We start from the raw sequence: 69,545 nt of genomic DNA, 5'->3' as shown, positions 1-69,545 counted from the left end.
ATGAGAGGATATTGGAGGGAACCCAACTTCATCCCCAATGTTTTGTTTTTACCAATCTGGCCAATGCCATAGGCTTATCTATGAGCAGTGTAGTGGTGCTTAGCCACAGGTCTGCTAGTCAGTGAAATGGAGGGGCTAGTCTGAGCAGAGGTGCAAGAGGGGACCCTACTAAGTGGGAAGAATGAGGGCATGTGGACGGAGACCTCAATCCAGTCCCGGTATTTTCTGTCAGGAATCCAGTTATCTTAGCAGGCTAAAGCATGGACAGTGACAGTGACAGTATAGCGACTCTACTATGTTAGCCATTCTTAGACAAATTCCTGAGGAAGACTCAACTCGGTAGAGATGCGAGATATGCCCCTGTATGCATGTTAGCAGAATTGAACCTTATCATGCACAATGTCCATACTTAGGGATAGTAAATTTAGGACTGTTTTGAGGAGAATATAAGATAAAGTTCCCTATAAATCACTTTTTTTCTGATTTTTTTTTTTTCTGAAAGTTTCTTACAAACTTTCTCCATAAAATCCCAAATTAAGGAATTTGTTACAAAATGTAAATTTTGTACATGCCAAGAATATTGCTATATTTTAACTCAAAATGATATTTTCTTTAATTTTTATTAATTTAAATATTTTAGACTTGAATATTTTTGTTTGTAAGTACAGTAGATTTTTTTTTTATTTCATATATTTTATCATTTTTTACTCATGCTATTCTTGCACATGGACTTTTCCATTTACTTTTTAAATATAATACATGATATTTCAAAATAAAAAAAGTAATAAAGAATCTGGATATTTTTTTAAATAATATCTAGATGAAAAGTGTTAGGTAACTCATTACATTACTGTGTAAAAGATACACACTAATGATACATAATATACAGAAGTTACAGTTATAGTATATAGTATAGTACTTATAGTACTTTTTTTGAGAGTGTATTCAGCAACAAGGACAATTCATAGCTACTCACAGACAGCACAGTGAGTGATTTCTAAAAAGATTAGAATGTTAATGAGGAAACACAACTGAACCTAACAGCCACAGAGTTCCAAATGGACTCAGAAAGTATACAAAATTACACTCACCGCAGCCGAATAGAAGACTGAAGATGACAAGAGATAATAGGAGTCTTTTACCAGCTTTGGAGGAAAGGGCATCTGTAGCTCTGACTGTAGTCTCAAGCTGTTCCATGCATAGCTCCATAGGGTGTACATGAGGTTCAATATGTGTGTGAGGCAAGAACAAAGCAGGGAAAGATGGCTGCATGTCAACAGTATTTATGGCAAATTCTACATTATATGGTAACTTTGCTAGAAGGGTTCGGCTTCCAGGTGATATTCATCGTCTCTAGCGGTTAGGAAGACTGAAACAGAACCACTATTTCTCCTCCTATTGTTTGATTATCTCAGCTGCTGCACAAAATAAGTAGGTTTCACAATATAGGGTATTGAAAATGGGGTCATATTTTGGAAGTGTACAGTCTGTGTGTAGTTGTTGCCTGAGTATGTTTAGTTTAGTAGGTGCACAGGCTATTTATTGTGTTAAATCTGTGTGGGGTGCTCAAGAGTTTTGCCTGTGATATCCCATTGCATTCATAGAAATAGAGAAAATTCCCAAGCTGCTCATTCCAGATGGTCATACTCTCTGTGCTGTTTACTCAGCACATATGGTAGATGTCCAGATTCATTACATCTATAAGCATAGTCTTGGTTCATTTTCCCTTCAAAAACCAATGTTACTTCTGATTTACACTTTGCATGTATTTCAGTAGTGTGACATACAATGAAAAACCAAGTGATTTACTAAACTATCACGTCTTTCTACACAGATGATAGCCAAATACATGTCTTGGTAAAGTTTTTGTTTCAGGACTGTGTAGTGAGGAGCGATTCCTGAATCATGATAAGTGCACTGCTTTGTATAACCCAGACATAATCATAGCCTTCTAGGAGCAATACTGTCAAAATCGTATCATCATGCACACATATTTCCTGCAAAAGATTCACTTTATTCCTCTTGAAATTCAAACCATTGTGCCTGAACAACATTTCCTCTTAGGTCTGTATGCTTCTAAAGTGTCACAGCAATATGGAAAGGATATTGAAATCTTTCAGGGTGATGCTTTCTTGTACGAAGCACCTGAATCCCAAAAGCGCATCAAAATTACATTCATAACTGCATTCATCTGCAGGCCTGCCAAACCCAAAGAGGAATAATGCATAGATGCCTTGAGGGGATTGGTGGGTGGGGATGTTGGTGTTTAATAATGCAGTACTTTTTCAATATAGTCCTTTTAAACATCACTTGTCTAAGCTAGAAACTTTAGACAAGTGATGTGTGTATAGCGGCCTGGTCACAGCGCTAATTCATACATACTTTACAAAAAGACCATTTCCAGGGTTTTACGGTAACCATCAAGTGGGAAAAAAATCATCAGGGGGAAAAAAAAGGTTCCTGCTCATCTGTTTAAAAGTTAAAATACAGACATGAGAAAATTTGACATCTACACTTTCTTATTAATTACTGTATGTAACATCTTCTTCCTAGAATGCTCCCTAGAATTCTTTCAGCTGAAGTATTTACTGACATTCCTAATAAATATAGTTAACTGACGTGAGCTATCTTTTTGTCTATGTTGTTAGATTTTATTTCACTCTTACAGACTCAAAACATTCTCCGTTTACTGCAATAGAAAGTGAAGTCACATCTTTCAAGGGAGAAAATCGAGACGAGAGAAGCAGCCGAAAAGGGGAAAGGGGGTGGGGCTTCCAGGGGTCAGTTAATATTGGAGATTTCAAAACATCTGCACATGATATTCCAGATTCATATGTCGATTGGCTCATCTGCTGGTTTTACTGAGGAAAAAAGAAGACTCATTTGGTGTACTTCTGAGTGAGTAGTGTGCTCTGATGTTAAATTGAGGAGCTCTTATCCAAAATGCTGAGAAAGTTCTGAGAGTTCTTGAGAAAGTTCTTTATGCTGTTACCAGAGGAAATGACTTCACTAGAGTGTTACAAAGCTGAGTCGAGGTGTTTGGTGTCAACAAGGGAGAATTTGTGATGAAATGAAATGAACAATACACGGATAAAGACGGAAAGGTCTTTTCAAGTCAGGTCTTTTCCATTCAACACAATACCTGTGGTATTATCATAAGCCTTGAGACAGAGCTAGATATAAAGCTTAGCATGTAATGTGTAAAATGTAGCATGTGCGCTCTACTTCACGTTTGCTGTTTCAGATAACCCATCTCGAACAAAATTCCTGTCCTCATATCACTCCTTGAACTATTCCTATGCCTTTTGATAACCTGTACTCAATGATAAACAGTCAATTCGAACATTCAATAGGCCATCGAGGAAGCAAGGCTGACATTCATACAGGCTCTGGAGGTACTTGTTTTGTTTGCAGACATGTCGTTTGTTATTGGTGCAGTCATTTAAACGAAAGGCCGAGCAAAAGGATGATTGGATTGCTTTGTGCTTTCATTACCCTCTCAATAGATCAATGTTGGTCCTTTATTTTTGTCTTTCTCAGTGTACCATGCTGACTAGCTAAATTGCCTCTCCTAAAGGTTATAAAGGAACCCTATGATTAAATGGCAATAGGATTTTTTTTCCCTCTCTTTATTTATGAATTGTTGCAGCATAGCAGAAGTGGTATCAATCAAGTAATACTGTTCAGCCTGATGAGTTCCTTTATGAAACAGCCTTCTCTCAGAAATTGTCTCATTTGTGTGAATTAATGCTCCAGTCACTAATGAATGAGAAATAGGGCTCAAGAGTAGAAAAGTGGAGAGGTATAAGGTGATGATTTTATCCATTTCAGATTTAGAAAGACTTGTTGTTGTATGCACAGCTAACAGCAAACACGGTTCGATATGTTAGTGGTATTAAACAGGTTCTCGATTATGCTTTCTGTTTTGTTGGTAAAATACCAAGCTGCGCTTTTCTCTCTCTCTCTCTCTCTCTTTGTGTGTGTGTGTGTAAAATAAAGGGTATATTAAAACATTTGCAGAACCCCAGAAAACTACTTTGTACCAAAAATCCCTAAGTGTTAAATTATTCCTAGCATTCCAAAAAAAAGTTATACAAGCTTATGTTCTACATTTCAATTTTAATAATGTTCAAAAGGTTCTTGTCGGTTCTTGCTAAGAAACCCATAACTAGGTATATATTTCATTCATTCATTCATTCATTCATCTTTTTCCTGGTTAGGGTGGATCTGGAGCCTATTCCAGGAAAAAACTGGGTATGAAACAGAAATACACCATGGATGGGATTCCAGTCCATCACACAGCACACTGCACACACTCATTTACACTCTCCTTCACACCTAGGGGCAATTTAGTACAGCCAGTCCTATCGACATGTTTTTGGATGGTGGAAGAAAACAAGAAAACAACTTGTTAGAAACCTAGCCGGACACAAGGAGAACATGTGACATTTCACACAGGCAGCAAGGGTGGATAAACTCCGGATCCAACACAACCCTGACCAGAATAAAGTGTTTCAATGAAGTTGAATGAATGAATATATGATACTGGTAGTGCAAACACAGAGACAGCCATATTCTCTGTTAGTCCTGACATGACAGTGATACTCTGTTAATAATACTCAAGCAGGGATTTAAACACAGTAAGGAGTCAGTGACAAATAAACAGCCCCTACTTGCTAGACCATATGAATATCATACAGTATTTAGAGTAATCGGCCTGCATGCCTAAGCTGATTTTGAAAAACATACGGCATTTGTTCCTCTTCCGGTTGAGGATTTTGGGAAAATCTGGATTTTGCAGATGTTACTTAATTGCCTTAATTTAATTTTATTGTCATTTTATAGCTATAGACAGAAGAGACAAATAGAGGGAGACGAGAAAGAAAAGGCTTTGATGGGTTTAGAGAAATGGGGATTTGACATAGAGTAGAAGCAGCAGTTACTTGGGCAGAACGACTGAGATGTCAGCAAATATTGTGTAAAGAATGTTGACTTAATCTGGGAACAAGCCTGCATAATACATCAGCTTACCAAGTCTTAGTGACCCTGTGTGCTTTGCTAACTGCAGCTGATATGAAGCTACCTGAAGATCCACTGCAGAAAGTTTTCATCCCATATCCATTCTAACAAAGAATGTTATCACAACGTTCAGCACTGTATTCAACAGTTGTTGAGAGGGCCAGGCTGTAATGTCACAAAACTAACATTCCAGAAATGTTCTGAAAATGTATGCTAATGAACTAATGGTTGGCTTTAGTGTTCTTAGAACGTGTTTCAGAATGATCCAACATTTTATTCAAAAGGTATTTCCTATTTCGTTCATAAGCATTGCAAATACCTTTCATTTCTGAATCACTTCTGAGAAGAAGGTAGGTAGGCTGTTCTGTGAATTTTTGTACTCAGCAGGAGATACCACTACCAGTAGTAGTTTGAAGCTATTATAACACAAAGTATATAGTCACATAGAGCCAAAGTGTGTACACTTCCAGCTGTCTATTCTACTCATACTGACATAGGATATTGTTTCCCATTTTGAATGCTGTATTGGTAACTTGAAGACAGCACAGACTGTATAATAGACAACTGCAGAAGCGTGCTGTCTCTATATTTCAACTCTATGATCACCAGATTTCATTAACTGATTACTGTGGACTTATCTAATGTACATTAGCTGAAAGCAAAGAGACGGAAATCAAGAAACAATTCACCAACAGCCACATAAACAGAAGAGTCACTCTGTTAACTGATGGACTCTGTACGTCTGATTCTGATGTCTGATTTTGCATGCATTTGACTGAAGGGCCATTGCTTACGCTGTAAAAAAAAAATTCACTGTAAATTGAACAGTAACTTACTGGCAATAATAAAGTACTGTAAAAATAATACAATAAACAACTGTAAACATATTTAGAGAAAGTACTGTAATATCACATCAGGTACTGCAATATCATATTTTATAATAAATATTACATATTATAAAATAATACATAATCAAGCACATTTGGCAGACACTTTTTTTAAGTGACTTGCAATACAGCTGAGCTGAAGGTTAAGGGTCTTGCTCAAGGAACCAAGCATGGTAGTTTGGCACTACTGGGATTTGAACTCAGACCTTCTGATCTGTAACGCAAAGCCTTAATCACTGAGTCACCACAACTACCTCGAGCTTACAGCCACATCTACCACTGAATGAACTCACACTAAAAGACTGCATTAAGTCAATGCAATGCATTGCCCTAGTTGTGGCTCAGTGGTTAAGGCTTTGCTTTAGAAAGCTGAAGGTTGTGTGTTCAAATTGCAGCATTGCCAAACTGGTTGTGTCTTTGAGTAAAACCTCAAACCTTTTAATTTTTTTTAAAGCAACCATATGAGCGAATGTACTGGATTATATGTTATTTTATACTATGTAAAATACCACAATACTTTAGCGTAAATATGTTTACAGTTGTTTACTGTAAAGTCTTTGCAGTGCTTTGTTGGCAACCCTGTTACTGTAAAAGGTACAGTCAGTTTTTTACAGTGGAGTTTTACACTTTAAAAGTTTTAAATGCTAAACTGTGACTATGTCTGATTTTGTGTGCAGTTGTTTGAAGGAGCATTTTTGCCCTTTTACACAGATTTGCACTTTTTGTTACAAATTAATGTCAAGAAAGTAAGTTATTTCATGAAATTATTCAGGAAGAGAAACAGAAGTTGAAAAGATGAATCTGTCTACAATAACATAATAGGTTTGACAAGAAGAATGATTTTAAAAGATGATCTAGACATGCTACTGAATATACCTATAAACAAAGTGAAAATATTTTCAGAAAGTAGCTCTCCTGTTGATCTCAGAGGTAGTAACAGGGGCAGCAAAGCCATTGTGGAGCTCTTTTAATCTTGTTTTTTTTATGAAGAAAAACAGAATATGTTTTATAAAAGCCCATTATTTCCAGATAAACCAGCTTCCTTTTCATTTTACGGTGAGGTCAGAAATTGCGTTACAATAAATTCAAAGCACAACATCCAATACTTTTATATAGTAACTTATTGGTACATTTCCTTCAGTTTCCTGTGCAGTCAGAGTGATGGTCAAAGCAAAGAGGAAAGGAAGAAAACTTTTCTCGGAAGAAAACTTCCTAGAATTAACTTTTCTGTTGACAGCAGAGTCGTTGAAGGTCTCTGAGTCAGAAGGAAATTCCTAAGAAAGTCTCAGCAGGAAGCATTATGGTGCTGAAGTTCTACGAAGATCGTGTTTCTGCGTCATCACTTGCTTTTAGCAGTTGTTAAATGTATTTAATTTCCTGTTGATACAACTTAAGTACCCTTGTGCTGATCCTACTGTAATATTGTTCAAACATCAAGTTTCTCCTTGGGCAGTTTTCCGATGTGCTAGGGCCAATTACCACATGATTTTCCATCTGTGACGCTCAAATGGTTATCAGCCAAAAAACAGCCCACATATATTTGTCAACTGAGAGAATGACTAACAGTGCGCTTTTCCACTTGCGGCATCTTTGATGTTGATTCAGAGCCTTTGTAAAATTGCAATAATAAGTGTTATTTCCTATCAGTGGTATAATGAAGCTAAATTGGACAGTGTCAATAAAATCATATTTAGTGTTATGAGTTCTGTGCTGCAGTCTCTCCACAAATGCCAATAAAGCAAATGACATCCGGGTAATATCTTTCTGTAGTGTATGAATACAACTGGGATTTTGTCTGTTGAAAGGCCCTCGTCATTTTATAGTTCTATGTTAATGGAAATTGGGACAGGATTTGAACCAATAGGTAGTCAGGATTCCAGCAAAACATGATGTAATTTTACACAAGACACAGGAAGCTAATATCACGACTGGCACATGAGCAATTAAAAACACTGCAGGTGCTGAATTCAGCCATTGATCTTATAGCTTCCCAAATCCACTGTTCCTCTGCATTGCAGTCCTACAGTTACAAATTGCTCTTGGCTGCGATTAAAACAGCAAAGGCAACCATAATTTATGGATTAAACTTTCTATTAGTGAGTATACCTCATCGACAACTTTGACTTCTAAAAGATTCTCTTCCTGTGCAAGCTGTAATAGACAAGATGACTTATATGCTGAGGATTGTACATTACTTATACCAGCTGAATGTTCGAATCTGATTGGTCCAGAAGGTGTGCATTATTTTTGTATAACAGCACCATTTGTTCCGGCTGTAACATGAACAATAGGTTAATGTTGATGCACTCGTTGTAATACATTATTGTTTCTATAGTAACAGCTCATACATAGGGACTTATATGGCAGACACGCCACATAATCTAAGACTAATAATAAATGGATTTAAAAATATGTTGTTGTTTAACAAATTCTTAGAATCACGGATGCAGGGGAGGTATTGTTAGGAGACATTTATTTAACATTTATGGAAGGAGACTTGGTTGTAAGTGCTCGATTATGCTCTTAAGTCTCGATTATGCTTTCTGTTTTCTCTGTAAAATGCCAGGCTGCACTTTTGTGTATGTATGTATGTATGTGTGTGTATATGTGTGTGTGAGAGAGAGAATGAGAGGCTGGTGAAGAATGACTGTTTATCGCAGCTATAACATAAGTGAGAACAGGAACAAGAACTTGTCTCTCAGATGTTCCACAACATTAAATCTAACTATAAACTGTTAAAATAAATTAAAGATTGTAATCGTTTACAAATTGCTGCAGTATAAGTAAGAAATTAGACACTCCAGACCATGTTGTTCTATAAAAATAATGCACTACAGAGGGGTAGCGGCACTCTGCTTGCACATTGTGCCACATCACCCCCAAATATATAAACATATATCTGGACTTTGGCAGCATTTTCTTCTGTTCTTCTGTGATATCCTTTGCTTTCCTTAAGCCTTAAGTCTAGATTCTTCATGCAGAGAAAAAGAGAGTCTCCTTGTATGGCCAAAAAACTTTATGTCCGATTATGCAGCAGTGAAGTCAGCAATATCAGCTCACATTCTCATTAGCTTCTCACGATATCAATTTAAAAGTGCTGCATCAATAAATCACTGCTCAGGGATATTACCTGAGTAGTGAAAGCATTGAATTGATTTAGATAAACGGGTCAAATTGAGAACCTGGATGTGAGAGGAATGAAAATGCAATGTATCAAAGTAAAGCTTTTTAATCCCTTGCTGCTAACCTGCAAGACGGGATACTAGAGCGCCTGTTCGACTCAAGAGCGGAATTCATCCGCTTGAGAACAAACAGTGAAAATGAAATTTAAATGTCGGAAAAGTGAATGTGTGCTTGGGGGCAGATTAATGAAACTGTCAGTTACTTAGAGAAAAGAAGCATTAATCCCTTAGCAGCAGTGCCTCTCAGGTCCACCAGTGAGGAGATGAAGTGAGGCATCTAGGTGCTCAGGATTCAATTAACCCTTTCATGCATGAATTGTTTATAACCATATGCAGATTCTTTAGACTGCATGAAGTATGAAGTTTTACTTTGTCGAAATATCACTTATATTAAAAAGTAAATGGATTGTCCATGTGTAGGAATACCATGAGTAAGAAGGCATAAAATATTTTACTTGAAATAATAAAATAATAAAAAATAAAAATAAAGAAAAAAACCTTCCAATGTCCAAAAATAGTTAACGTTCAGTTCTTAAATATTTAACAAAACTATAGAAAATATAATTTCTGGAAATCCAAAATTTAAAACCAGTTTAGAACTGTTGCATGATGCAAGAAGGTTAAAAAAAAATCTTAATTGAACAACAACATTGTTTTTAAAAATCTAAGGTGCTTAGTGGAGGAAACATGGACATGTAACAATGAAACATGGGCACTATGCATGTAACGGTTGAAAAGGTTGAATTTGAGGAACAGAAGGAGTCTGAGGAAAACATTTCCTTAATGGTAAATCATTTACATCAAAGCTCTCATTGGCTGTCATTATCAAATTTCTCATTATCATTAAGGGGTTACATTTTTTAACCTCTTAAAGTTGCAGGACAGGTCAGAGTTGGTTCAGAGTTGCATTCAAATCTCATATTTAGACACATTTTCTCTTAGTGTTGCTGTAATTCCTGAATAATTCACAGTACCTACTGAACAATATGTTTTAAGGAGAATAAATGAATAAAAGGTCAAGAGTTTCAAAGGTTAACTGCTCTACAAGAGGGCCATTTTGTCAATTAAGCCTGCAATCTTTCAAGGTCATGCAAGGTCATGCAGTCTCTTATTATTGCTAGTACATTTAAAGTGTGAATGGGATCATTGCAATCACAAATATGGAGATTCATTTAACATTAAAACACTGAATCAATTAAATAAGTATATATTTGATTACTTCCTGAACTGCAACACAACTCGTTGGGCAACAATTTTACTTAAGGGTGAAGTTCATAAGGCTACATGATAACTACAAAAGCCTTTCATAACATATGTAAATCTATGATGGATCATTTCAACCCATCTGCTGTCATAAAATCATTGATTTTAACCAATTAATGTAAAGTTGACACAACCCCCACATCATAGGGATGTATATGACACTTCAAGGATTTAAAGGAAGTTTTATTTCCATTGTGTTTCACATGTCAAAACTCTGTTAGTGACATCCCAAGCTGATGCCTAAAAATGACAAAAATGCAAAAAGACACAAAAATACTTAGACTAAATGCAGGTACTATAGTACAAATTACAAAACAGCACAAGTGCAAAGTACAGCAAAAACAAATACATAGACAGATACAAGACAAATATAGCACAAATGAAGGATTGCGAGTTGTGGATTATTGCACATATACCTGAATTATGCATTGTAGATAGTGACCTGAAAGAAAGGCATATCATTTTAATGAGAGAAGAGCAAACAAATCTAAAATCACGATGCAGGGTCTGGCGATCAGCAAACAGGACAAACTAGGCAAAGGCAAATAACGTGAATCAGAAAAGCTAGCAAGGTCAAACCAGATTAGGGCACAGAGGAAGATAGGGTTGGTAACGTCAGGAGCACAAGACAAACCGAGTATATACTTCGCAAACAGTGGGTGAGTGTGAGTCTCTTTTAAAGTGTGTTGTGTGTGTGTTGTGACAACAGACTGTTGAGGGTGTTCAGACGGTGGCTCCGGAAGTGGCAAAGGGGGTAGAATTATGAACGTCGGGAGCGCCAACCATACCTTGGCACACAAGTGGTGGATGTTTGATTCAGCTCCTGAGCCCTTGGACCTGAGGCAGAAGGGCTCTTTGGTAGCTGCATCCATGACTGAGCAGTCCTTTTTAGGATCCTCTCTGCTCACCCCAATTTGGAGAAGGGGCTAGAAAAGGTGCCTTAAACATAACCTGCAGCAAACCTCCTGTCTGGGCTACCGCATCCAGAAAGATCACCACTACGCGGTCAGAAACAGAAACACTTAAATTTTGGAACCTGGAACATATGGACCTTAAATGGACAACAAACTCAGTGGTCAACTCGGAAGGCAAAATGTCATTGTTGCTAGGGAGTTGCGGAAATTTCAGATTGATATTGCTGCACTCTCTGAAACACGGCTGGCTGATGAAAGACAGTTTAAAGAAGAGAAAGGTGGTTATATCTTTTCCTGGAAAGGAAAACCAGCTAGTGAGCCTAGGAACCACTGTGTGTGATTTGGCATTAAGAACAACCTCACCAACCACCCTGCTGAACTCCTTGCTGGCATCAATGAACACCTAATGACACTTCGTCCTGGCACTTGCAAGCAACCAAAGTGCCATGGTCATTAGTGTATATATGCTGACACTTCATGCAGAGGACTCAGATTTTATACTGACTTGGACAGGGTTCTATCTAAAGTACCCAAAGAAGACAAGCTAATCCTGCTTGGAGATTTTAACTCAAGGGTGAGGCTGAACTACAACCAATGGAGAGGTACAATTGGCAAAGAAGGAGTTGGAAATGCAAACTCCACTGGCATACTGCTGTTAAAGTGCTCAGAACACTGCCTAACACACTCTTGCACCAAGAGAACAAATTTAAAACATTCTGGAGGCACCCTTGCTCTAACCTCTGGCATCTCATTGACTGCGTAATAGTTCGCACAAGAGACCGCTGCGACGAATGTAACACCAGAGCAATGACCAGTGTGGATGACTGCTGGACTGACCATTGTCTTATCCACTAGACCATGACTATTTAGCTCTTGCAGAAGAGAAGGCAGAGAAAGCAGAGTCGCCCAAAGCTCAACGTCAAACGGTTAAATGATACCACTTGTCAACAGCAGCTCCAGGTACCGCTCAGCACAGAATTGCCCAAACAGTATCTTGTGGATACTGAAACACACTGGGGCATGTTCAAGCATAAGCACACTTGGATACATAACATCAAATCACTAGGACTGGTTTGATGAAAATGACACAGAAATTCAAAAGCTCATTGACATCAAGCAGCAAGCAAAGGACGTTGTCGATAGACGCATCAGGGAACTAAAAACCAGTGGTAGACAAGGAAGGCCCTGGAAATTCTACATCTTGCAGACTCTAGGGACATCAGAGGTTTCGTTGATCCCACAAAAGCAGTATATGGGCCCAATTATCGCTGCATAACTCCACTCTGCTCCAAAGATGGGCTTACGCTGCTGAAGGATGATGTGTTGATTAAAAAAACATGGAAGGAGCACTATGAGGACCTCCTGAACAGGGACTCTACCCCTGAGATGGAGGCTCTTCTCTGACTCCATCAGCAACCAATAGAGGAGGAACTGGCGGCACCATCCAGCCTGAGAGAGGTGCAGGATGGCATCAAGAAGATGAAACACAACAAAGCTGCTGGCCCTGATGGAATTCCAGCTGAAGTCTTAAAGGCAGATCTCCTCGGTCACATACATGCACTGCTCCTGAAAATATGGGATAAGGAGGAAACCCCAGAAGAACCTAGGGATGCCCTTATTGTCTCCATATTTAAGGGGACAAAGCAGACTGTGGAAATTTACCTTAAAATATGTAGATCCAGGATTGGCCTCTTTGCCCACCTGAAGTTCCACAAGGATCTAAAAGGAGAACAGTCATACTTGACTTCGAGTGACTCCTAATGATGGTGTGTGTATGTGTGTGTGTGTGTGTGTGTGTGTGTGATTGAGAACAGGTATGCTCAATCAGAAGTCCGGTGACTGTGAACAAGGTGGAGTGTGTGAATTCTGGGGGGGCATAGTCCGGGTTGGCCATGTTTGTAGGCCAACGGTGTGTGCTGGGAACCAGAGTTCGCTGACTGGGTTGACCTGACATATAGGATTTAGCATTTAGCCTGTGTATTGTGTTGTTGTTGTGCTGTGTCCTTTCTTGCATTCAAAATTCTGTTGTGAAATGGCCCACTTTCTTGGCTGACACTTGTAACAATTTGTAAGGAATATCACACATTTGTTTAACATGGTCCAAGTGTGTTATTCCATTAAACCACAGTAATTTGCCAACCATTACAACCATTGTTCAACTTATTAATGAATGAAAGTATGATTTTTAACAGTTTATAGTTAGATTTAATATTGTGGAGTGTCTGCGAGACAAGTTAGTGCCATTTATCACTTACATTATAGCAATGGCAAACAGTCATTCTCTCATCTGCATCTCTTTCTCTCTCTCTCGAAAATTGCAAAAAAACATCCCAAAACTGATCTCAAAAATGACAGATTTTGGAGATGAACACAGGTAAAAAATAAACAAAATATCACACTCACTAACTTTCAGTAATGCTTTATTCTGGTCAGGGTTGCAGTGGATCCTGAGCCAATCCCGGGAACAATCCCATCCAGGGTGAGATTCCACCCTGGATGGGATGCCAGTCCATCGCAGGGCAGCATTCACACACTTCTTCACACATAGCCAATTGACCAGTCCACTGCATGGTTTTGGTAGGTGAGAGGAAACCAGAGAACCCAGAGGAAACCCACATGCACATGGGGAGAACATACAGAGTGGACAAAAAGGTAATACTATACCAATGGAAAGTGACAAAACCATAAATAGAGATAAATAAGTCAATCGAGCAAGCAGGACAAAACAAAACTCATACACAATGAATAAAGCATGCTGAGTAATGCAGGCAATAAAGAACCATACAAACTGCGGTGTATAGTATGTATAGAAGGTAATCATGGAAATTAACAACAGGTGCTAATAATCGGTGACAACTTGAGCAGGGATGACTGAATGAGACTGGGGAAGTGGACACAGTTACAGGTCCTGGCCTTCTGGAAGTTGGAGTTCACACCGGGCAGGGCGGTCATGACACATATTGGATAACATTTATGAGACTGTCTAGCATTATGGTAGATAATAATAAGTTTTCCACAGATATTAAAAAGACTAATTTTTGATAACCTTATACGTCATGTGTGTGTTTTACAAAATGGAATGTGGTATGAATATTTAATGCAATTTTTTCTCGCACTGAAGACAGTAGATGGGGTCAGATGTTTCAACAAGTGTTATAAAAGATTTACTTCTATAAAGTTGGACCTGTAGCGTGTGTATTGACTGAAACAGAAGTGTGTGAACTACTTCTGTTCCAAATCATTACATTGAATATTCAAATGCCTTTTGTGACCTGCAAAATGCAAAGAAAAAAGCACAAGCTTTTTCCAGTTGTCTATAAGTTAACAATGCATAAAAGCTTGATAAATATGTAGGTCTTAAATCATTTCATATGCAACATAACTTGGGCTTTGGACTTCTCAAGCTTGTGTACTTTTGTTTTGTTCATTTAAAATGTCTCTGACTCGACAGAATCAATTTTTGAAGTTACTTTGTGGTAAAGTAAGTTGAACTTACTAACTACTTTTGCCCAATGAATGTATATCTTTCACATTGTAACGTCTTTGATATACAGTATGTATCATAATAATTGAATTCTGAATAAGGTTTTAAACTAATAAAACTGTTACAAAAGCCATTGTTCTGTCCATGGAATAACCTCATCTTTGCCCCTTATGTTGCTTAGCAACCAAAGCCTCCTGTTATTTAATTACATTGCATGGCCAAAGACTTGTTTATTGCAAATATTATTAATAATTAAATTAATTTAATTATTTATCGAATACTGAATTTATCAAATTGTTTTTGTCACTTTTTTATAAAAGCATTAACCCACTTGATTGGAGTGATTTTGTCAGATAAGGGGATTTTTACTCTACTCTGTGTTGTGCCTTACCCATGAATAAATGACTAATGTATACTCTCAATTGGACTACTGCATGAATAAAATATGTTAAAATATTTGAAAGTAATTAATATTTGTAATATTGACATATATGTTTTCATACACAATGTTTTTCAGATCAGGTCTGGAGACTGAGAGGGACTTGGAGAAACTTTGACTTCTTTCCTTTGGTTCTTTTCAAACTATCTTTCTTTTCATTTTGCTTTCAGTTTGTTGTTTTGTTATATGACATATCCACAATTTTAACTTTTTGAATCCTCTTTATTTGTAATGGCAGAATAGAGGAGCCTTTTCCATTTTTTTTTCCCATTCAAAAACAATGGGGGGTGCATACTTTTGATTTTACACAATGTACGTCATGGCCACAGTGAAAATTAAAATTGCTTAAAGTAGTGTTTTCATATCCTAGATTATTGTGCCAAAGAGTCTCATTAGTTAGTTATTAGAATGAGTCATTCACAGAGTTATTGCAAGCAATGACTCATGATTTTCATAAATGAAAGAAACAAGCAAACGTGTCCTAATTTAGGGTCTGAGAAAACATACATAAATCTCCCATTGCAGTGATTTGGTATTGTCAGAGGTTTTGGAAAAGTTTTAAACAATTAGACAAAATATACAAGACTCTGTTATTACAGTGTTCTGACTGCTTTCAAAATCTTTCTACTATAAAGGTAAATAACATATTACAATGCTCCACAGCATAATAAAGCAGAGACAGGAGAGTTTGAGGAGAGGCAGCTCAGGGCTTAAGATATGAACAGGACCATGTGTAACTCTCAAAATGGTGGCTATCAAAGCCAATCAATTTACCAATTACCAAAGAATCCTTTTCCTATCGGATGCATATACTCAAGTATTTGCATAAATAGGTAAGTGTGTAAGCAGGGCTTTTACAATGGGGTGACCTGAATGGAGTGACCTGGGGAGACCCAATGACATTACTGGGGTGGCCATTAAGAGTGGGACAAAATAGTAATCCACATCCATAGAAAATGATATAGTGTGTATGACCTGAGTACAAAAAAAATCATCAAATGAAAGTCATAGCTAACCATAGAGTTAAAAGGTTGAGAGGGCGCACTTGTGCAGTTGTCTATTATACAATTCGTTCCCTCATGGTGTTACCAATATGGCGTCCAAAACAGGACACAATAACCTATGCCAGTATGTGTAGAATAGACAGCTAAAAAAAAAATATATATATATATATATATATATATATATATATATATATATATATATGCTTGTTTTATTGTGGTTCTATGTGACTATATATGTTATAACAGCCTCAAAATAGCACTAGTAGTGATAATTTCTGCTGAGTACTGGCCCACGAGCTTTAGTTTACAATAAGAGTGAGGCAAGAAAGCAAGCCCAGGAGAGTGAGTGCACTGAGGTCTGCCACAATGGCTGGTCTCCTGAGGTCCAGTTCTCTAAAAATTTGACGAATTGAATAACCAAAGTCTAGTGGACTTCCGCCGCATGCTGTCATTTGAAAGCAACTAATGAGCTCATTTGAGGTCTTTGCAATCCTGAGCTTTCGGGCTATCACCATTTCACCAAAAAGCAGCTTTTATTCCAGTCAGCACCTATTGAAAATAAGATGCGTGTAATGAAAAACAAGTTGGCATAAAAACTGAGTAAAAAAAATAAACCATGTATAGCAGCTACAGAATCTCAAAATCACAAAAATTTATTGCATTACATGATTTCTTCTTATGCATGCCAATAATGATGATATTTATCAGTGGGTTATAGCTACTCTACTCAGTAATAAATTAGTGAGGTGTGCATCTGGCTAATTGGTCTCGTAGAGCGTGTAAATGAACCCCAGAGATATTGTTTGTGTGGATAAATCTCATTAAAAAAAAGCAATTAATTAATTCAGAGACATTAACTTTATGCATATTATGCTTCAATTCAACATTATTCAATGTATACTGTATATATATATATATATATATGTTGTTTTTTTTTTGTATTTGTCAAAATGCTCTCTGTATTTTTTTGATACACACCTGGGGATTTCATATAATTTCACTGAGATGCTATGTCTTGTGAACTTAAAATTCAGTAAAGAAATTTATTAAAGCGATCTTTTGATGATTACTGAAATGTTATAGGCCTAGCCATAGCATGTTTAGATGAATGTAACTGATCACCCCATAAATATGAACCATGTTTCAGTCCATTTTTCTCCTGCATTCTTTGGGTTTGAAGCATTCTATAGGAACTGAGCTGTTCAGATGCTTTTGAATTCTTTCTGCTCCTGGTGTCAGCAGTCAAATCATTATAAATGACAAGTGAGCCAATTCCAGTGGCAGCCATACATACTCACACCACTATGCTTCACAGATGGAGTGGTAAGCTTTGGATCATGAGCACTTCCTACTACACATTTTGCTCACTCTATCAGACTAGGACAGATTCATCTTCACCTCATCCGGACATAATGCTGCATTTTTTTCATCCCTGTATTTACTGGCATTGTCACTCCAAATCATGCAAATCAGACAGCACTTTGTGATCATTTTATCTGACGTGTGTATGAAAGCTATGGTTATGGTATAGGACCCTGGATAACACATCTAACACATCTTGCCCTAATGGATATTTTGTCCATGAAATTTTTTTTGAAATATATATATATATATTTCCCCACCCCCCACCCAAATTTCAGAGATCGAAAGTAATTCGACAAATATAAATTATAATTATGATTATGAACAAACATCATTCTGTAAATTAATTTGCAGGTATTGTCAGAGGGAAAAAAGCCTCTTCCAATTTAGCTAACTGTCTTAACACAATCTGCTGCCACCCTCAGATGAAAGAAAAAATTGTAATGTGTTGGTCACCTATCATAAACAATAAGTGAGAAGCCGCGGGCTAATTAACATCTGTCTGCGGGGGGCGCATTTGGCCCCGGGGCGAGATTTTGGACACCCCTAATGTATAGCAATTTTAGCTCAAAAATAGACTTTTCTACATGGATATGTTCTCATATATAATGTAAATAATGTATAAAACATGACAGCACATGCTGCTGTAGAAAACTAATCAACAACGGGGTGGTGTGATGCGACCAGAAACAAAACAATTATTTTCAAATAACAGCGCCCCCTAAAATGTTTTATTCCTTTTACTCCACAGGTATAATTATTTAATTAATTTAACAGTTACATTTTTAATGAATATTTATATATATTTAATATAATGAATTTAAAGAATGGCATGTCATACTTTTTTGTCCATTTATAGTTGTATTTAATTTTGTGGAAGTTCCATGAAACAAGTTAGTTTCTGTTATCACTTACACTATAGCAGCTATAAACAGTCATTCTCTCACCAGCAAAAAAAATTCAGATTTTAGATTTAAAAATAAGACCAAAAATTGCAGCTTCTCATGTTACTGAGAAACAAAGAAAAAAATTGTGTCATGAAGAATTTTCAGTGGCTGATGTTACATCTTAGATGTAAACCTTTTAACATCTCTTTACAGAAAGACTTACCATACAATACAAATGATAACAGAACAAGCATGCTAATATAACAGGATTTAGGCTAACATTCAGATCTTTCCTCGGTTCCTGCTCCAGCTTGGCCACGTCCACAATCACGTGTGTCTCACTTGTTTCACCCGTGCCTTATTGTTGTCATCCCAGTACATTAATTAGTCTCACTTCTTAGGGAAGTCTTGCATGTTTAAATGCTTCATTTGTTAGCTTTGCTACCTTGCACTCCTAATTTCTAGATTGTTAATTGCTGGTTTTTCCACCTTCCTTTCCTTTGACCACTTTTATGGATCATGACAATCATTTATCATCTCGTTTTGCATTCGGGTTTCTATCTTGTTGCCTCTGGCTCCCCTGTGATCCATACAGAGATATGACAAGGGGGTATTACAAACATTATTACGGTTGCAGTGCATGCATGATTCATTTTACTCAATTCCAGAAATGATTATGGGACCCTTGTTGGCTGAAACTACTCAAACATAAACATCTCATAAATATTTCTCAGATATCTTGATGTCTTAAAATAGAGACATGAAAAATGATATGCAAGTAAGAACACATTAGTAGGCCTCTAATTGTATCTCAAGTTGTGTCTAGCAATTAAGAATCTCATAGTCACAAATTATTAGGTTCTGGCAATATTTGTAGAGTTTCTTGGCCACAAATTATGCTGTATGTACAGCTTTGGGGATATTTGGTCATATCATAATACTTGGCTGCAAATTATTATTTCTCTGAGGCTATGCATTATCGCATAGCTATTCTTGCTCACTTGGCTACACTGATGTAAAAATGGAAATGACAGATGCTCTTTTTTATTTTCAACCCAAGTACACATCTTTCTCCATTGTTTTCATCCTCCACATTACATTGGCAGACTGTAATGGCAATGCATTTACTAACCTAGTGTTAATAAAACATTTTTTTAACAACTTTATTTTTCTTTTATAATATTGCGTAAATTGACAGCAGGTTTTATTGCATAAAAATTATATGATGACACCAGAACTATATTTCTATTACGCTAGTTCACAATATTGGTAAGGTAGGAAAATTAAGATATCCATGACTTCACCTGCAGGTAAGTTTCAAGTTTGGGCCCCAAGCTGTACAAGTTGTACAGGGTCTGAATGCCAGAGGTTTCTTTGCAGGCAGTGAGGGTTTCCCTCCGGCAACACCGGACTCCTTTTGAGTAATGAATGTTTGAGATTCACAGTGTTGCTTCTTCCTAACCTTGAGAGTGCCAGACTTCAGGGAGCAGCAGATATTGACTTCCAAAGTCGATGAACCAAATAAGGCACACAAACTGTACAGTGGAGTCCATAAGTCACTAAACAGTGACACAAATCTGCTTGTTTTAATGATGTAGACTCCAGCACATGTGATTGGATTTGACATGAAACAAAGATAGTGAAGCCAAAGTGTAGAATTAAAATGCCTACTGTACCTCAATTTCTGGGAAGGATTAGTCACTGGAAACAAATGCAAGGAATAAAAGACGATATGATGCGCTGTTATAGCAAAATAGTCAAAGACTAGATGGTGTGATGCAGCTGGATGCAAATCAGAGTTACTGTTACTATACAAAGTTTTTTTTCAGAGTGTTTTATTCCTATTGTACAACAAATTTGATTTTGAAATTTGAAAAAAAAAAATGCTAAATGAGCAACAACTAAACAGGAAACGCCACCATATCAATAATTACGTTCTTTTCATCAGTTAATGCAGAGTCATACAACTTCCTGTGTTAGTTAGATAACATATTATAAGATAGAGCACATTAATATGCATCTGTGATTTGACTTACAGCCAGCACTATTGTCAAAGCTGCTCTTATAGTGAATTAATCAACACTTAATCAACAACAGATTTGAGAATTCAGCAGCACTCTGGTATCATATAAAATAAATTGTCATGTTTAATTGTTGGTTATAAATCTTTTGCAATCAATGAACATCTTTAGTGTGTGACCCATAGACCTCTTCCTTGCTGATCCTCTATCAATATTTTATAGTTACTAAGTTCCCAGTGAGCTTCAAGTGATGTGCTTCAGTGGTCAGTAAAGAACACTTCACTTTTTTGGTCTTTAAAAACAGCACAGTTGATGTAGCAGCTTGTTTCTAGGTATTTTCCGTTGGCAAGGTGATGCACCGTCCACTGGGTTTTGAAGCATTCAGTAGGATCTGGGCTGTTAAAATGCTTTTGATTTCTTTCTGCTGCTGGTTTCAGTAGTAAAATCATTATAAATGACAAGTGAGCCAGTTCCAGTAGCAGCCATACATACTCACGCCACCATGCTTCACACATGACGTGGTTTGCTTTGGATCATGAGCACTTTCTCTTTTCCTACACATTTTTCTCATTTCCTCAGTGTGGGAGAAATTTATCTTCCTCTCATCTGAGGACTCTGTGGGTATTTTATGTGCGTTTTAGCAAACTCATCTGTAACCTGGCTTTTCTTGGGAGGTACTTTAAGGCTTTCAGAGGATTTTGGATTGCTAAGTTGTCTAGTGTGCTTTCGATTTTTAGAAATGAATCAAACAGTTTGGCCCATCTAATGTTTTCTCTACTTTTTAGATCTTTCTTTCCACCTCAGAGTGGCCTACTTTACTAGCAGTCACACTTATAAAGAAACAACAGCCTGTGTAGACATCTTGGTAGATTTCCTGAAGAATCAACTAATCCACCAATGGTCCAATTATTTTTGTTGTCCAAAAATTTCAGGATAATGTGTAAAATGGACTGTAATTCCTACAGCTGATATGGATGTACACTCCTTTAGATTAAAGCTGCAGTCTTAACTACATCATGTCGTGTCACTGTCATGTTTCATTTCGAATCCACTTTGCTGGAGAATATGAAGTCAGGTACACTTTATGTATTGGACAAACAAGTTTGGTGTTTCGTGGTTACATCATTTGTACCGAGCAACAAGATGCCGTCAGATGCTAGGTTTATAATCAGCACATGTTAATCAGATCAGTGTTAGTCATTCTCAATATATACTGTGAGAATGAAAATGGTGAAAATGGTTTAAGCAATTCAGATTAACACACGGTGTGAAACCAGACATTCAGTTGGTTTCACTTAAAACCTGGGGTTATATTTAGATACAGTCTCAGTAGAATGAGAGTGGCTTTTATTTCCATGCCATGCTCAATGTTCTGCAAACCCTCTGAAGTAATTTTCTTGGAACTAATGAGCAAACAGAGAGAAGCAGCAGCTAGTTAAAGTGGCTTTGAAGAACAACCGCTGTCCCATGGCTTGTGCTGTTATTAGCCTGACACGAGACTGAAGTCTTAAGAAAATGAAACATTGGATTCACTTCAGTTGTCCTTCCAAGCAAAAACATTCATCTCAATTTATCCTGTCATGCTGCACAGATCATGCTGGACACAAGAGCAAAATCAACATTCGTCAATGGGAACAAGGCCAGAATCATTTCATTCATTCATTCATTCATTCATTCATTCGTCTATCTTTAGGGAGTGCTTTATCCTGGTCAGGATTGTGGTGGGTCTGAAACTTTTTCCAGGAACACTATCATAAGGTGGGAAATACACCCTAGATGGGACACAGGACATCACACTCCCACACATACACACACATATTCACAACTAGGGCAACTGAGAGTTGTCAATCCTCCTGCTGGCATGTTTTTGGGAATTTTTGAGAGGAAACTCCAGAAAGAATAAAGCAATATGTTTTGCGGAATGTTTACATCTCATATTGTCTATGTAAGTTTTCAGTGTATGTTTTTAGAAATAAAGGATTCTTCGAAACAAAAAAAAAACATTAAGGGTTAACCCTTTTTTATAGGAATGTAACTGAGAACAATATCTGGAGACCTTGGTATTTTCCAACATCTACTTTTATAGAACTTGAGGTTTTTGCGAGTTATCATCATTCCTTTCTTTTATTTAGACACATGAACCAAGAAGCAAATTTGAGGAAATGTTATAACATTTTGCAATGACATGTGCAAAGATCAACACATTAGATCTGAAATGAATTGTTAAGCAGTTGCAGGTCTTGGTGGCTAAATGTGGTGTAGAACCACACGCAAGAGCAACATATAGTAAAATATTAAGCTCTTGTACTGATCTCCAAATATGTCTTGGGTTATGAAACAGGTAAGTGTATATAGGGCATGTGTACTGAGTTACCAGTTGATTAGGTACTCAGTCTGTTATATGGAGGAAAACTACCAAATAATACTGTAGTACCCTCTAGTGCCCATTTTAATCCTTTTGATCATAATACCCCTGTTGTTCGGCAGCACAACATGATGAACATGTTAATCTATTTCTCACTGGCATTCTTCTTTTAAGCACTACAAATGCTTTTAAACTGTTTATAGAGACTCATGGATTTGGAGAGAACACAAGGGAGCCTCTTGACCTTTGAAAAGACAAATATAATTAATCATGGTGGCTTACAGAAATATGAAATCAGTAACGTTCGATTGCAAGAAATAGTATTTGTGCTTGTTATTAAGTATCCTTTTTTGTAGAGTTGTACTTTACCTGAGTATAATGAATACTTGTAATACTGAAAATGAATACTTGTACTCTTACTTAGTTCTATTTTAAAAAGAAAAAAATGTTTTATTTTTATTTACTTCCAAGTACTCATTACATATCTTAAAGAAAGATTATAACTTAATACGTATAATTTGTGTTTTTGTGTTTATGCCTATTGTATGTATGTAGACCTCAACTGATCATATTTATGCAAGGAATATTTTCTAATTACACTTAAGTATACACTTTTTGTTGTTGTTGTTGTTGTTTATTGATTTTCTGGCCAGTATAATTTTGAATATTTTCTGCCATTTTTAAGATTTTGACAAAATTCAGACTCTCTTAATTGTAATGTTTATGTAGTTTTTTGCTTATAGGCAGCTTTACCTTTATAAAAATGGTCTTAAATCTGCTAAAACCCACATGGCTTGCAACTTCCTAAGAGTGCATTATACAGGGTATAAATTAATTTTTGTATTTCCCTGGGATTAAGCTGAATAGGTGAAATGCAGTCTTGTAAATCATAAATAGAGAGGATCTATTTCTGGTTTGTCCAACACACCAGATAGCTGGGAATATGATCAGACAGAAAGACATTTATACACAATAGAGCCAAAGGTAGCTGGTGGGAGCTTTAAGTGCTTGAACAGGAAAGAACAAATTATCTTTACAATGCTAATAATAGGACATAACCTATATAATCACTGAAGTTATTAGGGAAACAATCCAACAATTTTCAACAAAAGAAGGAAGAAGTGTTAATTCGTTCATTCATATTGAGTAACAGCTTTATCCTGGTCAGGGTCACAGTGGATCCGGAGCCAATCCTGGAAACCCTGTGCTCAAGGGGGGAGAATCCGCCCTGGATGGAACACCAAGCCATCTCAGAGCACCATGTACACACATTCACACACACTCATTCACACCTAGTGGCAATTTAGTGTAGCCCAGGGGTGTCCAGTCTTATCCACAAAGCAGCAGTGTGGGTGCAGGTTTCCATTCCAGTCGAGCAGGAGCCACATCTGATTCCACCTGTTTAATCAGTTCATCTCGGCTTTCAATAGACTTAGGTGTGGCTTCTGCTTGGTTGGAAAGAAAACCTGCACCCACACCAGCCCTTTGTGGATAAGACTGGACACCCCTGTAGCCATTCTGCATATTTTGGACAGTGGGAGGAAACTGGAGAGCCCGGAGGAAACACATGTGGCAATAAATTTGGACTGGGCCTGACTTGATAAAGGTTCTGATCAAGCCCATCGAAAATGAATGAAGAATCAGTGTTCTAAGTAGTCTTGTGGACTGAAACTGAATTGAAAATTAAATTTTAAAAAAAAGAAAGAAAGAAAAAAAAAGGTCTCTGTTGTACAACCAGGAAGCAAATTAGAGCAATAAACTCAGGTCTAAAAACATAAGGTGCTAATGAAAAATAATTCTTGTTTAGAAACTTTGATACTGTAACTATGTATCTTTTCTAAAAGAACTAATTATGGGGCTTTCACTTCAATATGGATGAATAATTATGGAATCATGACAATTTTCTAACAATTAAGCTCATTTAAGTTTCAAAACCTTATGTTTGACCAGCTCGCGCTGTGTTTTGGCAGACCGCCTGGCTGAATCTCAATTAGCATTTTAGTGCACTACGTATAGCGGCGTACAGACCATTAATTAGACCCTCGTACGTAGTACGTAGTGCGGTAACAAAGGGAGCATAGCGCCATTAGGGAATGAACCTCCTTGAGCTTTTATTTTGAACACCGTGATCCGGAAGTGCTCACAGCTTGCCAACGCTACAGCGTTTCCCAGCTGGCGTTTAGCCGAAGCTCATATGAGCGGTTATTAATGCAGGGGTTGCGGAATTACTGCGGAGATTTAATCTCTATCATTTCGAGATTTATTTAAAGATAGTGTCATTGACCACGGTCTCATAGGAAGCTAGTTAGAGGACTGGGTAGCGGGTTGCTAGCCGGCTAGGTAGGCTAATGTATTGAGGTTTAGGAAGTGCTTTAAGTGAAGGAGCTACAGGTTTTTGCCACTGTGGCAGCAGCAGCAGAAACAGAAACACGTTTGCTTGTTAGTCGTGTTTAGCTCAGTGAGACTGCTGCAGTGTGTATTAAAGGATATTAATAGCTGAATTCTACCTTATTTGATGTAAAGACGTTTGTTGCGCTGCTAATTGGCTAACCAGGGCGAAGCACAAGCGCATTGGTTTTTAATGCTTTCGGTTTGTTGACATTACAGACACTGGTTTATTAGCTTTAAGTGTGCATCACATACAGCTACAGTGTGGTGCTTTTTAATACAACAGCTTGAATATACAGAAGATTTGTGTTGGCATTAGCTGGCTGAGGCTAGAGAGCAGGTTTGTGGTGAAGCTAGCTGGAGTGAACGGCGGGGTGAAATGGACGACTTCAGCTCAATAAGCCTGCTTTCACTGGCTATGTTAGTGGGATGTTATGTTGCAGGAACAATTCCTCTGGCTGTCAATTTTTCCGAGGTGAGTAATGTTACATAAGGCTGTAATATTCCCTAGCTAGCTGTTTGTTTAGCTAGCTCAGCTGCTAGCCTTTATTGATTGAGCTAAAAGTTTGCTGTCAGTGTGGTGGAAATGAGTTTTAAGTTCAACTTACATTTATTAGCTAAAGCAGAATTTTACGATATACAGGATACAAACATGTTGCTCTGAATATTTTCTTAAAAAAATAAAATAAAAACACAAAGCTCAGTGATGTTTGCATGGCAAAGCAGAGTCAGCTTTAACTCTCTGACCAAAGTTCGCACGAGCTCCTCAGCGGCTGTACTTTAGGGGTGTTGCGGTTTGACATCTTAACGGTATGATAACTCGATCTAAAAATATCACGGTATTAATCAAGCACACCAAGCCACTGGTGAAAATTAAAGGGGAAAATATTGCAAATATATAACCAAAAAAAAAATGAAACAAAAAAAGATTAAACCACTTGGTTGTTTTTTTTTTTTTTTTTTTTTTTTAATATATGTTTGAGAATATGACTTTACAGAAAAGTCTCTTACACTGGGCCTCATTTATCAATATTTTTAGTAAAGTTGTGTGTAAATGTTTTTGCATAAACAAGATCTTTCAGCTGGATTTATGAATGTTTTGGAAAGGCTGTTTTTTTTTTTTGTTTTTCTTCGTACCCACATGTGTATGTTGATCACCTGTAAACAGTGTTGCTGACTCTTTTCAGAGGAAAGTAGCTAAAGCACGCTCAAAAAGTCATAAGATGACAGACTAATTTGCATTGTTAATTATTCACCATGATCATTGGTGAATCAAATTGCAGAAAGTAAGGTACATGGAGAAGGAAGATTTTTACTCAGAATGTAGTAGAATAGGATAGAGTTTTATCAAAATAGAAAATAATAGATTGTAATTTATTTCTTAAATAATTTATTTCTATTAAACTAGATAAACTTTTACTCATTATTTTGCTCAGCGTACTATAATTTTTTATCAAGAACACATACAAAAACAAGCAGTGACAGTTAGTAGACGTGAAAGAAATGGTTACTCACTTTTAGTCCTTGTAAATATCACCAAGAAGCGAGTTTAAAACGAAGAATCAGGTGCGACAGTGGGACAAACATTGAACAGTGATTGGTCATTGGGCACAATAGTGATCAGTGATTGGTCGTTGGGAAACAATGGGGATCAGTGATTGGTCTTTGGGAAACAGTGGGGATCAGTGATTGGTCTTTGGGAAACAGTGGGGATCAGTGATTGGTCTTTGGGAAACAGTGGGGATCAGTGATTGGACATTAGGAAACTGGTGATCAGTGATGGGTCTTTGGGAAACAATGGGGATCAGTGATTGGACATTAGGAAACTGGTGATCAGTGATTGATCACCATTGATCCCAAAAGCCAGTGATTGGTCACAAGCACAACACAGTCAGGCATTACACACGAGCAAACCTGCTCTCTCAACTCATATATCAGCAGCTGTGTTGTGAGCTGGAGAGCATGTAGCAACACCCACAAAACCCCATAACAAGACTAGCACATAGACAGCTGGGAGCATGAAATGAATGATGAGAGAAAAGGCACAAAATGGAAGTATTTTTGACTCACTTTTATGCCGATAAAAATATTTAGCAGTGTAACAGCACCTGAAAAGTAAAATCTAGAGACAAATTACAGATGTTTTGAATTAGGTTTATGTGACAGGAAAATGGTGTGACTTGAAAACAGAGGAGAAAGAGATCTACACTGTACCCAGGTGATCATACACACCAAGCACCTCACGCCGAACATTTGTATTCTTTAATGCCAGTAATACAAATAACTGTGTTTCACAAAATGTTTTCGAACTGCTCTTAGTCCCTGCAAATTAGCCTCTGTGGTTGGAATTTGATCGGGTGGGGTTCACATTAGTTAGTCTTCTTATGCGTACATTTTTTTTTTTTTTTTGAAATGATGGGATTTTCATGAATATGAAATCTCTTGTGTAAAAGCTCCTACGACTGATTTAAATCCCTCTGTAGCCAGCTTGATAAATGAGGCCCATTTTAAGTATTTATCGCAATATTGTTAAAAACTGAAAGAAAGAGTAGCTGTGAGGAAAGACATCGTATTTAAATCTTAGTCCTTGTCCTCTTTCACCTTCAGGAAAAGTTGAAGCTGGTGACGGTGTTGGGAGCAGGTCTGTTATGTGGTACTGCGCTAGCCGTCATTATTCCTGAGGGAGTCCATGCGCTGTATGAGGAGGTGCTGGAGGGTGAGTCACTTTCTCTCCCTCTCTCTCTCTCTCTCTCTCTCTCCTTTACACACACAAACAAGCAAAACCTTGTATTAAGGCTTTGAAGTTTGTAAGCCTATATAATTACAGAACCAGATGAAGTTTCTTTTGTCAATCAGATGACACTTTGATTCACTGCTCCTTCCACAGCTGATAAAACTCCTGACACCTTTATGTTTTGCATGTTTGAGTAAAATACTCTGTAGTGCAACCCACATAAAAGCGAAAAGATTCAAAATAAGACAAGATAATTGTGCTATAAACTAACTGGAGGTTCACCGATCTGATACTGAGTATTGGTGTTACTATACTGGCATGTTTAAAGGCTGATGCTGACCTGAAACCATGATTTGATCAATATCAGATCTTATTTTGCATATTTTTAAATCTGATCCAAACCATTCCACTGCTGTGAACACAACGTATGTTGACACAGCACTGACGTTGCATAGGAACAGCAAAGGCGTATTGGTAGTGTGTTAAAGCATTCCACAGTCATGCCTCTGATGTTTTGAATACCTGGGCAACAAAAGGTTATTAAAAGAATGTCAGTATTATATTAGTAATATCTGTTAAACCACAATGCTGTTGAATTCTCAATTCCGACTGGACAGAAGATGTTGATCCATACCGCAGCCCTGACAGTAGTTACGTTTCCTAGGCAGATAACAGGTTTATATTAATACACTCATTTTAATGCATTATTGTTTGAGTAGTAACAGTTTAGACAGGGGCTTGTATGGCAGATGCTCTACTTTAATGCGTGTAGTTGTTGATATGATAAAGCTTTCTGTAGGGAGATGTTTATTTAGCATTTACAATATATGTATAATTGTTTTTTGTGGGTTTTTTTTTTTATATAACAGCACTGAAGATGTTATAGGGAAAAAAGACTGGGTATTGCTGTTGTATCAATAATAAGGAAATATGGTAGAGGAAGCAATGAGTAATGCAGCAGGAAAACTATTCGATATTATACAAATTGAAGTGGCAGTTTGATGATGAAGGAAAGTGTCCACTCTGACAAACGTGGCATTGTTAGCAGCCTGATATCTCTGGATGTTTTCATCCTACCACATTAGCCATCTGACTGATACTAATAGTTAACAACAATTCTATATCCATCACTGATTTGTTACAATTTGACAAAATGTTCTTCAGGAGGCCAGTTTATTTAATTATTGGTTTGTATATTATCAAGATGTTTTATGAGACTTTCAGAATCATCGTGTCGATCTTGATTGCTATCTCGAATTAAAAGCGCTCATCGGGTCAACTTGACTTGTATATTGTTCATTAACTACGATGAATTATTCGCTTTCTGCGGAGAAACTTATAGGTGTGTAGTTCCAGTGCTGAAAGGATGTTTATCGTTTATGGTGATTTAAAAATAAAATGTGACTGTTTTCTTTTTGCCCTTCCCTGCAGCAGGGCACCACGCTCACAGTCAGGCCGAGGTGTCGGCGCCGGAGCAGAAAGCTGCTGAATCAGTGGTAGGGCAGAGTCACGAACATGCGCACAGTCACGAGGAGCTCCATGCCTTCATCGGTGTCTCTCTGGTGATGGGATTTGTCTTCATGTTGCTGGTGGACCAGATTGGCAGCTCGCACATACACAGCGGCGATGGTCAGCATGCCAAACACAAACACGCAGATGTGTAATTTCTGATTTGATGAAATTGAAATTCTGAGTATATTTTCTGTTTTTGGACAGATCCAGAGGCAGCGAGGGCAGCCAGCTCTAAAATCACCACTACACTTGGTTTGGTAGTCCATGCTGCAGGTGAGTGAACAGGGTCAAGACAAATCTTCCATCCAGCAAAGTTCTTCATGCTTGATAAGTTCCTGCTTTGCCTGGGCATGTGTACATGTTTTTGACGAAACCATACGTGATGTGTTTGTCTCTCCAGCTGACGGAGTTGCACTTGGAGCAGCCGCTTCTACCTCTCAGACTAGCGTCCAGCTCATTGTATTCGTGGCCATCATGCTTCATAAGGTAAGGACATTTTTAATCACCGTACAGCTGTGTTATAAACTAATAAATAGTCTAATAAATTCGAATAAAACATTTTTTGAAAGATTTAAGGTTGAGACAAAAAAAAAAAAACTTTTTTACTCTGATTCTGTGCTGTGGTTTATATGAATAAACAGGAATCCAGGAAGTAACTGCATTGTACTCTAGAAAAGTATACACAATACAAGGAAGAAAGATACACAATAAACCTGTATTCCTTCTTATGTGTGTATGAATGAAGAAGCATGTGTGTATGAATACTGCAGGGTATTTTGTTTTTTTTGTTTGTTTTATTTAAGTAAACAAATTTTACAAAGAAGCAGAACTTTTTGGTCCGTCCTTCGTCCTTCTAGCCATTGCCTTGCATTGCTGATAATGAATTTTTTTTTTTTTTTTTTTTTTTAATTTAAAATGCTCCCGTTTCTTTGTAAACTTTGTTTACTTTCTTTTTAAACCAAAAAGCACTGCAGCTGCATTGTGCATGCTTCTTCATTCATATCGTACACACATAAGAAGGAATACAGGTTTATTGTGTATTTTTTTCCGACACAGGCTGAATAAATGTGGTGTATGATCACTGAAGCATGAATTAGCGTAGTTTTTATTTTAACCATTATTATGCAGCCCTCGTGTTTTATTCTAGATCAGAATCTAAATAATGTAATTTGTGATGTTGCCCTTGCTGGAGGAAATGTGAGCCTCTGCATTCATTTCCAGTGTTTTATCTCTGTGCTCGACAGGCTCCTGCTGCCTTTGGCCTCGTCTCATTCCTAATGCACGCAGGTTTAGAGAGGAACCGGATCAGAAAGCACCTGCTGGTCTTTGCCTTGGCTGCTCCTGTTCTGGCTATGATCACCTTCCTTGGCCTCAGCCAGGTAGGACACCTTATTCTGAAGAAGAATAAAACCAAATAGGCAGCATATTGTCAAGAAAAAAAACATATAAAGCTTTAGTCAGAATAATGTGAAGGTATTAATGTAACTTATTAAAATACAGAATATTGCTTCATGATATCTGTTGCTATTCTTTAGTAACTTTATAACTATGAAATGCTCCTGAGAAAAAGAAAGGCAAGTATATCACTCTGTGCATTTCATTTTATTTGGCATGCGGCCGTTATTATGCAGTTACATATGCAATGAAATACCAGCTTATTAGATACAGTGGAGCGGGAACATCACTAAACAGTTATTATTTGGGTAGGAGATCGTCTCAGCACAGCAGTAACCCTGGCATGGTAGTGTGTGTTTTGCTTGTACAAGTGTATCAGGCACATACGCGATTTTTGTTAATCTGCATCATTGTCATTATTTTTGTTTGATTGTCTAATGCACTCGGATTGAGTCAGGTGGTTTTTATTGCCATTCCTCTATATCGCTTGTATACATTGGAACGAAATGTCGTTTCTCCTGGGTGATGATGCAACACATAACAGTACACAAGACTACATAAAGTGCAAATACACAACAGTGTAAGACAAGTGTAAGACAAGTTGTGTATTGCACTTTATGTGGTCTTGTGAACTGTTGTGTATTACACCATGGTCCTGGAGAAATGACATTTTGTTGCAATGTATACAGGCTATATAGAAGAATGCCAATTAAAAAAAAAAAAAAAAAAAAAAAACACACACACTTGACTTAACACTTGACACTACCAAATTGTGTAAAGCAGCTTATGGGCAGCAGTCTATATTTTCTACAAAGTGCAGTATATAATAAGTATATAAGTACCATATTTAATAATATACTTTTGGTAGGTATGAGGAGGGTGTATTTATACTACAGCATTGTTGAATTCTCAAATCTAAGGTGCTGATTATTTTTCTATAACAGTGGCCCTGACATTAGTTTGGCTGTAATTCAAATCATTATATTAATGCGCTTGATCTAACACATTATCGTTTCTGTAGTAACAGTTAATTTACGGGGACTTGTCTGGTGCACTCTCCACATAATCTAAGACCAGTAATAAACAGATTGAAAAAAATGTTATTTAACGAAGAAATACTTTTCATTTTTGTCATGATGAAGGTTTCTGTGTGGAGACATTCATTTAACTTTTATGGAATGAGTCTGCAGTGTCAAAGCTTTGTAGCAATCCAAGATAAAGCTGTAACTTTAAGCTTTCTGCCATGGGAAAGTCTTTACAGATTCTCTGTAATTTGACAAGCTGTGTTTTTGCCTCATTAACTTCAAGAAATCCAAAAATGACAGGCTGATGAGGGAACAACCGTTTATAGTTATATATAAAACCATTATAATGTAAGAGATAACAGGAACTAATTTGTTTCGTGGCTTTCCGCAACATTAAATGTAACTATAAATTGATAAGTATGATGTATGGTTCTTTAATTAATAAAGCAGTGTAATCGTAGCCAAAGTAAAACACTTTGAATATGGTGCTATAGGAAAATAATCAACTTCAGTGTGTTAAACATAGCTCTGCTTCACATTGTGCTGCATCACACCACCCTGTCATTGATTATTTTTCTATAATAGCACATCATGTCATGTTTTATTCCTTACATAATAAACTGGCAACTTGGGGTATAAAAATTTGTGTTTAAAAAAAAAAAAAAAAAAAAAAAGGATGGGAGTGTGACGGGTCTTGTGCAGCAGTACCCTGTTATATCAAATTTCAAGCCTTGCAGGTTCTAGTGGTGTGTTTTGATCTCTGTTTCTGTAAATATAATGTGTATGACCAGTTTGTTCCATCAAAACACTTTTAAGAAAAATCCATAGAGGCAGTAAAAAGAAATCATGTCACAGCTAATAGAGCTTATGTGGGAATATACAAGCAGTACCAGCTACTGGTATGTGGCAGATGTCTGTATGTATACACAATGATTCAGAACGACAACTGCTTTACCACCAACCAGCATTATTAACTAATAAGGTGTAAGATTCGCCAGGAGACATCAAGATCAGTTGATTGGTAGGCGGCATGCTGGAGATGCATGTCTAGGCAATAATACAGGTTAACACTGCTACAACCTTGTTTTCCCTCTGGGTGCTTGAGTATTGAAATTAAGGAAATGAGCAAACATCAGACGACACACAGTCAGGTGCACAAATTTGCATCCGCCATGGTTTTTGAATGACAGAAAGGAAAACGTGCTTCTGTTGTACAGTTCAAATTTCAAAGTTACAAGACAACAATTTAAAATGAAGAAAGAACAAAATACCAAAAAAAAAAAAAAGATTGAAAACCAAAATTATGAATTCAGAATTTTTAGAATTTAAAGTGTATGTGTGTGTGTATATATGTATTATATAATATATAATTTTATATATTTTGTGCTTCATTTGTCGAACGAACTCTGCTTGCTTGTTTCCTTTTTTGATGGCGCAAAGCAACTCGGTGCTGTGGCATGTGCTAGGCATATTAGTTTCAATTATTTAATTTCCAGGAACAGGATGTAGAAACAGTGAATGCAGAAACGGTTCTGTAACTCTAATGCAAGCACAGCGTGCAGTCACCTCACATATACACACTTCACAGAGTGAAAATGAAGACACTAGATAGACTCAGATAACATCTTTGTGAGATGTGACAACACCACAGCTTGTAGCCTAAATGTTCGCCAAGACTTGCTGCATTTTTGTCATCGGAGCAAATACACTATATGGCCAAAAGTGTCTGGATGCCTGACCACCACACCCATGTGTTCCTTCCCCAAACTGTTGCCACAAACTTGGAAGACAATTGTCTAGAATGTCTTTATATGCTATAGCTTTAAAGATTTACCTTCACTGGAACTACGGGGCCCAAACCTGTTCCAGCATGACAATGCCCCTGTGCACAAAGCAAGCTCAGTGAACATACGCTTTGCCAAAGTTGGTGTAGAAGAACTGGAGTGACCTACACCTGACCCTGAGCCTTCACCTCAATCCCACTGAACACCTTTGGGATGAACTGGAACGCCGACTGCGGCCCAGACCTTCTGACCCAACATCACTGCCTGGCCTCACTAAGGCTCTTGTGGCTGAATCTCCACAGAGAAGCTCCAAAATCTAGTGGAAAGCTTTCGCAGAAGAGTGGAGGTTATTATAACAGCAAAGGGGGACTAAATCTAGAATGGGATGTTCAAAAAGCACATATGGATGTGATTGGTCAGGTGTCCACGTACTTTGGCAAAATAGTGTACGATGCTTCATCACCAGACGATAAAGAATTTGGCTACATAAAGTCGCACCCTCTCATGGATTCAAATACTTGCTTACTTTCCATAGTCTGTATTAACGCATGTTATTAGCTTGCCCTACTTTTGAGTTACATGAGTTGCTGCTTTTTAGGCTAGTTAATTGTCTCTGAGCAAGCACACTGACTTGTGAATTCATTTAAGATTTGTTCACCCTGATTTATATCTGCATGATGTGCATGTGCACACTCAACACTTGTTTAATTGTTGCGTTGTTCTGCCCCACCCTATCTCCATTCAGAGCAGTAAAGAGGCGCTGTCTGATGTCAACGCCACAGGAGTGGCCATGCTGTTCTCTGCCGGCACCTTCCTGTACGTCGCCACGGTGCACGTCCTGCCCGAGGTGGGAGGCATGGGCGGGCACAGCCACTCAGCTGGAGGAGGAAAAGGACTGAGCAAGGTGGAGGTGCTGGCACTCGTCATAGGCTGCCTCATCCCTCTGGTGCTCTCCGTTGGCCACCACCACTAAAAAGGGAAAAAAGACTGTTGTGAACAGGGGACTTTTAAAAGTGGTGGCCGGTTTATCTCATCATGCCTCTCTGTATGGATCAGATCTGTGGCACAGAAATGGACTTGTGGGGCAACTGTGTGATCACATGACCATAACCCCAAAGTGCTATGTGCTGATAGCAGGCATTAAACGTACATAAACAAGTGACACCACAGGTTCATGCTTTTTATGCTTTTTGTTCCTTCCTCTACACTTTTTTTCCCCTTTTTCTCCAGTTCTGTGTTCTGAAATGTTTCTCTTTAACAAAAGTAACAGTGAACTGCAACTTTTTTAAAATGTAATGCATAGTGAACATAATGGAGACTTTTTATTATGACTATATGATTCCATGTTTTCTTTCTGATTTTTTTGTTTCTCTGCACAACAGTATGGATTCAAGGAATGGCAGTTTATCTTGGTTGTTCACTTATAGTGTTAGTCATCTGAGCTTCAGATTAGAGTCCATATCTGAGCAGTATGGTCATAACATGTAGACATTTGTGCAGCAATAGAGTTTTTCCAGCATACAGCTTGTGGTTGATAGTATTTTCTGTGCTAATTAATGGAGGAGGAATTTTTTTTGTTTAACTTATCATCTTGAACAAATAGTTCTGGAAGAGTATTAGGTTTAGTCGCTATACAGCATCCACTTAATATCTATTTTCTAATCTGCCAAATTTTTTTAATATTTCATTTTTAAATGTAATAGTGAAACAGAAATGGTGTCTATTTTTGGTGGTGAAAAACCGAAACAATGCAAGGCTTTTATACACAAGAGGGACCATAGGCCGTGTTAAAAGAGGTAACGAGTGGTAGAATGGTGTATAATTATTTACCATGCCGGCTATTTTAATAACAGTTTAAATTATGGTGAAGCTGGTTGGCTCGAAGGAACTGCTCAAGCTTTTTACTTGTTTGTGCATGTTATGTGTCACTCACATTCAGCTGCTGTTCACTTTGAGAAGCATCTCAGAGCTCTGCTGATGTGGTCAGGGTGGGATGCTTTTACTGTAATTATTGTGGTGCCTGCTCAAAGCAGAGCCTCTGTATATAATGCATTGTGTACAAATAACATTCAGATGAGCTTAATGAAAACTTCACTTGTAGCCCTCCTGTACTGAGTTTATACTCGGGCTTTTAGTACAGTTAATATTGGCAAGGATAATGGGGTTGATTCAAGTGATGGGTAAGGGAATGTAATAAATTTACATTGAATCACAAGAATGCTACATTTTCATGAGTCTGCATTGTTTTGTGGAAAAATATTTCTAGTGAGAAGGAAACAGCCTGTTTTATTTAGACACGTTTAATATAATCTCCGTATACTACACACATTACCATGTAGGCCTGGAAAATTAGTAGAATTTTGGCATAATTTCTGGTTTTGTCAGTTTATTAAGTCTGAGTGTGTCAAAGCAAAGATTTAAAGATTCATACGTTAGGACCATAGGCTTATAATGTACACTCACTGTCCACTTTATTAGGAACACCAGCACATTCATGCAGTTATCTAATCAGCCAATCATGTGGCAACAGCACAATGCAATATATATATAATCTGTTAAAAGTGGAGCTTTCGCCATTAGCTATTACTATAGAAGCAATAACATTACCAGAACAAGCACATTAATATAAATTGACAGAGCTGATGTTATAAAAAAATCAGTCAACACCTTCCGACCAATCAGATGCAAGAATTCAATAGCGAACTTGCAATAACGCAGTTTTGTGATATTTGTTGTTATGAAATTTATGCAGGCCATTCACACATCACTGCTTTACCTGTTTAAAATATTGCATTATATATTGTCCATATTGTGCATTCTTAGTTCATAGATTGATTGAAAAATGGAGATAAGTGAAGTGACGTGTGGCCGAGTATGGTGTCCCATACTCGGAATTTGTGCTCTGCATTTAACCCATCCAAGTGCGCACACACACACACACACACACACACACAGCAGTGGGCAGCCTTTTTTTTTTTTTTTTTTTTTTTTTGCAGTGGCGCCCGGGGAGCAGTTGGGGGTTCGGTGCCTTGTTTAAGGGTCTCATCTCAGTCGTGGTACTGAGGGTGGAAGAGAGCACTGGTCATTCACTCCCCCCTCCCCCCTCCCATCCCTCCTCCCATCCCTGCCGGACCTGAGACTCAAACCCACGACCTTCGGGTTGCAAGTCCGACTCTCTAACCATTAGCTTGCAACTATACCAAGCTAATAATGCAGTATGTAGCATTATGCTTGTTTAATATTGCCTCAGTCAGGGATTTGTTGTTTTATCAGCACTGTACTGTACTTATGAGTTCTATTATAAGCCAGTCATACAAGTTAATTATTAATCACTTTGCTCAGGAAGAGCACGATGATGATGAAGAAGATGAAGATGAGCGTAACCTGTGATGACCACGGCCCTCATATGTTTCTTCAAGCAGCTCACATTAATCAGTATGAAATATTGGAGAGCAAAGCATGTACGAGAGAGCTAACTAGTTTGGTAGTTAGCACTTTTATGTTCATTGCCTCAGTATCCCTGTATTTGGCTCCATCCATCTGGACCCAAATCCTAACCAGTTTCCCAGTCCCTGCTGATGAAAAGCTTCCCCATTACATGATTCTACCACCACCATGCTTCACTGTGGGAATTGTGTTCTCAGGATGATTTGCAGTGATGAGTTTCCACCAAACCTAAAGCTTTATGCCAAGGCTAAAAGGTCTCATCAGACCAGAGAACTGCTGAGTCTCCAGCATGCTCCAACTCCAAATTAAAAAGACTAGCATGACTTCTCACTTTCATTCTTTTGTCTATTCTGTGCTTTCCTTATAGAATCAGATTTCTATGTAAGCAAGATAGAAGTGCTAGTGATGGAAATGTGGAAAATGGGGACATCTAAGGACTGATTTTCATATCATTCCACCAGGTGGATTCTGACTTATTTCGCTAACTTGCTTGTGTTACTTGTCCCCTAAATGATTAAACCGCTTTCCTTCGTGTCATATTTTTGTATAAATAAAGATGTTGGCCACGTTTGATCCATGGATACCTGGTATCTGTTATGCAGGACTTCGAAGCACCTTTTTTATGTCTCTCGACAAGTCTGCATGCAGGTTTTAGTTTCCGCTGAATGATTACATCAAGTACTCTTAGCTCTGCAGCATGTATTCAGTATAAACAAGCTGTGATGGCTTGCCTGTCTGTCCCTAATGTGCATCAGTGAAAAACAGCTATAATGCTGTGAACCTGACATGCAGAAAGCCTTAAAGCAGATTAATGCACTGGGAAAGTGGACTATTGCTCTTTTGTAGGCAGCGTGAGCGTTTCTATAGTCGCACTGATTAAACTGAGAAGACTATTGCAAGTAATCTAAATAAGTGTCATATGAGACATCTATTGACCATCTTTCAGATTTAGAAACTCAGCCATACGCTGCTCTCTCCCTCTTGCTCTTTTGCTTTTACATATCCGATGCCTCTATTGACGTCCACATCATTCTGCCTTGTTGAGTTATTGGAAGTTCCCTAATTGGCTTTGTGTGCGTGTGTGTGAGCATGAGTGTGCTTTAGACTCTCTTCTGCTAATGTTAACCCCTCCACCCACTTCTTTGAAAACGACAGCCGTGTTTTTTCTCCTCCAAGCCCCTTTTTATTTCCTTCCTGGATCTCCATGGAGCAGCCGGACTCTAGCATCCCAGACGTCAGCAGGAAAGTGCAGCTGCGTGGCGTGCTGTGGAAAAGATCCTCCGGAAGACCATCAGCTAAATGGGCTCGAAGGTACAGTGGGGATCTCATCTCATCTCCTGTCGAGAAAAGGGGTTGGGTGTATTACTATTTTACAGTCTGTACTGATTTTAAATGCTTGCTGTTCTGAACATTTTAATGAATATAGGAGTTATAGGAATATAGGAGCATGTTGTTCATGGTACTGGTTAATTCACAGATTTTATTCTCTTGATAGTAGAACTATTATGGGTTTATTCCTAGACATGATGAGTCATGCAGTAGGACTCAGTGGAAGTACTGAGCAAATATACAGCTTTTTCGATCCATCCTAGAACAGAGTAGGGGAAAGTGTATACATCATTATTACTTGCGTAGTACCTGAAGTGCATTATTGATCCTGGTGCTTTTAATTCTAAAACTGATACAAAAAAAATTAGGATTTATAATCTAGATTGTAAAGATTGATATGTAGATGAACAATAAAAATAATAAATATCATCTTCATCTATGCAGCACTTTTTATTGGACCCCAAAATCTTAATGTGCTTCATACCGACTAAACAGTTTGCATGATAAAGCATATTAATAAATTACTTACAATCACTCACTGATTTAATACAGAGGGGTGACATATTAATGGAAAAAACAACCTAAAGCCTCCAGAATAGCTTTGTACAGATTCTATAAGTCTCTGGAACTGTAATGGAAGGATGAGCACAATTCTTCCCAAAGATACTCCCTCAGATGGTGTTTTTGTGATGGTGGTAAAGAGTGCTGTCTAATATGTCACTTGAAAAAAAAAATCCCCATTGGTGGTCAGTTGAATTGAGATGTGGTTACTGTGAAGTCCGTAGCATATGATTTATATCCTTTTCATCCTCATTAAACCTCACTCATTCAGTGAGCCCTTGTGCCTTGTGGATGGGGGCAGGGTCATCCTGGAAGAGATCACTCCCAGCAGGATAGAAATGTTTCCTCACAGGGTAAAGTTGATCAGTCAGAAGAACTGCTGTATTGATTTAATGTTATAGAACGTCCACAAAACCAGTTAGAAGTTAAACAGAAAAACAATGCAGCTTATAATGTTCCTGAGAAACAGGTAATTCTTCTGTCCTGAAGTAGTGGAAAACTTAAAGTTACACCGGAGACAATTTCCATAAATGTTAAATAAATGGCTCATCACAGAGAATTTTAACATATCAATGATTACAAAGGTTTTTTTTAAAACTGTTTATATGGAGTGTCTGACATAAAAGTCACTATGAATGGGTTTTTACTATAGAAATGATTAAAACGAATACATAATATAAGGTAGTAATTAGAATTGCAATCAGCACTATTGTCAGAGCTGCAGTTATAGAAAATGAATCAATTCTGACCAATCAAGAATTCAGCAGCACTGTAGTAGAAATGCCCAAATGAAAGGCAAATTGTAGCTAAAATAAGTAGAACATAAATTACACATAGCAAAAAAGATTTGTTTCTCTACAAATGTGAGATTAAGGTCAAATTAATCTCAAATTAATCAAATTAATGCCCAAGACCCACTGATGCGCATGGGGTGCAAAGGCTATCCCGTCTGGTCCGATCCCACAGAAGAGATACTGTAGTACAAATTGCTGAAAAAATTATTGCTGGCTATGATAGAAAGGTGTCAGAACACACAGTGCATCGCGGCTTGCTGCGTATGAGGCTGCGTAGCCACAGACCGATCAGAGTGCCCATGCTGACCTCTGTCCACTGCTGAAAGCGCCTACAATGGGCACGTGAGCATCAGAAATGGACCATGAAACAATGGAAGAAGGAGGCCTGGTCTGATGAATCACATTTTCTTTTACATCATGTGGATGGCCAGGTGCATGTGCATCACTTACCTGGCAAAGAGATGGCACCAGGATGCATTATGGGAAAAGGCCAGCAGGCAAAGGCAGTGTGATGCTCTGGGCAATGTTCTGCTGGGAAACCTTAGGTCCTGGGTAGGTTCATCTACCACCTACCTAAACATTGTTGCAGACTAAGTACACCCCTTCATGGCAACAGTATTCCCTAATGGCAGTGGTCTCTTTCAGCAGGAAAATGTACCCTGCCACACTGCAAAAAATTGTTCAGAAATTTGTTTTGAGGAACATGACAAAGAGTTCAAGGTGTTGACTTGGATTCCAAATTCCCCAGATCTCAATCTGAGCGAGCCTCTGTGGGATGTGCTGGACAAACAAGTCCGATCCATGGAGATCCCACCTTGCAACTTACAGGACTTATAGGATCTACTGCTAATGTCTTGGTGCCAGTGCACCTTCAGAGGCCTTGTGGAGCCCATGCCTCGACGGGTCAGAGCTGTTTTGGCAGCACAAATGGGGCCTATACAATATTAGGCAGGTGGTTTCAATGTTATGGCTGATCAGGGAAAATGTAACATTCGACCTGGTTCATTATTTTTTTTTAATTGAATAGATTCTTCATTATCAAAGACAGCTTCCTGCTCTACTATGCTGAGAATGAGAAAAGAAACTTTGAAGCTAACAGATACTTCAACATTCATCCAAAGGTAAGCGTCTGATTTCCATTCTGAAATTCAATCCAAAATCTGAAAAACAGTTGGTGCTAATATTGTGTTATTTTCCTCTTCTCTCCAGTCTGTTGTCTGTTTCTTTTTTACTGACTGACCATGTTGTTTTAACAGGGAGTTATTCCTCTAGGCGGATGTGTGGTCGAGCCAAGGGAGGAACAAGGCATGCCTTTTGCCATGGTTATCAACCATGAGGATTTTAATGTATGATCCATTCTCCTGTTTACCCTAAGGCATCTAAAAAAAACTGCACAAGACCAGAAATTCTACAGCATTTTGTTACTAACTCTGCTCTTATCATCCTTCACAGGGAGACATAGTGTTAGCAGCAGAGTCAGAGTCAGAGCAGTGCCAATGGCTGGAGATGCTGGAAGAGTCAGGAAAAGTGTGAGCCTTAGTACTTAAATGCATACAGTTAAGCGTAAGGTTTGCATACCTTTAGGACAAAATTCATTCATTCATTCATTCATTCATCTTCAGTGAATGCTTTATCCAGGGCAGGGTTGCAATGGATCTGGAGCCTATTCCAGGAACACTGGGGACAAGGTGAAGAGCAGACACACCAGTCCATCATGAGCACCTTTAGGGCAAAATGACGAACAAAATGCATTTATTTTATACAAGCAAGACATTTAGCCTTCATTTGCACAGTTCATCAATTCCCATCCACGAGCTAACTCTCTCCTGTCACGCCGCAACCTACAGAGTAATTGTGAACAAGCTATTGTTTTTGCACTTCTTTTCAAACTGTTGTTCATTTACAAGGCCACACTCAGCGGAAAGCGCTATCTACCCTCTTCCGCATACATGAGATCAAAGGTACTTGTGATTGGCTAGTGTTGCTCTGATTGACAGAGGAGAGCCAGTAATGCCATTATTCCCATTCAGAGAGCACTCTTGACTTTCAGCGACAGATGGCTGTGGCAATGTCGGGATTCACAATCCCCCAGCAATAGGGTAAATGCTTTCCTGTTGTGCCATTTAGGGGCCCCCAAATAGTGTATAGCTTGGGGTACTGTCTTTGCATTGAGTTTCTGTGCACCGTTTCCCTGTGACCAGGTGGATTTCCATTGCGTTCTCCGGTATCCGCCCAAAAACATACTAGCAGGTGGACTGGCTAAGATTTAGAAATTGGGTATCCAGAGTGTAGTTTCGCATCATCCCTACTGTTCCTGGGATAGGCTCCGGATCCAACCGTGACGCTGACCAGAAGAAAGCACTTACAGAGAATGAATGAATGAATAAGTGTATGTTATGATACACTATATGGCCAAAAGTATGTGGACCCCCAACCAATGACACTCATATGTGCTTGCTGAACATCCCATTCCTACGTTGGTACCCCCTATCCTGCTAAAACAGCCTCCACTCTTTTGGGAAGGCTTTCCACTAGATTTTGGAGCATGGCTGTGGGGATTTGTGCTCATTCAGCCACAAGAGCATGACTGAAGTCGGGGACGAGGTGTCCAGGCACGCAGTCAGCCTTACAATTCATCCCAAAGGTGTTCAGTGGAGTTGAGGTCAGGGCTCTGTGCAGACCACTCGAGTTCTTCCACTCCAACCTTGGAAAGCCATGTCTTTATGGCACTTGCATTATCATGCTAGAACAGTTTGGGGAAGACCCATGTATGGGTGTGATGGTCAGGTGTCCACATACTTTTGGCTAGATAATGATTTTTGGCAATTCTTTGCACTCAAATGTATATAGATGGGTCCAAAAATCTGACTTCACTAGCAAGAACTATTTTTATTTCATCATACTTATTCAAAATACTTAATTAAAAACTGGTTTAAACTGATACAAACCCAGTTTTAGGCAAATGTTTGTATGTAACTGAAATAAATCAGAATATACAGTAATGTTCTTCCAGAAATTTTCTTCAAACAATACCAAATGCATGCTCCTAACATATTTATATATTAAAGAAAGTATATAATCTTATATAAACTTATTATTTGGCAAAACTATATTACTGCAGTATACAGCTTGAAGAGCAAGACATATAGGATACTAACGGTGTATGTTATGTAATTTGTAATGTGGTGATATATTTTCAGCACCTGGAAGAATGCCCAGCTAGGCGAGGCTATGATTGAGAGTCTGGAGGCTCAGGGACTGCAGCTGGCCAAAGAGAAACAGGAGTACCTGGGTGAGGCTTATGGATGCATCAGTATCAGAGATGAACTCGATTACATTTCATAGCAGTGCCTCACAAACGCTATATGTTCCACTGATATTGTTCAAATAGGTTTTAAAACATATCAGTTTCCCATCTTGCTGTGAGCAAAACCTAATGTTCATAAAAAAAAGGAACACTGAGAATAATACATTCATACACACCTACAGTCAGTTAAGACTGATAATGACTTTAATTATAAAACTCTATACCTGTGCATGTTTTTCTTCAGATAAACTCATGGAGGAGACTGAAGAACTGAGCTTACAGAGAGAACAGAAGGCGGTTAGTTACAGGCTGTTATTTATTTTAGACTTACACACACCGAGTTGCCAGTTTTTTTTTTGTTTTTTTTTTAAAAGTCAGTGTAAGTATGCACTTGTATTTGCTGAGCTTCTATGCATTTAAAATGTGTTTTATGCTGCCAAAAATCCTTATTTTTCTCATTTTTCTCATACAAATTCTTATAATCATATGGATGCAAATTTGTCTTTGTATTAATAATGCTTGTGGATTTACATCCATCTTTGAATGCATGGCGAATGAGGTGTATGTGTGTGTGTGTGTGTGTGTGTGTGTGTGTGAGAGAGAGAGAGAGAGAGAGAGATTTTTATTTTGCATGTTGTCTGTTGGTCTTGTGAATTTATTGATAAAAAAAATTAAAAATGGCATTTTATCAAGCGGAAATATCAAATTGAATATTGAATATCGTCCAATGTATCTAGTATTTCCTTGATTACAGTAAAATAAGTATAAGATTAGTAAACCTATTTCTAGATTTGAAATAGTCTTGTTCTATTGGCAGATGCTTTAGCTATTTTTCTAAGCATTTATTTCTAGAAAAAAAGGAACATTATCTGCCAATAGAATAAAGAAAATGTAAGGCTTGATACTAGTATAAATTAGAGATAGCGAGATACCACTTTCTTCCCGATACTGATACTGAAACCTTGAGTATATTGTTTTTTTATTAACTATATAATTAATATTGTTTTCTTTAAAAACTACTAAGCTTTAACCTGTTTTTTTTGGCACTTCACATTTAAACTCAAAAATCGCTTATGTTCTAAATATAACAAATATAATAACATATGAATTATAAATATAATCAAATCGATCTTCACAAAAGAAAAAAAAAAAAACAGTCAAGTCTCTTTATACATAAACCTTTCCAGTTCCAAAAATAAATTTGTTCTCCAAATCCAATACCAATCATTGCTTGGATCATTTGTTACAGGATACAATATCTGATATGATATTCTATATGATTCTTTGATATCCAATCCACCATTTTTACTGGTATTGGCCTGATACTGATACTGGGTATATCATATCAGTGGCGTATCTATTAAAAATGATTAGAAATATCTTATGTTGAATAATCTTATATTTAGTTCATGGTCATCTTAAAGTAGGAAATTCTAGATAAATTTGACTATATGCAAGATATTTTCACGTGCTATGATGCTAATTTTGAAGTGTGTATCCACATAGTATGTATCTAGCCATATAAGTACACTTTGTAGGTATACAATTACTGACCATAGTCCATCTGATGCTATGGATAATTTCTCAGCCCACTTCTACCCAATCCACCAGTGGTAAGAGACCACTGTATGACCTTCGCTGACCATACACATGTAACTGCTGCTAGCTACGTTCTACAGTCTGTAACTGTACATGACAAAGTGATCTGTGTTGTAGGTTTACCTGATAAAATGCCCAAAATGTGCAGGTACAAGGTAGGAGTAGCAGGTGAATTACCATCTCTATGTAGTTGAGGATGTGTGTGTGTGTGTGTGTGTGTGTGTGTGTGTGTGTGTGTGTGTGTGTGTGTGTGTGTGCGTGTGCGTGTGTGTGCAAACACACTGTAGGAACTGGAACGGCTGAATCAGGTGCTGGAGCAAGAGAAGCAGAGGTTTGAGGAGGTGCTGATGGAGCTTAGAGCCGAGCAGGAGCAGATCAAGCGGTACGCCACAGTCTGTGTAAATCGCTGCATGGAATTAGTTTCATGTTTTTCTTTACCCTTTATTGCACAATGCTGCTGAATTCACGATTCTGATTAGTCGGAAGATATTGATTAGTTTTCTATAACAGCAGCTCTGATCATTCGAATCATAGCTTTATAATGCATGTGTTCTAATCTGTTATCATATCTATAGTAATAACTCGTTCACAGGATCTCGCTGAATGCTCCACATAATCTAAGGCTAAAATATTCCATTTTTAAATGTAATGAGTTTTATTTTAAAATGTGTTGTTATTTAACAGTTAGTTGAAATTGTGATTTTTATTTAGCATCTATAGAAGGGTCTTCAATGTCAACACTTCGTCAATAGTTTTCCGCCATGGTAGAGTCTTCAGGACCAAAGACTGCGCTTCTCAGTATCATGAAAAGCCTGCGTATTTTGTCTCAATAACTAAAAGAGAGAGAGTCTTTTCTGAGAATAACTGTTTATAGCTACTATAGCATAAGTGATAGCAAGAACTATCTTGTTTCACAGAAGTTTCATAACATTAAATGTAAATATAATGTATAAATAATAAGACATCGTATTTAGTAATTAATTAAAAATGTTAATCGTTAACAAATTGCTGTGGTATAAGATGTATAAAACACTTCAGAATGTGCTGTTATAGGAATATAATAATTTCCTAAAAATATTTTTATAATAAAAATAATACTTTCCTTATGTACTGAAAACTATAGCAGTGATAAATCAAAACACATAAAAGTATATCAGTATTCATCAGTAAGAGACGATGGAAATGAACACTATTGTTAGGATACATTTAAATGAAATGTATGATGTCATAATGATTTTAAAAAATGGCACACTTACGCAGGATGTGTAGATATGTCTTGAAGTAGTGAGTCATGAAGATATGTTTCGCCACGCATGCGAAGAGTGTATCAGGGTACTGAAGTGAAACTGATGAAGTCCCTCATATGAGTTGCAGAACATCTTTATGAATCAAAGACATTTCTGTATTAGTGTTTGTATTAGTAATGGCTTTTTGACGCTGCTGTAATGCTGTAGTGTGTTTTTAGGGATTTGGATGGAACAGCTCGGTCGCTGAAAGGAGTCGAGTCTGAGAAAGAAGAGCTTAACAGTCTGACCACTCGACTACAGCGGTCTCTTGAGGTACACAGCTTCCTGGAACTGCTTTAAAAAAACTGATCAGAATTACTGACTTACTGATACTACTACTGAGTATTAACTCCATATATATATATATATATATATATATATATATATATATATATATATATATATATATATATATATATATATATATATATATATATATATATAAGGAAATCTACACATCTGAGGCGAGTTACTGTTTTGGGATTTCTTTAAGTGAGCACTAGGCTTAGTTTAAGTGCTTCAGCGTTTAGGGCTTGTGTCTGTTACTGCTCAGGAGCTGTCTAAGGAGAAGCAGCGTACTCTGGATATGCTCAGAGAGAAAGGGATGGATGGGATTGACTCTGGAAATCAGGCTTCTGCTCCTGATCCTACATACCCAAAACCACAGGAGCAGCTACAGGGCAACCTGAGAAACATCGAGGAGCACATGAAGTGTCTACTCTGTGAAAAGAAGCAGGCAGAAGAGAGGTATAAAAAAAAATAACAGAAGGCTTGATGCTGATTTTTTTTTTTCCTGAACTCATCATGTGTTCTCTATTTGTATCTAATTCTATATAATATATTTTTTTAAATCCATGGAGTTTATATAAAATGAAAAAAAAAAAAAGACATGTATCACAAGCAACAAAAATGGTCAAATAATATATTGTTTAGATGTTAAAAAAATCTAAATGATATCATACGTCTATACATATCATATCATATATCATACATATCTAAATGATATCTAAATGATATCATACGTCAAAGTGAATATGATATTAACTTTATGTAATGGCTTTTTTTAATACAGCACTGTTGAATTCTGGATGTTGGTTGGTCAGAAAGTGTTGATTAATTTTCTATTTCAGCAGCTCCACATAAAGGGATTAAAAATGTGTTCGTTGCTACTGTGAAGTTTTCAGTCAGGAGTCATTTATTTAACATGTTTGGAAGGTGTCTCCAGTGTTAGCACTTAGTATCAGTCAGAGGGAAAACTGCAGCAAAATAAGTTTTTCAGAAGACTTTCTCAGTTTCTTAGTAACATGAAAAGCTGCGTCTTATTAACTTCAAGAGAGAAGAAAGAAAGAGAGAAACTGATGAGGGAAAAAGAGAGTCTGTTTATAGCTGCTATTAGAAAAGATGTTCTACAACGTTAATTGTAACTATAATTAAATAAAACATGTCGTTCTTACATAAAGAAATAAAAAATGTTAGCATGTTGTGTAAGAGGAGTCAAACTCTTGATATGTAGTCAACCTTGAGGTCCTACCAGTAACAGTAACTCCGCTTCGCCCGAGTGTTTTATTTCTTAAACAGACCATCATTTTGCCTTCATATAACGACTAGTTTCAGTAAATGATGACAAGCCTTTAGTATATTCATTACTGTCTTTATTACTCTAATCCAGACTCATTTCCACACATCATGCAATTTGCACTGTTTTTTTTTCTTTCCTGGTTTATATTTCATTCGCACTGTTGATATCATGCCAATTGCATGTCACTTGCACTTTACTGGCATCCTACCTCATTGTCTCTTTGCACTTTACACTTAATGCGGCTTGCTGTTCTGCACTTCTGGTTAGACGCTAACTGTTGGTTTTCAACTTGTACTCGGCTCAAAATACAGTAAAGTTGAATCTAATCTCATCTAATATAATCTAATATTACCTCCTAGTATAGTATTTTAGCAGACAAATTAGTATATTGAAAATATCTGAAAATTTCTCAAAGCTTTTTTTTTTGCTCACCATTAATTCAGTACTGAATAATTCAGTAGAATGCATGTTGTGTTATAAAGTATGCTTTAAACCACATGTGAAGGAATGAGCCTATATGCCTGACTGAGGGCTACCCCAGTGTTAATGGAGGCTGGAGGCTGCTAAGTGGAAATATCTATTGATTTGCAAACGAACATCATATTGATCAGTGACACCAATGAGCAGAGCACAGCAGTGAGGATATAGACTGACTTGAGGCTAGGAATGACTTGCATGACAGTAAAGCCCTTTTGTGTTGGTTAATTATGCTTTAGAAGGGTTTGTGCTGCCCTGCAATCTACCTCAGGTATTTATAGCATTCAGGACCTCTGATTTATTTACAGCTGTATCTGGCCAATGGCTTTAATACTAATTATTTCGAAGAATGACTTGAAATGAGGACTTTACTAAAGGAAAATGGTCTTATGTTCTTAACATCTATTATACCATGTCATGCTTTTTTTAAATATATCTCAGGTACTGACACTGGAGTCTCCCTCCGTAAATGTTAAATAAACGTCTTATTACAGAAAACTTCACCACATCAACTATTATACATTTTTTATTTGTTAAATAACAGCAAATGTTTAAACCTGTTTAATATTAGACTTAGATTATATGAAGCGTCAGCCATACAACTCCCTGTGAATTAGCTGTTACTATAGAAACAGTAACATATTTGAACAAGCTCATTAATATAAACCTGTGATTTGATTACAGCCGGAACAACTGCCAGAGCTGCTGTTATAGAAAATTAATCAACACCTTCTAACCAGTCAGATTTGAGAATTCAACAGCACTGCGGAATAAAAGATGATAAATGTTTAGTGCATCATTCGCGTCTGAATTTGTGCTCTGTGCTATATTTCCTACAAATAAAAATCGAAGTGCATTATGGGGATTCGTAGGATTTTCTTCATTATGTTTGCAGGAATGATTACAGCATGTGAAAACACCTGTAATAATGAATTATATAATGAATAGTGTACAGTGTGAATCCCAGCAGGGCTATATAATTGAATACAACACTCTCCTCGGCGTATGGATGTGCGTGCTGAGTGAGAGCTGCTCTGTGTCTCTCTCTGCAGGCTGAAAGAGAATGAGCAGCGAGCTCATGTGCTGCAGGAGGAGAGAGAGTTTTACTCAACTCAGGCTCAAGCGCTTCAGAAGTCCCTCAGTCAGCTAACAGCTGATAAACAGCAGGCCGAAGCTGAGCTCAAGGTGAGTAAGAGGGACATTTACGAATAACTGCTTCATCTATATGGCACCTTGAGGCAAAAAACACAGTGGAGAGAAAGCACTCTGGCTGTGTTGAGCAGTGATACAGGTGTGAGCAGTAGGAAGCTATTTGCCTTGAATCCACTAACAAAAGCTATATATATATATATATATATATATATATATATATATATATATATATATATAGTACTTGCAAAGAAATGCTGCAGAACAAATATTCCTTCAAAAATAATGAAATTAAAGGGTTTTACATTAAAAATACTATAAAGAGCAGCAAACAATAATAAATAAAACAAAGTCAATATTTGGTGTGACGACCTTTTAAACATATTAGTAGTCTCAGGTACAGTGTGTGCAGTTTTATGAGGAAATGAGCTGTAAGTGTTACTGAGCATCTTGCAGAACCAGCCACAGTTCTTCTGGAGACTTTGACTGTCACACTTGCTTCTTACTTTGGCAGCAAAAACCAGCAGCCTTCATTATGTTTTTTTTTTTTTTTTTTGTCTGAAAAGTGGTCTCTTAGGTAATATGCTGCTTTCTTTACAAACATTTTTCTGTAACATTTCATTTTGTGCTGGAAAACTAATGTATGGAAATCTAAAATGTTTTTTTGTACTGACTTGATAATATACATTTATTATTATTATTATTATTGTTATTATTATTATTATTATTGTTGTTGTTGTTGTTGTTGTTGTTTTGCCATTCTTCATTTCTGACATATGTCCAGCATACTGTATGACAAATATCACATTCAGAAAAGAAAACCATTTCAACTATTTATTTAATTTTCTAACTTGTGATAATTGAGGAATGTCATTGAAACCTGACACATTTAATGCCTCGTTGGTAGAAATTAAATTTCTTCATTTTGTGCTGTGTGTGCAGAATTTTGCACAAACACCTGATATTTACTCAGTCAGTAAAATCCCCTACGCATTATACTCGACTGCAGAAAATAAAAACCACAGTGGTTACATGTATTAGTGTGAAACTAATTCTAAACATTTTTTCAAAGGTAATTTGAATAAAGATAAATGTTTTCATATCAAATGCAGAGTCTTTGATTCTGTGTGCAAACGTGAGTGATGGCATTCATGCATGCTTCTCACAACCTTTTCTGCTATTAAATTTCATAGAATCTCTCTTCTCTCATTTCTCTCTCTTTGTCTCCTCTCTCTGCACACATATCCATTATCATTAAGTTACTCCTGAGCGATAAAAAATCAATGGTTCATCTCCACACTCCACTGCATCGTCCTTCTCTCCAGTGAAACATCGCTCATCTATATCATATATATATATTCCACACATCTTCCTTTGGGTCTATATAATTATGTCATGTAAGTAATGTATCTGTGTGTGTGTGTGTGTGGGTCCAGGCTGAGATGGAGTCCAGGGCAGAGATTGAACGCAGGCTGAAGATGGCTGAGGAGGCCCTGAAGAACCTGGAACAGGGTCTGAACTGTTTGGAGCGCAGCCGAGAGAGAGATGAGAGGATGATAGGAGACGTCAGCAACCTCCGCAGTGAGCATGCTCAAAATCACGTGTTAATATTTATAGTCAGGCTGTTTCTAGATACTATAAGTGGTATATGGAGTAGCTTAGGGCCTCTGAGCCACCAGGGGGCCCCATAAGAATGCATTTATTTATTTTTTTTCTGTATATACATTTGCTTTGCCCCCCAAAGATTCAGAAACAGCCCTTTCTACATTTCTAGTTATGAGATCTTTTTCAAAATGGCTGAATTGATTCCATTTCATTGCTTCATTGCATACTATTTTAACTGTTGAATTCTCAAATCTGTTTCATTTGAAAGTGTTGATTCATTTTCTATAACACTGCACGACATGCTGTTATCAGAAAACATTCAAATTTGGGGTGCTAACAGTGACTCCTCTTCATGTTTGGCTACATCACATCACCCTGATGTTGATTATTTTCCTATAACAGTATACCTTGTTGTGTTGAATTCCTTAATTTAACCTATTAACTACTAACAAAGAGGAAAAAGGAACCAAGCAGGAAAACCAAGTAAAAACAACAAGTCATACTTATAGTCAGTATAGTCACAGAACTTCACTAGATACCCGCATTATAAGTAAGGGTTAATATCAAATTCCTGATTTAAACCCAGATTAAAGGTTAAACATATCGTCTACTCTCTCAATCCGAAAGTAATGGAAATATGCTGCAATATGATATGATTATGGAAAATGTACATCAACAGAATTCCTGAGATTGCTTCTAATAGCACTCCTGCTTTCAGCATTTTTAAAGCTCTCCTCATCTTTCCCTCAGTAAACAGAGGTGGGCAAATGAGAAATTTATTAACTCGCCCACCAGGCAAGTGAAAGATTAAATGTTTAAGCAGTCCCATGATATGTTTTTTCCCTGAAACCTAGTTAAGTAGACTAAAAAACAACAATGAACATAATTTGACTCAAAATTATAACAAGCCAATTATATGTATTAATATGTATTTATATATTAATATATAAAATCCCTGAGAAGCGTGACTTTATGTAGTCAGACTTTATCCTCAAGCAGAAAGTTTGTGGCTAACATTTCAAGCTGTGAGCTGTAGTGCTATTTTGTCACATGTTAGATGGTATTTAAGTCTGGGTTTGTCTTCATTTTTGCTCTGTGAAGTGTTTATATGCGAGATGACTGTGTTGTACGAGCATTCGAGTTATAGAACAGTTTTTGCTTTATATATGTTTTATAAAGCATATTAATCAGTTGGGGGTATGTTTAAACAAACATATCAAATGAAAGGTTTTCTTTTGTGAAAGTCAGTGTACAGTAGCATTTTTTTCATCCTGTGGTTTTTAGACAAGTAAATAAATAAATAAATAAATAAATAAAACTTGTAACCATTATACCAACAGCTGACTGAACCTGCTTGTCTGCCAGGCAACTGTGAATAATAAAACTGATGAATTAAATAAACCGTGAATAAAAAGCCTGGATATGTAATTTGCTTGTCCTGAGCAACTGGGCATGCGATTTGCCCCAATAAAACACACAGACATTTCAAGACATAAAGCCCATTTTGTTCAGTAGCAGGTGATGATGCTTTTAATCTTTAAAATGTCACCCACGAAGGTGAAGTTTAAGGTTTTGCCCTATAAGTGAAGTTACACATGAAGTTGCACTTGAAACGTTAAATGTGAAGATGTGACCTTTTCTTTGCTTTTGAATTCATTTGCTATCTGAGTCCTGTTTTTTTCCTCCTCTTTCTCTCTCTCTCTCTTTCAGAGTTCTTTGAGGAGTGTATCTGTGCTGCAGAGATCGAGGCCAAGCTGCCTGCCATCATGAAGAACTCTGTGTATCTGCATAAAGCTGCTGCTCGCCGAATTAAAAGCTGTCGCATCCAGAGACATGCTTCTAGGCAACACTGGCGTGAGTGTTTCTCCTTCGTCCACTCACACACATACACAGCACACACACAACGACATTGTAGTGTCACTGGCGTGAGTGTTTCTCCTTCGTCCACTCACACACATACACAGCACACACACAACGACATTGTAGTGTCACTGGAACGTGGATTCTAAAATGATATTTTATATTGACCTGCAGTTGAATTTTATTTCATTAGCTTTAGGATAGATATCTGATATGCACTATAGAGCTCAGTTTATTATTTGTATCTACTGGTCTTACACACTTCTTCTCATCCTCCATTTCTTCCTGTGAAACACAGGGAAACACTCCCAGTCTTTTGCTGGACCACATGGCGAGACTTCCAGCCTGGAGGACCTGAAAGAGACCACTCAGTGTCTGAGTTCGGACAGCTGCTTTAGACAGCAGAGCAAAGCCCACAAGCCCATCACACGTCAGGCCACAGTGCAATCTGAGGACTGAGATCAGTGTGAGGTATCGACACCAACCTGGTCTGATCATCAATCAATGAGTAAAGATTTGCACACATTTTAGACAACTTGGATGAAAAGTTGTGAAAGGCTAGAGAGGTTAGTGTTATGAGAAGGGTCAGTGATGGGATATTTTCTTTCTTTGTGTGAAATCTCTTGCACTAAGGTACCAATTATTGGTTGATCAACAGACAGAAGGTCCTGAAAGATGTTAAAAATCTTACCTGAAAGATGTTAAAAATACGACCACTTTCTCTGCTGTAATAAGTTTTATATATATATATATATATATATATATATATATATATATATATATACATACACACACACAATGGTTATATATTATACTGGACAGAGTTTATTATTTATTTATTATAGCTTATTTATATTCTTCAGTTGCTTCCTCAGGTGTTCATGTGTTCATATTTATCAATTAAGACAGAAACCTCATTATGTTTCTGTCTTAAACATTTCTGACATATAGAAAACACAAGCTGTTACACTGTAAAAATTTATTATGAATATTCACAGCATTACTATAATGTTTGTTTATCATAACAGCATACTGTAGTATATGTTTAAATAGAATGCAGTACTGTATTTTTACAGGACAACATATTAATAACAGTATATTACTGTATAAAAAACTGTTCTGTCATTGTCAAATATACATCTTAAATAAATTTATTCTGTGATTAATGTGATACATAAGTGTTTAATAAGCAATCCCTTTATTTTTAGTTCACAGAATGAATCTTATTCTGTAAAGAAATGTAAAAATAAAATAATATTTAAAAAGTAATACAAATAAATAATGAAATGAACGTGACTCTTCGTAGAACATGGGTATATAGTTATAAAAGACACAATAATCAAATTACACAATAACAACTTTGTGAAATAAAAAAAAAATCAAGTTAAATAATAAACACAGTAAACTTAAAGAGAACATTGTGAACAAAATCAGTGGGCATGTATCTGTCTATTTAATTATTTATTTGTTCTTTTGTTTGTTCAGTAAAATGTAGGATGAAAAATAATGGAAGAAATGGAAGGTCAAACAAACAAACAAACAAACAAACAAATAAATAAATAGCCAAATGAGGTTCCTTTTGGTGTCTAGTTTTACAGTAAAATTGACATTACTGTATATTTTACTGTATTACAATATAAAATAAGGTTCTCTGGTACAATATAATCTGCCAGTAATGTAAATATTTTGCTAGAAAAACAAGTTTTTGTGCTGAACTGCAACACATTTACAATATTATATAGTTTGAGCAGAGTATTTTATTGTACATGCTGCATAGCCACATGAATCTTGATTTAAATAGGAAATATTAAAATTAGGCAATATCTGTGATAAAGAATCTTTAAAAAAAAAATGGACTGGACACAATACCACTCATTGAAAAGTTCAGACTTTATTTTCTTTAATCATCCATACAGCATCCTATTCACAAAACAGTACTGTTTTAAGCAGGTTAGATCGTATATTTTTAGTTTTGTTTGTGCACACCCAACAGCTTCTTCGTCTTCTTCCTCATGTGAGAGTTTAATATTTTAAATCTTGCGAGTTTGAGCATGTGGTGTTGGACCAAAAAGTACAGCACTCGACTGATACACACACGTCATCATAATACTGCTGTGCTGTAACTAACAGCATTTCAGGTTTATTGTTATAGCAAGTGATTTACTGTACTAGTCAATGGCACCTATTACATTTTCCAAAAAAAAAATTCATTATGAGAATATGACAGCCGATAATCATCCAAATTGTAGTTTTTACTCTATTTTACATAATTTAATGAAGATATTGACGTTCATGTTTTTCTTTTATCCAGAGAAAATACCCTGCATTGCCAATCTAAATTGATACAGCGCAAGCATGATGCAGAATATGAAATTAAGATTCATTTCACAGTATACTTTTTTTTTTTTGCCAAACAGCACTATTTTTCCTTTAGTAGGCCATCTTTAAAACTGTAGCAGAAATCCAGCAATGATATGTGTCAGTAAATGATAATGAGATGGCTGTTCATGTATTGTTTTTATCCCATTTAAAAATGTACTCCATGCCTGACACTGTAGCTGTACATCAGAAAATATACTATTTAAATGCTTATTAAAGTCACACTTATCCTAATCACTGTTAAATAGGAGAGGAATATGAGATCACAGGTATCAGCATTCTTGTGCGTTTTATTGGGAACAGTCTGCAGCTCACGCAATGGATGCCACCTTCATCATCTCCAGAGTTACATAAGCATAAGCATATGACCTGAGAAACAAACAAGATGTAAGTTTATTATTCACTTTTACCAAGACACATTTAAAGGAACAGTAATAAATCAGTGAGGATCAATATGCCCATGAGGGATTGAAGTGAATTAATCAAAAATGTTACCATCGCACCACCCTTGCAGGAGCACACCTGAGTCGAGGCTATACCAGGCCTGGGCTGGGAAACCTTGAGCTTTTTTATTTTATTTTTTTATAATAAAAAGCATTACACTATAGGGATAATTCTGTGTCAGAGGGAAAAGCGATCGTGCCAGTGGAAAATGTGAAATACAAAACACAAACAATACTGCTTTTCAGTAGTGACATACAGAAAATGTATTGCTCTTATGTTACTTTATATTTTCATTAAAAACAGTAATACTATGAAAAAAAAGTAATACTGTAAGTACTGTATTTGTGTCAAGTGAACATCAGTGCACTGCAGTCATGCCACACTGACTCAAAATGCAATCACTGACCAATCACAACCCGAAGCTATACTTATGGGTGTGGCTGTAATTGGAGGATCCATTTCATATAAAAGAATGTTGGAGCCTTAATCCTCAAGCTTTTAGGAAGTCCTACTAAAACTTCATAAAAGTGTAAATAAGACTAAACATACTCACATCTCACAGCAGGACCTAGAAATGATCTTAACTTTAGTTTAGATTGTCAGATGTACCATTTATGTCTTAAAAAGCAATCAATTGTTTTTCATTATTAAAGAGACCAAGTGAAGTAAGAGCAATGCAATGTAGGTTTTGCTTTTCAGTGTGGCATGTTGTTCACATGGCAGAAATGAAAACTAATACTCGCACAGGCTCAGGAAATACAATGTCTTTCAAAAATACTGTTTGGCTCAGGAAATACAATGTCTGTCCAACCCACCTGGAATTGATCATATTTGTCAGAATAAAAAATAAATACAAATATTCTTCCTTTCAGGATTTTTTAATCGCAAACTCACGTTTTCTTACAATGAATTTTCAAAGTCAAAATTAATTATTGGTCAGCAAGTATTTAAAAAAAAATTCGAAAACTAAAAAATGCTGCTTGCATAAGTATTCAACCCCCACAAGCTTCTGGAAGCTCCAGATGAAAGATATTGTCTTTATGAGGACACAGTTTACTTACAATTATTCTTCACCTGTGAAATATTAAAACAGATCCCACTTTCTGAACAAAAACCACCTCAGTTGAACCATCATTGAAGAGACTGTCAGTCTGAAGGAAAGGAGTGAAAATGAAGACTAAGGAGCATTCTAAGTAAGTTAAAGTCTATGTAATAGAATTTCATAACTCCGGAATAAGGTGTAAAATTATATCTATGAGGCTGGGCATCCCAGTAAGCACCGTTGGATCAATAGTGAGGAAGTGGAAGCTGCATCACACCACTCAAGCACTACTTAGACAAGGTCATCCCTCAAAACAAGACGGAGACTGGTGAGGGAAGTCACAGTGAGGCCAACGGTCAGCTTGAAGGTGTTCAGTAGAGTACAGTGGCTGAGAGTGGAGTAAAGGTGCACCAGACAACCATTTTGAGAGCTGTGCATAATTGATGACTTGAGGATGGCTAGAAAGAAACTGTTGCTTGAGAAGAGCCTTATGAAAGCACAAGAGTGACCCAGTGAAGATGTGTTGATTTTTTTGTTTGTTTGTTTGTTTGTTTTTGTTTGGTATGATGAGACCAAGATCAAGATATGTGTTGGATACAAGTTTCAAAGTGCTACATGTGGCACAAACCTAATGCAGGCCATACCTCAATTCATATCATCCCTACAGTGAAGTATGGTGGTGGCAGCATCATGCTCTGGGGACACTTTTCATCCGCAGGACCTGGGCTTCTTGTCACAGGGAGAAAGTGGTAGCTCGGTGGTTAAGACGTTGGACTTCAGATCGGAAGGTTGAGAGTTAAAATCCCAGCACAACCAAGCTGCCACTGCTGGGCCCTTGAGCAAGGCCCTTAACCCTCAACTGCTCAGTTGTATAAATGAGATAATTGTAAGTCGCTCTGGATAAGGGCGTCTGCCAAATGCCATAAATGTAAATGGAGAATAGATGGAGTCAAAGTCCAGATAGGAATCCCATTGAGTATCTGTGGCACTGTTTGAAAACTGCATTCAACAAACAATATCCAACGAATCTGAAAAACCTGGAGCAAATCTGCCAGGAAGAATGGATGAAAATGGATGAAAACTCCCAAACAGCGTGCAAAGCTAGTAGGAACTTACCCTAACAGACTTAAAGCTGTTATTACAGCAAAAGGTGGTTCCACCAAGTACTAGTATTAAGGGGTTGAATACTTTAGCAAGCAGCATTTTACAGTTTTTAATTTTGTTTAAAGATCTGCTGATAAATAATGAATTTTGATAAATAATGAATTTTGACTTTAAAATGTACTTTAAGAGCATACTGTCTGTATAAGTGTCTGTATAATCCAGTTGCATCTGATGACTTTTAAGGGGGTTGAGTACTTTTGCAATGGAACTGTATAAAATCATATATTTTGTCATTTTAATCAGGATTTTAGTGGTAGCCAGCAATGCTGTTCCACCATTGTCAGTCTGCACTCTTCTTCTGTCTGCACTCTTCTTCTGCCCTCTAAAAATGTACTTTGATGAGGTGGCACTTGGTCTATCAGCAGTAAGAAAGCACTCTTCTAGATCCAGCCCTCTCCCACTCACATTCCCCTGATCCCTTGGGATTTCATCAAAGGCCTGGGCCACCGTCTCAACTGCACATTGCTATGGCAACTACTGCATAAAATTGTGTCTTATGCTCCTCTCCATTTCTTCTTCCCCATTTTTGAGTCATTACGTAATTATACAATTTTTTTGTTTTCAGCTTAATTTTTGGAAATTTCTGACTGTGGTATGACCCCATTTCTTCATTTGTAATCTCAAGACCGAAATTCAGGTTAGTTTGTATTCAAATGGTGAACAGTGTGCTCATAATCTGCTGCATGTGTTGTGTTCCTGAGCTGAGTCAGAAGGATGTATGTAATTTTCTGAAAACATACTGCTAAATTAGAGAAGGACAAGTTAAAAGAGCAAATTGAGATAATAAATAAAGATTAGGTCTCTAGCGGTTGAGTAGGTGATGTTCAACAACATAGGAATGCTTTAATTTATTAAAAAATAAAAATTTTATTAAAAATGTATTGCACATATGACATTCCATTACATATCACTTATCCAGGGCGACTTATCACATAAACATGTTACCCAAGCGCTCTTGGCACAGCTGCATTTGCCAGAGTGGACATTAAACTTCTGTGTCCTCTAGTGTTAGCATTGTAGCATAACCTGTACTCTTTTAGCCACTCAGCCATTTACCTGCTTGATAGCCAAGTTATAAAATTACAAACAGGTGAAATTTGGCTCATAATGATTTATAAGAATGGTCAAGAGTCGCTTCACTGTCCTGGTATTCTTTGTTATAAGGACTCATGAGTAACTATTTGTGTTGACTAGTTAGCATCATTAGCTAACTCCCATGCAACGATGCTAACTAGCTGACACAGATAGTGACAGCTGAAAAACTCATGAGAGTTCATACTGATTTGCTGCTGTGAGAATGGTCAAGAGTGTTTTCACTTTCCTGCTTTTCTTTATAATTAGTTCTTCTGAGCTGATCTGCTGGTTGTTACTAACAGTAATACCTACTTAGGCTCATTAGCTGCAAGGGAGTTAGCTAGCATTACATATATTTCTATGAAAGTGGTTCATCCAAAGCATTACCTTACCTGGCTCTCTAAGTGATAAAAGGTACCTACTTGATTCATTTTGTAAAAACTGCTCAATGCTTTCTACAGATTGTATTTCCATACCTGTCCAGGCACAACTTAGCTAATTCATGATAACATCCCCTTCACCATTGGGGAACTCTATTATTGGTGAAGGGGATGTTCTTCCTTCCTTCTTCTTTCCATCCTTCCAAAAAGCATAAACACAAGAAACACACAAAAACTAGAATAAACATTGGTAGCAGGGAAGTGGATCCCCTTCACCAATGGTCCCTGCTACCAATGTTTATTCTACTTTTTGTGTGTTTCTTGTGATTACGCTTTTTGGAAGGATGGAAGGATGGAATGATTGAATGGTATGGTATGATTTTTTACTGAATGTAAAAAAAATGTTGCCATGTTTGTTACTTGTTTATGTTTTGGATAGAGACTCCAAAATACTTCTGTAAGTCGCTCTGGATAAAGGCGTATGCTAAATGCTGTAAACGCAATAAAAATAAGCAATTTAACCTTGACAGTATATTCCATATATATATATATGTAAGTGCAGTAATTCATGCAGATTATAGGATTGAAAGTCCATTAAGTAGCAGTTTACATTAGTTAGTCTTCTTACACACATATTCGGGAGCAGGAATATGATACAAACATTTTTCAAATTTACGGGATTTTCATGAATATCAAATATCTTGTGGAATGCTGATACTAATGATTTAAGCATAAATCCATTCGTATCCAGCTTAATAAACGAGGCCATTTGTGCGGATGCTATTACTTTACTTAAACAATTTTTTATCATGTTCTACATATTTTTTAGGTTATTTATACTACTAGTAGGAATACTAGTAATAAATTTAAAAAAACAGACTATTGGTCCTTTAAATAAATGAGTAAGGAAGATATAAGCAAATAAAATAAACATACCTGACTGTGAGAGAATGCAGAATGTCAGTGCAGGTTCATGGATCCTGATGCTGAACCAACACTTCACTGCTTCATCAGAACCTGAACTCTGCTGAGATCACTCTTTGCCATGTCCTCACGCAAACCCTGCATCGTCAGCGCTGTCTGTCACACATAGGCAAGTCCTGGTTTACCGTCAGCAGGTGTCAGATTGGGACTTGTAACATAATCATGCACCCAGTTCTGTCCTATGAAGCACTCTGCACTCTCCTTTGTTCGCGTTTAACAAAATAAGTCATCAGTGATGAAATGGTGACTTTCTAACTAGTAAACAACAATCTCTTTATGAACAGTCTTCAGATAAGTTTGGCTATTTGCCATGTTACAAAACAGGCATACGACTGCAAGCGATTCATCCACACACAACAACCAGTGACAAAACTAAGAGAAATGTATTTTGTTCATGATAAATGGCTCAACAGTTGGAAAAGAAACATGTTTCTGTGAAAAGATATGTTTCAGCAAAGCTGTGGGTCCAGTTCTCTGATGAGGCTGCCATGGAGACTCAAGCTGCTCGTTTCCGGTAGTAGGTAAATGTAGAGAGTAAACATCTCACTTTTCATCCAAACTAGCCTTTAACTGTGCTTCTAGGACCATCTTGTCAAAGGTGCGCATGTTGGTCTCTTCTCGCACACGGTCTCGGACATGGAAGGAGGCACGTGCTACTGAGCGGGCACTTTCTAACACAGCACGTTTTTCACGGAATATCTGTTCACTTTTCTCTAGCTTGCGCTCTATTGATTGGAGCAACTCCAGGCGCCTCTGCTTCTCCTCCTCCTCCACTTTCTGACGATTTAGTTTCTGAAGGCGTTCTTTCTCCATTCTGCTCTGGACAGCACGCTGGGCTTTTTCTCGGGCCCTCTCCTCTGCCACCGTGGTGGCCTGCTGTGCCCGCCTCACTGCTTCCCTCACCCGGGCCTCCATCTGCTCTTTCTGTTGCCGCTCGCGCTGCTCAGCAGCCTTTCTTGCTTTCTGGATCTGCTGTTCTTCACGCTTGGCTTTCTCCCGTAGCTCTTGCCCACGTCGCTCCTGTATCTGCTCATAGTTCTCCAGTGAGCGGCTCAGCTTCTCATCCGCTGTCCGCCGCGCCTCCTCGCGCTCGTCTGCTTCGCGGCGCTCAATCTCCTGGATGAGTGCTGTATGCCTCCGCTTTTCAGCACGATTGAGGCCACGAAGCTCCTCCAGCATCTGGTGCTCTCGCTCCTGCCTCTTCAACTCTGCAATGGTCAGCTTCTCTTTGATGAGCACCTTCTCATGCTCCAACATAGCAGTCCGCTCTTCTTCCATGGCTTTTAAGTTCTGCTCCTGCATGGCCTTCTTCAGTTTCTCCTCACGAGCAGCCTGCTGAAGTTTTTGCAACCTGCTTCGCTCTTGTTGCTCAGCTAATTCCCTCCAACGCTCCTCACTTTCAGCCACCCGGCGTAACTTGGCCGCTGCTGCCTCCCGTTCCTGCTGGCTGAGTCTCCGCTGCCTGGTAGAAACTTGTGACTGCCACGCTCGCTGGCACTGAAGCACTGCTCGCTGTTTATCACGTTCTTCACGTTCTCGCCGCAGCTCCTCTATCCGGCGTTCGCTGTCCCACTGCAAATGTGCGACATAGCGTGTCTGACTCATGATATCTTCTTCTTGGTACCTGGCTAGCATTAATGCTGCAATCTTACGGTCACGTTCTGGTACAGCCTTTAGGCCTCGACGCTTTACCTCTTTTACAATGCGCTCTACCTTCTGTGTAGTCTGCGGAGAGTGACTCAGATCTCCCAAGCTTAAGCTACGGCCCATCAGAGAGTTAAAGGTAGCTAAGGTGCGAGCACGAGGACTAGAGGTCTTACCCCAGTGATCCCGTGCCCCTTCCCAGCTGTAAGAGGAGGACGCTGACTCTGAAGAGGCACATGTGGTTGTTGTTGCTGTTGTGGTAGTTGTTGAAGTATTAGAAGAGCTAACCACTTCCCTTCTTCTTTGTAAGGATTCTAAAGAATGGCTTCTCTCTCTGGCTTTTGACATGGCAATAATGTGCCCATTGTGCTGAGTAAATGGACTAGTGATGCCATTGGCAGGGCTCTGTGCTGCCGATTTTGATACAACTGGCGCAAGAGATGATGACATCCTTGGAAAAGATGAAGGCTTTGGTGTTGTCCTGGGGAATGTGTTTGCAGACTTTGATAGGGTACTAGATGGTTTTTTGGATACTGGTGCTCCTGTTGTTGATGTAATTGATTTTGGAGGTATGAATCCTTGAGTCTTTCCAGCAGACTCAGCAACTAGTAATTTAGACTGTTTTACAGATGTCCCTCTAACAGTATCCCCAGTGCTCATTGGACTTGCTGTTAAGGATTGAGCTGAAATCATTTTAGTAGAGGAACTTGCACACGAAGGGGGTGTTTTTGCTAATTGTTCTGAGCACTGAGGTATATTTTTTGATACAGGCTGTGACATTGGTGTAGTATGTGGTTTTGACGGAACCCGGCTAGCAGGTGATGTTTTGGCAATGGGACCAGAGGTAACAGTTTGCTTAGTTACTCCAGGGTTGGTTGTATCTTGAGGCTTCTCTGAATCCTGTGATCTGCTGCTGTTGTTCACTGCTAACTGCAGGGCCCTTCTTTTCTCCTCTTGAACTATTCTTTCTCGTTCCTCTCTGCACTGTCTGAGTTTAGCATGTCTGTCCCTCTCATACACTTCAAACATCCCTGTGGCTACACGCATGCTATGGCCAGGTGCTTCACGTGCAAAATCAGACAGTGGTCGAGGCAGAAGTTCCACTGGTTTGACTCCACATCGTGCGCATGCCTCGAGTGAACGAGGGCTGGTCAGCACATAACGGCTGCCTTCTGCAGCTGGGGAATCAAAGTTGTAAAGGTCTAGATGTAGCTTAGGAGGTTCAGGTTCACTGTTCTGTAACTGGCTACCTTGAGGGCTCTGTTCCGGCCCAAATCTGGGTTCTTGTTCTTGAGAGTCAAGAGTAGCCTTTTCCTTTTCCCCATCTTCATCCTGCTCAGGTAGACAAGGGGCTTCAGATGCTGCAGCCGGGGTCTCAAAATATGGACATTTGATCTTATTCTGGTCCTCGGGTTCCAGTGGATCCACCATGGTGAGCTGTACGATAAGCAGAAAAGAGGAGAGAAAAAATAATAAGTGAGGTGCTGTTTGTAGTGCTCAGGGGATTGTTATTCTTCCCAGAGGTCATAGTTTAAGGGTGATGCAACCTAAGGTTACAGAATGCAACTCAACTGTTATGAAATTCACTGTATAAGTGTTCACCCCTTTGAAACTTTCCACAACTTTTACAATCTTGCACTGAAATTGATTCAATTGGGATTGATATGACATGAATCTACAGCAAATAATTCATAATATTGAATATGGTTGTGTCCCCTGACTAATGCCCTCTTTACCTGGTTGCTGACTTTTGGTGGACAGCCTCCTCTAAGCAGAGCTGTGGTTGTGCCATATTCTTTCCATGTTTTAATGATGGATATAATGGTGCTCTGAATGATGTTCAAAGTTTGGGATTTTTTAACAAGCAAACCCTGATATATAATTTTCTAGAATTATGTCCCAGACTTGTTTGTTTTGTATGTGTTCTCTATCATTCTCTGGGGATTTCCAAGAACAAGTGAGATCACCTACCATGTTAATTGGACAGAGGCTGACTCCATTCAATTAATCATGTGACTTCTGATGGCAACTGGTTGCACCAGAGGTTAAGTTAGGCCTTAACACCAATTTTTATTGATTTATTTCATTTATAAATAATTTTTGCAAATTTTGCATTTTGATATCAGTTCAATATTATGGGCTATTTTGTCTAGATTCATGAAGTTAATCCCTAAGAAATCTATTTTAATTTCAAAATGTGGAAGAACATTTCAAAGGGGTGAGTACTTAAACAACTCACTGTAAGTCTATTCTTATTATCTGCTCTGCAAGTGCTAGGGAGGCCTAACTACATTTGCACAATTACATTAGGTCCACTTGCATACTGGATAGCAATATAAGTGATGAAATCTATTTATCTATCTACTACGTACCCGCCTATCTGTACATACATCTACACACATACAGATGAGTGCAAAAGTTTGCATACCCTTAGAACAAAATTAAGACATTTTTCAATAACTATTAGCAAGATATAGTGCAACCCTTCTATTCTTACATATAAATTACTCCATTTGGACATATTAGGTATAATTTTTTTCATCTCTGACCCTGCAATACAACAAGATATTATATGGTAGTTGGTATATTGGAACGCCACCATCAAATGTCACGTAAGTATTGTACTGCACTATTGCACTTTCAAGCGTCCATAAATGCATCTAGTCTCTACAAACATATTTTAATGTTTATATACAACTACATTTTTATTGCAAGATCTGTCTACTTTTTTTAAAAATTATTTTTCTACTCTACTGCGAGTTGCTAATGCTATTTTATTAATGCCAATAAAGATGTTCTATATTTGATGTATTAGGTTTCAGAGTTGTTCCTTTGTTATCACAAGTTACAGAAAAGATACAATTATAAAAATCAGTTAAAGAGTGTACGGTTTGCATTGCCCTTTTAAATGTTATTTTAATATTCTTTAATAAATTCTGTCCACCCTTGATTTTTATAACTGCCTCCAGTTGTTATCATTGTCCTCTGAAAACCAAGGGGAATGCAAACTTTTGCACTCAGCTGTACCACTGCTTCCCCTATACAAGCTAGCTGACATAATCTGCTCAAATGCGTCATCAGCTGCACATATAAACACATTCCCTATAACAAACAGGCCTACTGATTGTGCATACTGGGTTTAATAATCCCAGCACAGAAAATCCCAGCACATGAACACCACAGTCACCTTGAGCAGGTTTATGTTACATCCTGTACATGTTACAGAGTTGAAATATGTATTTTAATAAACATCAGATGAAGCTGACAAAGCTTGTAAGCCTTGTGTAACAAGAAAAGGCCCAACACAGGCCCTGACATTGAGCACAATGTTGCAGATGAGATTACTGACACATCAGGAATACTGTGCATGAAAAGAAGTGTCGCGGATCTTACATGCAAATCGTTAAAGCGTGGTTTACCTTTCAGCTCGCTGATGATTTGGAGAGGCGTTGTGCAGCGCTGTGCATGCGCTCCCTCGTGCAGGCTGCATACTAAGCGCTTAGGAGCACTGCATCTCCGCGCGCAAGCCCAATCCCACAGCGACACGACGCGGTTTCCTGCACTCCGAGCTCAACAAATCCGACCTTAGCACAATCCCCACACCTCCACGACCACGACAGCCTGCACCGGCTTACAGATGTTGCATGCACAGAAGGAAATCGGTGGTGTCAGATCGGGTATGGTCCTCCTCCACCTCCTCCATCCTCTTCCCCACATCATCATCATCATCATCATCATCCTCACTCTCCTCCTGCATCTCGCTTCTCCAGCATCCACACTGCGCCTCCTTCTGACTGCAGGCTGAAAATAGCCAACACAGCCGCCCTTTGGCACTTCACTCTGGTCTTTACTTCTCTTCACCTCCTTACCTGATGGCTAAAAGCAGAATGGAAACATTATAATTAAAATCATAGTCTGTATAAATGTGTTAAATAAATGTTTTTCATTTGAATAGATTGCAATGTAAATGATATTTTAACAACATCAACAAAAAAACAAGTATAATACAATAGATATTATATTTAATAAATAAACAAACCAATAATTCACCAGTAAATTTTTTATATATATATATATATATATATATATATGTATATATATATATATATATATATATAATGTGTGTGTGTGTTTTTGTTTATTTATAAAGTATAATATCTATTGTATTATGAATATAACAATAATATCTATTGTATTATATATATATATATATAGAGAGAGAGAGAGAGAGAGAGATTTTAATATGGAAAAAAATAGTACAGTGTGTTATATATTTAAATGTATGCGACAAATGAAGAACCTTGAAATATATAACGCACTGTACTATTTTTTTCCATATTAAAATCTATATTTTACAAAAATTTATAATATTTACTGGTGAATTATTGGTTTGTTTATTTATTAAATTTAATATTTATTGTATTATACCTGTTTTTTTGTTGTTGTTGTTAAATTAATATTTACATTGTAATCTATTCAAAGGAAAAACATAGCATAGTAATTATTTGACAATCTATACCTGTTTTTTTTTTTTTTTTTTTTTTTTTAGAATTTTTATTAACATTTTTTATTCTAGGATCTTTTATTTTCATCAAACCTATTCAATATGAAATTCATTTGGCCAGGCTTTCATATTGGTGCCTAAAGGTATGTATTTTATTTCATTAGTTCTATTTGTTTTCGTTTGACTTCATTCAGCTAATTTGCTATAATTTTATTAATATTTGGCCCTAGCAAGAGAAAGTGATTTTGGAGCTATTTTTTTAGTATCCTTAAAGATTAAAGTATCCTTAGCTCATAAAAGGCTTTTTACTCAATGTCCTTATGTATATACACTCTATGAGAAAAAAAAAGGTTATGTCTACATCCCAGCTGTTCCTTCCTTTCTTCATTCATTCATTTATTTATGTCTCTCTGGCAGAACATTTAAAGGTCTCTTGTCTACATAGGACCTTTAAATGTTCTGCCAGAGAGACATAAATAAATGAGTGAATGAATGAATGAATGAATGTTGGAAGGAAGGAAGGAAGGAATGAACAGTTGGGATGAAGACATTATTTTTTTAAAGAGTGCAGGGCGTTGCCCTTTCAGAAATAGGTTTAAAGTAGGACCCCTTCAGAAACCATTCAAAGAACCCTTTTTCCAGTGTAGAGGTAGCCTACTATTTTGAAATCGATCCAAACTCTGTAAACCATGGTCTGATAACACCACACCTGGTAGGCCAACAAGTCTGCCAAATGCCTTCATAACAATGCCTTTAAATGATGCACGTGTCTAATAAAAGCTTAACACTAATTACGGCGTTTGCACATGTGGCATGTCAAGTGATTTAAATAATAATATAAAGAACTTTATCCTTGTGCTTTCATTGTTTTAAGACAGCAGAACTGCAGTACCACCAACTGTACACATGGAGACGCCACATGCCCAGCACAGCAAGCTGGACGACTAGTGAAAGGCCAGGGCCTGAAGTCTAGAGCAGTGATCCTCAATCCTGCTCCTGAAACACCACCAACCTGCAAACTTCGTTGTTCTCCTTCCTCTAACCCTAACAGTTGGAATTTGTGCAGGCTTGCTTAGCTGATGAGTTGAATTAGGTGAGTTGGGAAACAGGGAAAATACCAAAATGTTCAGGAGGGAGGTATTCCAGGACCAGGATTGAGGAACATAGAGAAGTTCTAGACCTTTCCATTCATATTACATCTTGAAGAGTTCAGGAAAGAGCTGATCAACTGTGGTGTTAAAGCATGTAGAAATGTTCAAACAGCTCAGAGGTGCAGTAATGGGAAGCACTTTCATCTTAATGAGTTTTACCAGTTCACTTATTTACCTTATTATAGTTGTAGAAATGCCAAAATAATAAGTTTATAAATGTTTTCTTAATCTGATTACTCTTTATTACAGCTCTACAAGTGTAATCTTTATACACTGAATGCACCACATGAGAGAAAATCAAACCCCGTTTTTTTTTTTCTCTCTTTTTGTCCACATGCGAAAAAATGACAATGATCTGAGCAAGCATAAATATTTTTCAGACAAAACAAGAATTTTTTCACCACAGTACAACAGTAATGTTTATATGGTTGGGAGAGGATATCCCTAGAGATTGGCATAGGGAACGGACTGTAAACTGTTGTGTTTAATGGTTTTGATGAGTCACATTACTGTTCCGTCACATTACACATAACTTTTGTCCGTGGAAGTACCTTTGGTCCATATTTCAGTGTGTATTTGCTGTTGTTTTTGCTGATGTCGTTGACATTGTTGTTGGTGGTGCTGGTGGGTTACTGCATTCTCTGTTGGAAGACATAACCAGAATGAACTAAAACTTAATAAAATGAAATCTTAATTATTCATAAAATGAACGTAATTTGTAATAAATGCAAAACCTATTTAATAAGGACATGATGAACATCATCTAAACTGGTTCTGGAACTGATTTAATGTAACTTAACCTTAAATCAATTATTATAGTATATTTTTTTGTACATTTGTCTTTACTGTCAGTCTACCGTGTCCGCTCTGTGTATGTGTAGGGAACTGGATTAGATAACTGGTGGAATGGGTGCTGGTGACCCACTAAACTCTTGACCTGTGAGGAGAACAGTGCGAGTTTAAATGACCCCCTGTTTGTCGGCCGTATCACAGGAGCAGTGAGTAAGAACTGACAACAGGGAACGTGCTTGCTGCCGTGTAAATTGGGGGCATGGGATGTAGCAGGGGGTCATGATTGGTGCAGCCAGTGCGCAGTTCAGTGGCTCAGGAGCGTGTGTGTGTGTGTGTGTGTGTGTGTGTGTGCTCTGAGCTGCACTGGGGTCATAGAGAGGTGAGATACATGGTGGAGGTAGAGTAGTCAGACACTGGCTCAAGGCTGGTATTCATCGTAATATGATGTTTGATGATTTTTTTTCTTGTTCATGGTGTAAGCGATGTCATGCTACCCAGATTTAACCCATTGTTCTGATAAACTCTGACGTGGAGTTGGATTTGCACCTGGTAACACCTTCTCTAGCCAGGAACATGTCAAGATGTGAAAGATCAGTTGCATGAAAAAGTAAAACATGAGGCATGTCGAAATGATACTGATATAGCCGAAAATGATTTACTTGGGAGTGTCATAATATTTGAGGTAAAAAAAAATCATACTGTACTAAGAACATGTGGAACGAAAAGCTGTTGATTATATTGTTATATTAAAAAAACATTTTTTTGAGGTAATAATTGTTATATTGGGAACTAAGCAATACATTAAGTGGACGTTAGCACAATTTATTTGAATTATGTTCAGTTTGAGTTTAGTAGTCATTCAATTCTTTGGGGAATAAATCAGTCTCAGGACCCTGTGTACTCTATGAAGGCTTGTCCTCATGAAGACCGGGACCTCTGCTTGCCCCCAGTTGACATTTTCAGCTTGGCTTTGTCAACAGCAAGGGCCACGTTTCCTGACAGTTTTGACAACTCGCGGCCTCTCTGTTCTCTCTCGCTCCGTCTCTTACCCTGGCTCAGATGGAGAGAATCCTCTAACTGGGAGTAGGAAAGGGTCCCAGAGACCAAGCTGTTAATTCAGTCAGGAGTGTGGCATGCTCAATTAGGCACCCATAAGGGCCCAGGAAGGGTCCATGGGGCCCTGTGGAGGGCAGGCAGGCCAACCTCTGAGAACCATTAATTGTGGATGACAGTGTGTAAACATTTGGGTGAATAGGCGGCACAGGTGCTGGACACCCAAGCCCTGTCTCAATGGCCCTTTTCACACCCAGATTCCCTCTGTACTCCCTC

General features: G+C 37.7%; 3 protein-coding genes across 4 annotated transcripts; 2 read left to right on the top strand and 1 right to left on the bottom strand.

Moving 5' to 3' along the window:
• Window positions 1–24,939: 24,939 nt before the first annotated feature.
• Window positions 24,940–35,883, top strand: slc39a9 (solute carrier family 39 member 9). Of its 2 annotated transcripts, none has more exons than XM_026944296.3 (7): window positions 24,940–25,690; window positions 27,823–27,931; window positions 29,384–29,578; window positions 29,666–29,734; window positions 29,862–29,947; window positions 30,706–30,840; window positions 34,411–35,883. In XM_026944296.3, the coding sequence occupies exons 1-7, from the start codon at window positions 25,595–25,597 to the stop codon at window positions 34,636–34,638; spliced, it is 918 nt and encodes a 305-aa protein (XP_026800097.1). In that variant the 5' UTR covers window positions 24,940–25,594; the 3' UTR covers window positions 34,639–35,883. The 2 variants fall into 2 exon arrangements, with proteins under 2 accessions (XP_026800097.1, XP_026800096.1); XM_026944295.3 differs by having other exon boundaries at window positions 24,941–25,690; window positions 29,381–29,578.
• Window positions 35,884–36,698: 815 nt separating this feature from the next.
• On the top strand, window positions 36,699–53,414 carry plekhd1 (pleckstrin homology domain containing, family D (with coiled-coil domains) member 1). The gene is made up of 13 exons (XM_026944269.3): window positions 36,699–38,423; window positions 40,824–40,917; window positions 41,053–41,142; window positions 41,249–41,325; window positions 42,997–43,088; window positions 43,348–43,400; window positions 44,990–45,084; window positions 46,168–46,261; window positions 46,542–46,735; window positions 49,097–49,229; window positions 50,630–50,774; window positions 52,509–52,652; window positions 52,957–53,414. The coding sequence occupies exons 1-13, from the start codon at window positions 38,317–38,319 to the stop codon at window positions 53,115–53,117; spliced, it is 1,479 nt and encodes a 492-aa protein (XP_026800070.3). The 5' UTR covers window positions 36,699–38,316; the 3' UTR covers window positions 53,118–53,414.
• A 1,113-nt stretch (window positions 53,415–54,527) lies between these two features.
• ccdc177 (coiled-coil domain containing 177) lies at window positions 54,528–65,550 on the bottom strand. The gene is made up of 3 exons (XM_026944268.3): window positions 65,189–65,550; window positions 60,078–63,206; window positions 54,528–55,406 (listed from the first exon to the last, which is right to left on the bottom strand). Exon 2 carries the CDS (start codon window positions 63,198–63,200, stop codon window positions 60,669–60,671), a length of 2,532 nt encoding a protein of 843 aa, XP_026800069.3. The 5' UTR covers window positions 63,201–63,206; window positions 65,189–65,550; the 3' UTR covers window positions 54,528–55,406; window positions 60,078–60,668.
• Between the last annotated feature and the right edge of the window lie 3,995 nt (window positions 65,551–69,545).

The sequence above is a fragment of the Pangasianodon hypophthalmus genome, chromosome 10 (assembly GCF_027358585.1).
Source record: "Pangasianodon hypophthalmus isolate fPanHyp1 chromosome 10, fPanHyp1.pri, whole genome shotgun sequence".
Lineage (NCBI taxonomy): Eukaryota > Metazoa > Chordata > Actinopteri > Siluriformes > Pangasiidae > Pangasianodon > Pangasianodon hypophthalmus.
Note: the sequence above shows the minus strand (reverse complement) of the source record. Positions and strands in the feature narration are given on the sequence as shown.

Excerpts from the sequence above, each read along its gene's own strand:
- slc39a9 (XM_026944295.3), top strand. The coding sequence starts at position 25,595 with ATGGACGACTTCAGCTCAATAAGCCTGCTTTCACTGGCTATGTTAGTG. Across the intron at positions 27,932-29,380 it reads GTATGAGGAGGTGCTGGAGG|CAGGGCACCACGCTCACAGT; the intron begins GTGAGTCACTTT and ends CCTTCCCTGCAG. Across the intron at positions 30,841-34,410 it reads CCTTCCTTGGCCTCAGCCAG|AGCAGTAAAGAGGCGCTGTC; the intron begins GTAGGACACCTT and ends ATCTCCATTCAG.
- plekhd1 (XM_026944269.3), top strand. The coding sequence starts at position 38,317 with ATGGAGCAGCCGGACTCTAGCATCCCAGACGTCAGCAGGAAAGTGCAG. Across the intron at positions 38,424-40,823 it reads TCAGCTAAATGGGCTCGAAG|ATTCTTCATTATCAAAGACA; the intron begins GTACAGTGGGGA and ends TTAATTGAATAG. Across the intron at positions 43,401-44,989 it reads TACAGAGAGAACAGAAGGCG|GAACTGGAACGGCTGAATCA; the intron begins GTTAGTTACAGG and ends AACACACTGTAG.
- ccdc177 (XM_026944268.3), bottom strand. The coding sequence starts at position 63,200 with ATGGTGGATCCACTGGAACCCGAGGACCAGAATAAGATCAAATGTCCA.